The following is a 72089-nucleotide window of genomic DNA, read 5'->3' as shown; positions in this document are numbered from 1 at the left end:
AATTAAGACAAACCACTTCATGGATAGCTTAACACTCAGGCAAATTCTTTTAGGGGATCTACATGTAATCAATATTCACCCCCCCTCCCACCCCGAAAAAAAAAACATTTAGGGGGATTTTTAGTCTTCTAGCTTTGACAAACGTGATAAAACTCCTACATGTACATGCAGTACTATTAAAATGAGGCAAGTCTATGTCAGGGCTTGTCCATGTTCCCTTCTTCTTAGCTGTTTGACAATACTATGCAGGATCAGTTTAGATCACTATTCATTTAGTTTTGAGTCATTAAAACTTCTTTAAAAAGCGTTAAAAATGTTAACAAAATGGCAAAATTGTCAAATACTTTTTCATAGCTCAGTTGTTTGGACATTATTTTAAACATTGTCAATCAGCCCTACAACTCATTAAAAGATGTTCCTTATTCAAATGTACATGTACATGTATGTAATTTAAATCATAGGCCTATGCCTCTTTTGTTGATTGAGCAATGCAGTGTTCCAACATTTTCAAGTTCAACTAAATCTGACTTTATCATTTTTTTCTTTGACATTCAGTTGAAATACAGCCTAGCCACTGGCCAAATACATATCAATTGAACATCATTCACATGCTTTCAGGATATAGATTGATATATTTCTCTCAGGATAGATTTATTGAAAACATAATCTTTTTGTTTAAAACTGTGATGAGGTTATGGTAAACTTACTCTTCCAGACAATGGAATGATTAACGCCTGAGTCGAATTGATTTTAAAATCAGTGTTCGATCGATGTCATCGAGCACTGGTGCAGATTTTGCAAAATCAGTGCATCCAAAAAAAAAAAGACAGTTTGAAGGAAAGAAACATGGCCTTTTCATTTGGTACACACAATCATCAAAATGAATAATAATGTATAATTCAAGTTACTTAACTACTACCGGTACTTGTACTTGAATTATATCCCCCAAAATGAAACCTATTGTGTAATTATGATGCACATTCGTCATTACATGTAATTTGAAGTTTATATTTTTATTCAAGTTTAAGTCTTGCTCATCTGTTCATGCCGAGATAATTTATGCACGATGAATTAATGAATGAAATTTGTCTTCGACCACGCGTGTGCATTGTGCTTTAAACCGGATCAAAATGGATGTAAAAGGAAAATTTTGATGCGATCAATGTAAAAAAAACCTTGCTCTCATTAACAATAAATACTCTGACCATAGAACGTAATGTAATCATAAATTCGTAATTAATATTTTAACAATTTTCACATAATAATTATTTATATGAATTCCCCCTTTTTTTAAAAATGAGTTTCTATTTTTAATGACAGAGCAAATTTGTGATCGAGTGATGACCTGCACTTGTCTAAAAAAATTATATGTCAGGATTGATTCTTGATCATCGTAATTGCAAAAACTCTTAACAATCATAATATCACCATAAAATATCATTTTACATGACCAAGCATAGAAATTTACATTTGATATATATGTTTACAATGTATTTCCATCAATTTGGAGTTCATTTGTGCTTAACTCCGTCTGTAGTCCATGTTTTTTATACACAGAGCCCTGATCTGAATTCTAAAATTGAAATATAATTGTGCATGCGCATTGAGTTTTTCATCGACGAGAAGACAGATGGAATAACAAGAAAAATAATAAAATTAACACTTCCATATCAACATACATGTAATGTAACTCTGCTGATATTTCCAATTAGAATGGCCATAGAAATTCATTATTAAAGGGGAATCAAGCCTTGGTCATAAAATGCTGTTTCGGAAATAAGAAAAATAAATAAAACAGAGTGCCTTACATCACTATTGATATCACATATGCGGCCAATTTGAAGTCTCCATGGTACATGTATAGTGATAACCAATATTCTAAACATTTCAAAATTCATAACTTTCTTATTGTTTGTCCGATATTATTTAAATTTTTATCTATCAACTTGTCTGATTTCTCTTTTTCCTCTAAAAATAAGTTTTTATTTGTGTTGGATTCCCCTTTGATTAATTTGATAATAATTTACATCCAATAGTTACTCATATAAATTTAGGGCTTGATTTGTGAATCTCGCTCTGCACTTGTACATGTACATGTAGGTGTTTATGGATTATCGTTTCAGGATAAATTCTCACAACTCTTAATATTCCACAAACTTTCCTCACAATTGATATCAGCATAGAATACCCATTCAAATGACCATCCAAAGAAATATGCTATTTATTTTGGATCCAACTAATGTACATCTCCGGCAAGTTCCACTAGCGAGTTGGCCAGCGCAGCAAGCACAGAGATGCCAAGTTCAAAAAAATGTAATGCGTGAGATTTTCATGACTCGACGTCTCTGAGCGCGCGCGGCCAGTACTTACACTCGTACGTTGCGAAAAGGTGCGCGCGCAACGCGCGCGCGCATGAGATATGGGCTTCAAAACTATGCGATGCACGCACGCTATTCATCGTATCACGTATACGTACTAGCTGTGCGCTGACTGCACTTTTGATTCGTCTCGTGTGCATGTGCCGCGCCGGGCTAGACGCGAAGGCGGTCAGCCAGTCGTATAATCTGGCGAATAATGCTACTTTTCCTCTTTTTTTCTGTTGGGTACCGATATGCGTGAGAAAAATGGGTGCCATGCGTGAGATCGTGAGACGGACCCTGAATGCGTGAGTCTCACGCACAATGCGTGAGACTTGGTAGCTCAGCAAGCATGCTTGTCGATTTGGGAGAGTGAGTGTACGGGGCTGTTGTATGTGTCTGTGAGTTGACAAAGAATCGTTCAGATCGACTCTGCATGATTCAAATCTTTCATAATATTTTTCTTATTTAATTTGTATACATGTATATGTTGTCATCTGCAAACATCATTGTTTTTGATATTTTGGGAAGAATTCTGCATTTGTCAGTTTTGTTTTGTGATCATGGAAACTACAACGATCTTTGCTTTGTAATCTGCTTATGCAACGCAGCAGTGCATGCATAGGAGAAAAAATTGACTTGATTTTCCTGCCTGCAAAATTTGATGCATCGATGTTCAATCGAATTAAAGGTGTCGAACACCAGTTTACAAAATAATCAATATGACTCAGGCCTAGCGCCTAGAAATAATATTAACTGAAGCTCTAGGGGAATATTGAAGAAATTCTAGTTAACCTTGTCACAATCTACAGTACCAATCAAGTAGTTCCAGTTGATATGAAATTTACATTCTCTAATCCCATGAGTATCTATAGGCATAAGTGCCTAGGTTTATGATCACTTCTATGTAGTTATGACTAATTAATCCTAGAACAGATTTTTATTTTGTATTGAAATTGGAGAACTGTACTAACAGTTCTAAAGTAATAATCTGATTTTTCAAGCATGAAAATTCTAATCTTATTTGTTGACCAATTTCTTTAAAAAAATTTCCACTTTTGTTTCTATTATTTTAGCTTACTCTACATCACCTTGCCTTACTGCATGAAACTCAGTCTGTTATGACGTACATGTACATCCGATTAGCGTTGCCGTTTTGAAGAACAATACTAAAATGTAATATGTGATTATAAATATTAAGTATAATACTACTAATTCTTTATAATCACATATCAAATTTTAATATTTGTGAAATAATAATTTTTATTTATGAATTGTTCTTCAAAACGGCATCGCTAATCGGATGTATGTCATAACGAAGCGGTTCAAGTGTCAGGTCTATTGTATTTGCTTTGTTGACAAACGGATCGAGGGATCTACACGAGATCGGTCATTCAGTCTGGTAAGAAATGTCTTATTTTTACCATTTATAATGAAATTATTTTTATCCCTTTATACGCATTAGGTGTATGAAGGTTCATTGATAAATAAAATTCACCTCTACAATCTGATTTCACTCTCTATGGATTTCCTAGGGAAATCCATCCGGGTGTGTAGGTCTCGCTACAACATCTAAAGAGTGTCGATGCTCCATGTCTGAAGAAGTATATGTCAAAATATTTAAAAATATTAGACATGGAGTCCTCAAGGCTAGGGTAACATATACCCAGTTGTTGTGTGTCCGGACGACCAATTTTAGAAAGTCATTTGGAAAAATTTACAAGTGAAGTTTCATCAATTTTTAGTACAAACTGTTAGGAAATATAAAGAACAAAATAGAAGATGACTACAACTATTGAATTCATATTTTTAAGTGTAATCCAAAGACATAAAAGAAGGCTTCAAAAATATAAAGTGTACGGACACCTGACCCCCCATCCAACCAATTTTTTGTTCAATCTGAAAAAGACTGCCCAAGGTTTTCCAAGAAAATTTTATGAAATATTTGGTACATTTACTCATAATTACATAAGGAACATTGGCACTAGCTGAAAGATTTTGTGAAATAAAAAGAAATTCATGTTAATTAACTCAAATCGATTAGTGCGCAGATCCAGACTTGGCCTGGGACCACCACCATCATACTTACATGTAGGGCCTACGAGCAAACACAGCAACTCTTCTCAGGGCCAAGCCAGGCCCACGCCACGGCCCACGGCCTGCCGTCCGTGGATACGGTACCATACAAGTCCCGTTTTACGCTATAGTACAGGCACGCAACACATTCACACATACAGGAAAAGAACGATAACATTGATCGTCAACAAAATAAACGTCCTAATACACACTAAACATCACGATATACTACAGAATAAAACATACAAACATATGAATCAAGTATTCACCACTGCATACCTGATATAGGATTGCTCAGCAGTCCCACAAAAGCTGAGAAAAACGATAAATTCCACCACGCTTTCCGTCCGGTTAGTGTTACATCTGTCGCCATATTCTAGTACTCTGTCAAATTGCCTCATGAATATGCAGATGAACCGTGGATGAACTTGTGACGTCATGATCGGAGGCGATCGATGGCCGTTCGTGAAACTTTCGCTCGTCAATCAATGTTTTATTTACATATTTGCTGATTAATTCTGGCACGTCATTCATGTATTCATTTATTTTACAGATCATGGTCATTTGTAACATGATGTCTTTGTGGTAGAATCATGATTTAATAAATAATACACATATGAAACAAGTGCGGTATAGAGTCTATAGAAAAGATACGAAGAAATTACGAAGATAGTGATGAATCATTGATGATAATGATGAGTGATGATGATGATGATGGTGGTGGTGGTGGTGGTGGTGGTGGAGGTGGTGGTGGTGGTGATGATGAAGATGATGATGATGATGATGATGATGATGATGGTGGTGGTGGTGATGGTGATGATGGTGGTAGTGGTGGTGGGGATGATGATGATGATGATGGTGGTGGTGATGTTGGTGTTGGTGGTGATGGTGATGATGATGATGGTTGTGGTAATGATGATGATGGTGGTGGTGGTGGTGATGATGATGATGATGATGGTGATGGTGGTGTTGGTGGTGATGGTGATGATGGTGGTGGTGGTGATGATGATATTTGTGGTGGTGTTGGTGGTGTTGTTGTTGGTGGTGGTGTTGGTGGTGATGATGATGATGATGGTGGTGGTGGTGGTGATGATGATGATGGTGATGGTGGTGGTGATAGTGGTGGTGATAGTGGTGGTGATGGTGGTGATGATGGTGATGATGATGATGATGGTGGTGGTGGTGGTGGCAACCGCGTAGCCAGGATTTCATTTTGGAGGGGGCTGTAAATGCACGCAAAGCGTGCCAACACTTACAGAGCGCGCAAAGCGCGCTTCCTAGGGGGTGGGTGCAGGGAGGGGGAGATTCCCCCTCCCGCGCGAAGCGCAAAACTTTTGGTGTTTCATAAATTAAAATGAAAAGGAGCCGTCTCCCTTGTCTCTAGTATTAGCTCCAATTCAGTTGACTGTATTGTGATTTTGAACCTTGTTTTCAAAAGTGATTGTGAACGCACAAAAAAGGAATACAATGGAGGAAATTAAAATAATAATAACCCCGCGCGAAGCGCGGAAGCTTAAGCACTTTATCATTTTTTTGGCCATGAAAGGGTCCCGAGAAAAATGTATTATCTAAGATATATTGAATATACTTCCCTTGGAAAGATCAGATTTGATTACAAACAATTTAGTGACACAGTGCATATCTTGAACTCGCAAAACAGAGGAGAAGAAGTGTATATGCCAGTCCTGAGGAAGATGTTCCTCCCCGCGCAGAGCAATGAAACTCTGAAATTTTAAAGGGCTGACGTTTCATTAAATGCAGATATCTCTAATACCCCATCGGCTCTTATTCAATTTATTTTCTAACATTATTGGAACTTCATTACAAGGAAAATAGTGCGCAAAAGCTGAAAATTCTGTGATTAATTGAAATTATATAAAAAAGGATGCCTATTTTTTTTACTCATCCTGAAGCGCTTCATTTTGAATTATAAAGAAATTTAAGTGTCATTCAAAATTTCAAACTGAGGGCGCAAAACAGGACAGGAGATTAATGTGCAGGGAAATGACATGAAATTTAGTAGAATTTGATAAAAAAATATTGTACTTTTTTATTTAATACGACACGAATTTTATACCTTCCTCTTTTTTAAAATTAGGAACCTGTTTGTCCTATTGAGCTGAAAAGCGGGAAAAGTCGCCTTTATGGAGGTGACGCCAGAAATTGATATAAAGATTTTACCCGCTCGGAGCCGACTCGACCAGAAATTGCGCGATCAATAAAAAAAAAGATAACTTCATATACTTCGGCCTAACCTTACTCTAATTCCATGCCCTAATGTATACATTGGAACTTTTAAAACTGCCAAGAAACACATATAGCTGAGGTGGAAAAACAGGGTTAGAAAAGGGGTGGGGGAAACAATGGAGAACTTCAATATTGTCATTTAACCGCGCGCAGCGCGGAAGCAAAATTCATATATAAATTTAAAGCAAGAGTGAAGGAGTTTCTCTTTTGAGAAAAAAAATAAAGAAAGAAAAGAAAAAACACAAAGCTTCATTTCCTCCCTTCCCTTTTCCTTTTCTCCTCTTTTTTTCCCTTCTTTTTTTTCTTTTTGGGGACGTTTTTTTGGGGGGCGACCGCCCCCCACCGCACCCCCCCCTGGCTACGCGCCTGGGTGGTGGTGGTGACGGCGGTGTTGGTGGTGATGGTGATGATGATGATGATGGTGGTGGTGGTGGTAGTGGTGGTAGTGGTGAGTGGTGGTGGACCATTATGATGATGGTGATGGTGGTGGTGGTGGTGATAATTATGATGATGACGATGATGATGATGTAGATTGGACCTTGGTGTATTGATATTCTCTTTCCCAAAGCTAACAAAGAGGGCACATGACTCCTAATCTCTAATCCAGCGCCAATCCCCGACATCTCCCCTCCTCACCAATCTGATGTTGATGATATAGGTAGTGGTGGTGGCGGTGGTTGTGGTTGTGGTGGTGATGATGATGATGTTGATGATACTGATGATGATAATGATGATGATGATGATGATGGTGATGATGATGATGATGATGATGATATTGATGATGATGATGGTGATGATGATGATGATGATGGTGACGAAGATTACGATGATGATGACGATGATGATGTAGTCCAGATTGGACCTTGGTGTATTGAAGTTCTCTTTCCCAAAGTTAACATAGAGGGCACATGACTCCTAATTTCTAATCCAGCGCGAGTCCCCGACATCTCCCCTCCTCACCAAGCTTTGGGAAAGGGAACTTCCATAATATTCTCTTTCCGCTTTCCGGAGAACTCGTTGGGCTGCTGCTTTTTTTTGTATTCGTTAATTCTATCAAGTACGATTTTCTTGATAGATAATCTATTTCTTTCTTTAATTTTTTCAGCACATTCCTTAATTGTTCCACCATGGGACAGGATTTTTCCCGCCTTTTTTCGGGACTGATTCATAAATACATTCTTTCAAGCATTTCATATAAATGAATTTTTAAAAAATGTTCTTAATATCATCTTTAGATTTAATTGCATGTATTTCATCTTTGTTGATATTTTCACACTTGTATACAAATATGGGCCAGTTAACATTTTTAAAAGAGATATGTTTATTAGACATTTTGTTATCATTGGCCTGATTACTTGGATTTTTATGATTTTTTTTCTTTTCTTTCCAAGTGTTAGTTGAATAATAATTGGAAAATGATCACTCCCAAAAGAATCTTCCATGACCTTCCATATCGCCTTACCGGCCAGTGATGGGGAGGACATACTTAGATCTAAGCACGAAAGCTTTCCAGTAATTCAATTCAATTCAATTCTTTTATTTCATTTCCATTCAAAACATAATACAAAGTATAAAGCAATACAAATCAAGTACAATTTTATAGGACATTCTTACTTCGTAAAACAGAAAAAAACAGTATAATATAGAGCATAAATGGAAATGAGGGGGATCCACTAAAAAGCAAAGCTTGTAAAGTGTGGATCCCCCTTGGAAATGAAGAAATTATAGTTGACTTATTCTTATATGCGTACATGCATGTATTGCAGGAAAGAAAAAGAGAACAAAAGAAATCATATTGATGCAAACATAATTACTGAAATGATGCAAGGCTTTTCACACAAAGAGGTCTTCGTTGTAAAGGATATGTTGCGCAAGACAGAAAAAAAAACAGAGAGAGGGAATGACAAGACATAGAAGACATGACAAGACATAGAAGACAAGAAAAACAAGAGACAGTACAAGACAAGATAACTATTTTTTTAAAAAGGAGGAAAACTAAGAATGGGAAAGGGCTGACCATGAACCAGCTCGATCTGGTGAAATAACAAAAGATGATATCACTGGACAATATCAGATGAAAAAAGATAAAACAATAAAAGTTAAAAATGTAAGGATTATAATCAAATAATGAAGTGTTAGTTCCGTTGCGAAGAATTATAGGAATTAAGCAGGATAAGTTTGAGTTTACGTTTGAATGAATTTAAGGAGACATTAGCTAGTGAGTTCCAGAATTTAGGACCGTTGAATAGGAATGTATTTTTGGCCAGTAAAGTTCTGTAAAGTGGAATGTGAAGTTCGTCAGAGTGTCTCGTGGGGTAGTTATGATAAAATTGATTTTTTAGGGAACCTGGCATCAAAAATATGGGGAAGTGCATTATTATTAACTATACATAAAGTGCCCTAACTGTAGTAAATACAGGTCTTTGACTTTCAACAGTTTACTTTCTAGAAAAAGTGGATCCGTATGAGAACGGAAACATGTACTATAAATAATACGAAGTGCTTTATTTTGCAAAAGCAACAATTTATCTAATAAATATTGATGGGTAACACCCCAAATAAGAATCCCGTAATTTAAATAAGGCAAGATTAAGGATGAGTACAGCATGATTAATGATGTGGAGGGAATGCAAAATTTTAGCCTATTAATAATACCTATATTTCGTGAAATTATTTTGGATATATTTTCAACATGATTTTTCCAAGAAAGTTTACTGTCAACTGTTATTCCAAGAAATTTGGTGTAAGGTACCATTTCTAATGGGGTTTTATCAAACATAATATTCATCGGTAACTTGTCTATGGAATTACTAAATAACATGTATTTTGTTTTGTTAAGGTTCAAAGATAATCGATTGGCTCTTATCCATTCAGTAACATTAATAAGTTCAGAATTGATAAGTACAAAGATCAAGTCCTGGGGATCAAGTCTAGTTCCTATATCATCATTCATTACTATGAAGTTATTCTCATATATAAATTGCTCAATGGCTTGTCTATTTCGGTTTTATCACTACCCTAAAGAGCACTGAGCGTTGAAATCACGTAAGATTATCATTTTATTAACATTCCCTCAGTAATGTGTTTAGAATTGATTAGTTTAATCTTTTGCATGGATTATAAAAGTTGATGATAATATATATATATACATATTTATTTTTATTGGCGATATATGTGTTAACTTGTAATTCTAGACTTGAATCAGTGATTGGATCTTCGTAATTAATCATATCGTGAATGTATATTGCGCAACCCCCTCTTTGCTGACCTTCCCTATTTTTTAGAAGGCATGTGTAATCTGGAATACAAAATGAACTATTATCATAAAACTACGTTTCTTGAACACAAATTAAATGATATTCTTTATTTGTTTTTAAATAATTAATGAGCTCTTGTCCGTGCCCTAATAAGCCCTGGGAATTCCATTGAAAAAAAGAATGGAAAGAAGGGCAAAGAGAGCGTTAGTTCCTGCGTTGTTGAGTTAGGACCTCCTTTTTTGTTGCCGCAATCTTCTTGCAGCAGCCAAAATTAAAGCATTTATTTCTTCTTCTTCTCCTCTCCCTTCAGTTAATGACATAATTAATTGACATATAAACAGAGGCGTCGATCCTGGGGGCAGGGTGGGGGCGATCGCCCAATCAATGAAAATATGGGGGAGGGGGGCATGCACACATATCGTCCCCCATAAGTCTGGATGTGCAAAAATAAAATAAGATTGTAATGTTACACAGAAATTCGCAGATTGGAATATAAAAAATAATTCAGCTCGCGCTTTGCGCTCGCATCTATTGGTCGTGGTGTGTCCCGTTTCTTGTTGGGTGTTGATAGGAAAGTTGGTCTCCATGGATAGTTCGCTTGAAATCGTTGCTACCTGTGGATTTGTAACTTTACTCTGGTTATCTCATGTCATATTGGTTTTTATTCTGAACTTAGGTACTGCTTGGGAAAATGTCATAGCATTTTCAAAAGCGTCGTTCAGGCGTTGTCACTGGGTAGGTATGCGTATAGAGTTGCGTATAGGATTGCATTTTAAAAATGCAAAATTTCTCGCGCGATCGCTCCGCTCGATCCCGCGCTCACATTCTTACAAGAATTTGACCGTGACAAATCCCTACGTTTAGCTAATTCCTGGCGCGTACGCAGGATTTTTGAAAGGGGGGGGTTCGAGCTGATTTTTTATTAAATCTCCCGCCCAGTCTCTAAAAAGTGATGAGGGGGGGGGGGGGGGGGGGGGAGGTGATGATTTTTTTTAGCGCTGCAAATAAGACAATAACATTTAAGTGGGGATGGGTATGTAACAGTGCGGTCATGACCCGCGAGCGAGCAGAAATGTTCTCGTTTTTGCGTTGAAAACATAACCTTTTTGTCAATAGTTTGTTGGAATCATAGTCGATGCTACATGTCCTTCGGATCGTAGCACTCATGATATGGCCAGCCGCGTAGCCAGGATTTCATTTTGGAGGGGGCGGTAAATGCACGCGAAGCGTGCCAACACTTACAGAGCGCGCGAAGCGCGCTCCCTAGGGGGTGGGTGCAGGGAGGGGAAGTTTCCCCCTCCCGCGCGAAGCGCGAAGCTTTTAGTGTTTCATAAATTAAAATGAAAAGGAGCCGTTTCTCTTGTCTCTAGTACCTCCAATTCGGTTGACTATATTGCGATTTTGAACCTTGTTTTCAAAAGTGATTGTAAACGCACAAAAGAGGTATACAATGGAGGAAATTAAAATGATAATAACTCCGCGCGAAGCGCGGAAGCTAAAGTGATTTATCAATTTTTTTTGCCATAAAAAGGGTCCCGAGAAAAGGGTATTCTCAAAGATATATTGAAACTTTCTTTGGAAAGATCAGATTTGATTACAAACAATTTAGCATCAGTGCATATTTTTAACTCGCAAAACAGAGGAGAAGATTGGTAGAGGAAGATATTCCTCCCCGCGATGAGCAATGAAACTCTGAAATTTCAAAGGGCGGACGTTTCATCAAATGTAGATATCTCTAATACCCAATCGTCTCTAATTCAATTGATTTTCTAAGATTATTGAACTTCATTACAAGGAAAATAGTGCGCATAAAGTTGAAACTTCTGTGATTTATTGAAATTATCTATCTATATAATAAAGGATGATTAATTTTTTTGACTTATCCTGAAGCGCTTCATTTTGAATATAAAGAAACTTAAGTGTCATTCAAAATTTCAAACTGAGGGCGCAAAACAGGACAGGAGATGAATGTATACAGGGAAATGACATGAAGTTTAATACAATTTGATAGAAAATATTGTACTTTTTTATTTAATACGACACGAATTCCATACTTTCCTCTTTTTAAATTAGGAACCTGTTTGCCCCCAAATTATGGTTGTTTATAGTAATGAGCTGAAAAGCGGGAGAAGCTGACTTTATGGAGGTGACGGCAGAAACTGATATAAAGATTTTACCCGCTCGGAGCCGACCAGACCAGAAGTTGCGCGATCAATTGAAAAAAAAAGATAACTTCATACATTTACTTCGGCCTAACCTTACTCAAATTCATGCCCTAATGTATACAATTTTAACTTTAACTGGCAAGAAGCACATAGCTGAGGTGGAAAAACAGGGTTAGAGAAAAGGTGGGGGAACAATGGAGAACTTCAATATTGTCATTTAACCGCGCGCAGCGCGGAAGCAAAATTCATATATGAATTTAAAGCAAGAAGAGTGAAGGAGTTTCTCTTTTGAGAAAAAAATAAAGAATAAATAGAAAAAACACAAAGCAACCTTTCTTCCCTTTCCTTCCTTCCCTTTTCCTTTTCTCCTCTCCTTTTTTCCCTTCTTTTTTTTTCTTTTTGGGGACGTTTGGGGGGGGGGGGCGACCGCCCCCCCCTGGCTACGCGCCTGGATATGGCCTTGATCAGAACACTAGAAACTTGAGAAATGTCATGAATAATTACGAGCGAGCGGAGCAAGCGAGCCGAAATGTTTGCGTTTTTCCGTCAAAACATACAATTCTTCTCAATAGCTTGTTGGTAATGATTACATATTAGTTGATGATACATGTCCTTCTGCTCGTAAGTCTCATGATATGGCCTTGATCAAGAGACTAGAAACTTAAGAAATTTCATAAATGATTACGAGCGAGCGGAGTGAGCGAGCCGAAATTTTCGCGTTTTCCCGTAAAAACATACATTTCTTGTCAATAGTTTGTTAGTAAATCAAGTATTAGTCGATGCTACATGTCCTTCTATTCGTAACACTCATAATACGGCCTTGAACAGGAGACTAGATACTTATGGAATTTCATAAATTATTACGAGCGAGCGGAGCGAGCTAACCGACATTTTAGCGTTTTCCGTCATTTTGGTTTTCATATTGGTAAAACATATTTTGTAAGAAAACGTATGTCTTTGTCTTGGTTCACTTGTATTCATAAGTATACATCATGATAATCGTGTATGGCCTTGTTAATGGCGATACCGCGATCATGTCGGCGACATGCGGAAATAAAAGATATAATAAAATGGAGCGAGCGAAGCGAGCGGAAATTTTTTCTGTGTTTTTCGTCGGAAACATGAGATTCTGTTCATTATTGCTGTCATATACATTATTGGGTAGGGGAACTGTCCGTAACCAGACCAAGGAGTTATCAGGCGCTTGCCCGATAACTCCTTGACCAGACCGACCTCTGGGAAGACAAGCAAAGAAAAAAAAAAAGAAAAAAAAAAGGAAACGAAAAGGGGGGGGGGGTTTGAACCCCTGAACCCCCCCCCTTGCGTACGCGCCTGGCAAAGGTTATATCCACTGCATCATGGAAGTTATAATGAGTATACATTTATGAGTATGTGATTCCAATGAATTTAAAAAATGAGTATAACTTTTATCATAAACGAATTAAAACATCCTTGAAATACACTTTCCTGAAAATGGGAGGGGTCAGAAGCTGAGATATTGTACGAAAAATATTTGGCCTACCGTATTCTTGAAAAGTATACGATGTGTTACTGATAACATTGATCAAATCGATTTTATCCATTGATAGGGGTCTTTAATAGGGTGGACCTACAGTTTGCACTCCAACTTGGCTTTTTTAGCCTATACACTAGCACATAACCTGCCCAAAAATTACAAAGATCGCACTGCAGTGCTGCGGTGAGAGTTACAATAAATATCTGTTTCGGTATATCAGCAATATGAAACATTCTTTTTTAAAGAAAATGTTTGAATTAAAAGATAACAATATTGTTCAGAAATGTGATTTATACTGATGTAACACTGATACCGTGTAAAAGTGATAGAAAAATAATGTTTCCGTGTTAAATTGCCTGATTAGAATTGTGAATTATGTTTAAAAAGGCTGTTCTTAGTTCATTTAAATAGGAAAAATATTGGTTTAGATGGTTTAAATCATTATTAGACTCAAACCACCCCGAAAGTGTAAAAAATTATGTATAAAAAGTAAGAAAGGTATTAAGCATATTTGAATATAATTATTAAAACTTTAATATCACTTTAATAGTAATCAAGTGTGCGGATCAGTTCTACGTATCTCACGTATTGTTTGGATGAGTTTACCTAATATAACGTATGAGTTACGTAAGCCTATACAGTCATGTATATATTCTACGGATGTTTACGCACGAGTAGCGATCCAGGAGGGGGGCGGGGGCACAGTGCCCCCCCCCCCAATTTTTGAAGAACTTAAAAAGTGCCCTTTTATACGCAAGGAAATGCCCCTTCACGAACGTGTACTTTGCCCTTTCATCTGAAGAGGACTCGTTTTAGGTATTAGGTTTAGTACGACCCCACCCTTCTACACCTCGCGCAAATCGGACCTTAAACACGAAGTGTTGGGGCAAAAAGGACATCCTTTATAAAACATTTTAATTTTGTTTATCATCCCCGCAAATTCGACCCTAAACACGTAATTTTGCCAGCGAAATAGATACCCTTTTTTCATTATTTTGTGTTTTTGACACCCTTATCACGTACGTAACGTGCCCTATATCGTGAAAAAGACATCCTTTTTACGTTTTTTGGGGGTCGCGCATGGTATCCACTCGTCAATGTAAGTGCCCCCCCCCCCCGGGTTCTATCTCTCAACCCTTTGACATTGACCGAAATTAATTTTAAGTTACGTACCGACATCAATTAACACAAAAAGTCTAAACCTCTGACAAAAACTTTGGAACAAAAATATGAATGATAATGATAATACTGCAAATTGGTAGCTTGATTTATTTAAAATGACAAAATCCAACCGGGGATAGGATAAATACAGACAGACACCAGGGAAAACATTTTTTTGATGATATTTTATTTCTTCCTCTTAATATGATTTTACAATTTCAAAAATCACAAAACAAAACACCCAACATATTTGTGTTTGCCCTCTACGTCGTTTTGAGCACGAGTACTAACTGTCAAATCTAACAAAAGATGTTTATTATTACTCCTAAGATGTTAATACTCCATAACGCCTTTCCTCTGTGAATCTATTTAGCAAAATCAAATGACGAGAGCTGTAGGCCTACAGGGGAGGGGTACGTGGAATCCCTCTAGCTCTCGCTTGGCCCTAGCCCTGGCGGAAATCATATACCATGGCGCGGCCTGCTTGCTTGGCGCACTGCATGCAGGACGGTATGATGGTGGGCCCCAAGTCTGCGCACCTAACAATTTGAGTTAAGATTTAACATGAACTTCTTCTTATTTCAAAAAATCTCTTGGTTAATAGTGTTTCTTATATTATTAAAAGTAAGTGTACCAAATTTCTTATTAAAAAATGAAAGGAAATATAGGATTTTCTTGAAAAAACATGGGGCAGTCATTTTCAGATTGAAAAAAAATGGTACCCCATGTCTGCGCACTCTTTCACTTTGCACACGTTTCGGGGATTTTGATGAAAAAGGCTGCATTTTGAGGCCGTCACATGAAATGCCCTGAATTCATTATTTTTCCACCATTTTGAGTCGGATATTTTTATGAATACGTGTCTATGTAGTGCATGTACTATGTGTAAAGTTCGTGCTCGTTGCGTATCTTCTGTAACTAAAATCGCGCAGATACGCGGGTGTGCAGACTTAGGAGACCGCGCAGACATGGGGGAACTGACCATACAACAAAACAGGGACCTACCAGTCACAGTGTTGGATGTGATGTAAGGAGTACCGGTACCGGTACATTATTTCCTTTTTCAGTGTTTTTACTGTTATTTGTTTGAATGTTGTCATTTACTAACCATTCACTTCTGATCCGCCAAGTATTTGGTTTTTAATTTTGCTATGTTTGTGACATTTTAGATCGTTCTTCTAAGTGTTTAGTTGAAGTGCGACTCGTCCTATCATTTATCAACACAGTCCCATATGAGCATTTTCATGTTTTGCCCTAGAAGACAGCTGGCAGCCATCCGTTTCGAGGAGTTTTTTAACATTTTTTTTTTCTCCTCGTACACAGACGGCTCGCTATCGTGTAGCCACCATTAGGGTACTTGCAATGCAAAATCCTCCCGTCCCCGTTGGGGCCCTTCAATTTTTGTCTTTAAAGATCAAGACTAGACTGGTCACTGGACCAAAAAATGAAATTGACAAATTATATACCAATCGAAAGCTTATAAGCTACTAAATACAGCAAGGGTTGCTTTATGCATTTTCATCACTTCCCAGCTGAGTATTTTGCTTAAGAATATTCAAATTATCGGGCTTCGAACCCCGCTTAGAAAATAGGCTTTATTGTGCTTTTCACCTGCCCCGAGACCGTGATGTCACGTGTAAGAAGCGTCGTGATTCCATAGGTTTGTACACAGAAAAACTGGGTGATTTTTTTGCTTTCCAGATAACGCATTTCATTTTCTTCACTCCTATCACAAAGGGATATCACATATATTTTTTCCCACAAGCTTGAATTTATGAAATCTACAGTTTAGAACTAGTTTTTGCCATATTTTATTTCCTACTTATTTGGCGCAGATTACAATTCTATGTGCATTTAGATTATGTATAACAACTTTTCCTGACATAGCAACTTAGGTCCAATAAGAGCCAAACAAAGAAATCACAAAACAAGGTAGTGAATAGTTGTAGGTTTACAACAATTTGAATAGTGAATAATTTTGAGTGCCATTTTCATCTGAAAACGAAAAAAAAATGGATTCATAACATGAAAATGGAAGAAAATACCCAATGCTTTTGTACACAAACCTATGGAATCACAACCCTCCAGACACAACGTGACGTCATCATTTCCAGGCGACGTGGGGGTGCTCAATCGAAGCATACTTTGGAGGAGCAGTTTCTTTGATTTTTATTTAATATTAATTATTGGAAGGAGATATATGTAATATTTTTGGTATATTTGTATTGTATGAATCATTACCTTTATTTTGATATGCGATTGTTATTACACCGGTCAGGGTCTTTAATGAATAAAAATTTTGAAAATTAACGCGATCAAAATGCAAATTAAATTAATATTCCCTCTGGCTCTTGGCATTAATTGCCAAAAAACGGAGAAAAATCAAGTTAATAGGAACAAAAACAGTGACTTACCTCGGCTGTCGCGCAAATTCACTTCCCCGTTTTATTCGATCTTAAAGTACATAAACATATGGCCATTGAGTCCCCTGTACAAATCGCGTTAGAACTTTGGTCTCTGTATTTGGTGAGTGAAGCCAACGGAGTTCAGCTGAACAACCAACATAACAGAGAGTGAGAGACCGAAGCTTTTGGTCTAGTTTTGCCCTAGACAACTGACAGCCGTCAGTTTCGAGGAGTTTTTAAACATTTTTTATTTTTCATAATTTCAACTCGTACGGCTCGCTATCCTGCAGCCACCATTAGGGGGTTAATAATGCATAATCCCCTGACAGGGCTCGTTGGTTTTTGTCTTTAATTTTTATTTCATAAAAATATATAAAAAGAACTAAGTTAGACCCTATTATTCCCTTTTTTGCACCAAAAGTCCAAAACAAGGAAAAATTTAGTCCAAAAGCTTCAGTCTCTGTATTGGTTGTTCTGCTGAACTGCGTTGGCTCCACTCACCCATACATGAATGGGGATTATAGTAAAATGTCAGAAAAAAAATAAATCCCCAGAAACAACGGTTATTCCTGTCTAGGAAAAATTAACTTTAAAAGGGGAAAAACTGACTTCGGCTGTCACGCAACTTCAGTTCACTTCCCTGTTTTAACCTAGTCTTGAGGACGCAATGATGATGATTTTTTAGATATGTCATATACTTCTTCATCATTGACGTCTTGACACTCTCCATAGTGTCTTAAGTGAAGGACCAAAACAAAGATGGATTTCCCCAAGAAATCCATCTTTTTAAACCGAAATAACGAAAATTCTATCAATTTTATTAATTCTTACACCTTCCTACGCCTAATGCGTAGGAAGGTTTTAAATATCATTACATAAAAATATAAAAAAATGAAGATTTCTTACCTAACTGATGCCGCGTAGACCTCTCGTTCCACATGTAAACAACGGAAATACAATAGCGTCGACCCTTGAACCGCTTATGTATGACGTACTTCCGGAAAGCAATGCCGTCTAACGAACAATTTAGAGATAAAAATTCTTATTTAACAAATATTAAAATTTATTTCGTGATCATAAATAATTTATATATAATAATATGAATTGTTTTCAATAAAAAAATGAATTCTTATATTTGTTAAATATTCAACTAATTCTATCCTTGTATAGATTGCTCAATGACCTTCACAGGAAGAGCTTTGAATAATAAAGTTCACAAGGTTGACTGGATGTTCATCAAATTTAATTGTAAATATACATATTCAGTGAAGTTTAGCTCTACAATCAGGTAGTTAATGTCATTTTTCTACCATCTGCAAATTTTTGTTGCCATTCATACCTACCTTCATTCATAAATGATGAATTTTATGTAACTTGCATAAATATCATTGGGTAATCAATTGCAGGCTTTGGTCTTGAATAAGTTGCATGATTAATTGTTATTAGTTTTACTAGATATTGCTTTTATTTTCTTTATCGACAGATCTCTTGAGCGGTGGTTTTACATCTTTAGCCTTTTTAAAGGTAATTTTCTATCACATTGGCAATTCTAGGAGGACACCAAGAGGTTGCATCCCAGCCTTTTCAATGCATTGCATCTACTGCATCCTTTTCATGGGAGAATTATTATCAAGGATCTGAAAATGAAGGAGGAATCTCAAAGTCTTCATCTGTATTGTCAGACAATACTAGGCCCACAATGCTCAGAGAATGGGATCACACACAACATTGAGACTCTGGAAGGTAAACAAATTTGGTAAAGTTCATCACAAACTGGGTCCTTACCATTTCTGTTGAGACCTGATTTGGTTTTAAAGAGTCCCAGCAACCCAGCTAACATCGAAATAACTCTCTTTATCAAAATTGTGGGTGATGTTTGCTATTCCAAAGGTTCGTTATACTGAAGGTTTGCTATTTATTTCCGAAATGAAAAAGGGTGCATTAGCTTGACAGATTGTCTGAGAACGAAAGAAAGTTTCTTATTCCAAAGGTTCGTCAGTCTGAAGAGTTATTATTTCAAAAACAAAGTTTTTTTGCTGGACGACTTGGCAATAGATGAATTTGCAATTTACTGAGTCTATAGGGATGCAGTCAATATGGAAGGGGACGAGACGAGTATCCTAACGATTATTTCAGGGATTTTATTAGACAGGAATAACCATCCATTCTTGAGATTTATTCAACAATTTCTTACATTTTACTGTCATCTCCATTAATTGGAGCCAACATAGTTCAGCGGAACAACCATTGTACAGAGACTGAAGCTTTTGATCTAGGATTTTACGTACCAACTCCATCACCTCAGCACACCCAAGTCCCAAACACCCCCCCCCCTCCTCACACTGACAAACTGTAATACAATCATAAAAATGTTAAGTGTGAATATTGATTAATGTGTATTCCCCTAGTCTTCTCTCTTTTTTTCTTTTTTGCATCATCATCAGGATTAGCCATGCGTGACATAGAAATAATCATCAAGGTCGGAGGCCACTAAAAGGCAGAAAATCACCCATGCCTGTACTTTCAGTGAGAAATCAAACAAAATATTAATAAGATTTAAACTGTGAATAAGCTTTTCAAATAGTGGAACAAATCACAAATAAAACATGAATATCTATCTCCAATTCAATAGTGCTGTTGAACTTCTCGTATAATGCTGCAGTCAAGGCATATTTAGACAATTATTGCGTATAAATAGTACTTTATTTTTGCATATGAAATTTCAAAATCGTCGTTGCTTATTTAAAGGACAAGTCCACCCCAACAAAAACTTGATTTTGAATAAAAAGAGAAAAATTCAACAAGCATAACACTGAAAATTTCATCAAAATCGGACGTAAAATAAGAAAGTTATGACATTTTAAAGTTTCGCTTCATTTCACAAAACAGTTATTTGCACATCTCGGTCGGTATGCAAATGAGGGAACTGATGACATCACTCACTCACTATTTCTTTTGTATTTTATTATATGAAATATGAAATATTTTGATTTTCTCATCATTGTCATGTGAAATGAAGGTTCATTCCTCCCTGAACACGTGGAATTCCATTATTTTAACATTTTGTGCTTCAGGCAAGGAGGTCCTAATCATCAAATTCGTAAAAATTGAAATATTGTATAAATCAAACAATAAAAAACAAAAGAAATAAATAGTGAGCGAGTGACATCATCGACTCTCTCATTGGGATGTAACTGGCTCGTTCATATAACTATTTTGTTGTCTCACCTGCGAAGCAAAGTGAGACTATAGGCGCCGCTTTTCCGACGGCGGCGGCGGCGTCAACATCAAATCTTAACCTGAGGTTAAGTTTTTGAAATGATGTCATAACTTAGAAAGTATATGGACCTAGTTAATAAAACTTGGCCATAAGGTTAATCAAGTATTACTGAACATCCTATTAAAGTTTCATGTCACATGACCAAGGTCAAAGGTCATTTAGGGTCAATGAACTTAGACCATGTTGGAGGAATCAACATCGAAATCTTAAACTGAGGTTAAGTTTTGGAAATGTCATCATAACTTAGAAAATATATGGACCTAGTTCATGAAACTTGGACATAAGGTTAATCAAGTATCACTGAACATCCTACATGAGTTTCACGCCACATGACCTTGGTCAAAGGTCATTTAGGGTCAATGAACTTTGGCCGAATTGGGGATATCTGTTGAATTCCCATCATAACTTTGAAAGTTTATGGATCTGATTCATGAAACTTGGACATAATAGTAATCAAGCATCACTGAAAATTTTGTGCAAGTTTCAGGTCTCATGATTAAGGTCAAAGGTCATTTAGGGTCAATGAACTTTGGCCGAATCGGGGGTATCTGTTGAATTACCATCATAACTTTGAAAGTTTATTGGTCTAGTTCATTAATCTTGGACATTAGAGTAATCAAGTATCACTGAACATCCTGTGCTTATTTCAGGTCACATGACCAAGGTCAAAGGTCAATGAACTTAGGCCGAATTGGGTGTATCTGTTGAATTACCATCATAACTTTGAAAGTTTATGGATCTGATTCATGAAACTTGTACATAAGAGTAATCAAGTATCACTGAACATCCTGTTTGAGTTTCAGGTCACATGATCAAGGTCAAAGGTCATGTAAGGTCAATGAACTTTGGCCATGTTGGGGTTTTTTGTTGAATAACCATCATATCTCTGTAAGTTTATTGATCTAGTTCATAAAAAGTGGACATAAGAGTAACCATGTATCACTGAACACCTTGTGCGAGTTAGAGTAGTATTCAAAGTCAGCACTGCTGCTATATTGAACCGCGTGATGCAGGTGAGACGGCCAGAGGCATTCCACTTGTTAGAAATAAGCGAAACTTTGAAATGTCATAACTTTCTTATTTTACATCCGATTTTGATGAAATTTTCAGCATTGTACTTGTCTGATTTTTCTCTACAGTGCGTCCCAGAATAAACGAAACCGAGATTTGGCGATCATTTATCATAACTTAATCATAAATAGAATAGACAAATGACCTACCAATTTAAAGCTTAGAATCTCTTCTTTCATCTGATATTACTTAGGATATTTCTTATTCACTCATGAGTGAGCAAAAACAATTTGAAGAAAGGATACCAAAAACTCATTTGGAGGGGGGTATCTGGGTTTCAAAAAGAAAACCACATTTTTGAAAAGTTCAATATCTGCTCTTTAATTTGGTACCTCAATTACAGAAAATGGTCAAGAAATAAAAAAGTTCTGGTTATTTAAAATAAGGCTTGTATTTCCATAATTTCATGAGATAAATGTGTTTTCACCGGTTTCCCACAGAAGCTTTCGCATGGTGAACAATAGATTTAATGCATGGCTGATCGTCAACAAAACGGAGTGTCGAGTGAGTTTGAAAGCCAGCCTGGAGAACCTCTTCATTTTATGAAATTATTGAAATTCAAGCCTTATTTCAAATGACCATAACTTTGTTATTTCTAGACCATTTTCTGTAATTTAGGTATCAAATTAAAGAAGAGATATTGAACTTTTCAGAAATGTGGGTTTCCTTTTGAAACCCAGATACCCCCCGCCAAATGAGTTTTTGATATCCTTTCTTCATATTGTCTTTGCTCACTCATGTGTGAATGAGAAATAATCTAAGTAATATCAGATGAAAGAGGAGATTCTAAGCTTTAAATTGGTAGGTCATTTGTCTATTTCATTTATGATTAAGTAATGATAAATGATCGCTAAATCTTGGTTTCGTTTTTTCTGGGACGCACTGTATTGATTCAAATCAACATTTTTCTGAGGTTGACTTGACCTTTAAAATTAAAATTTGTCCCGCAGATCACACCCTGTTTCAATAATGATAGTTTTATATTCTGTGAGGAGAACATAAAAACAGTTCACTTTTTTTCATCACTGCAAGGGATATTTTTTTGTTGATTTCAAGCTCTAAAATAAATGGCTAATTATATAAGGAATGAGACCTTGCATCGCTAACTTGCTTCTGAATCTATTTGTAGAAATTTTGAAGTTGTCCAAAACCATTTCGAAAATGCACCAATACTCCCCCAGCAAAATTTTCAGCTGTGCTAATGAGAGATAAACACTATATCGATTCTTGCTTAGAAGCCTATGAACACCTCTTTGAAAGAATTCCAAGCAAATGCCCCAGGTAAAGATAGATTAGCCCCTTCTGACCCTCATAACAGCAATGGTGATTCTATCCCCTCCCACCATGCCTGCCTACTGGTTTTCTGGTTTTGGCACAGATTATTTCAGTTTCAGACTAACAAACCTTATTTCATTTTTGGATTAATGATCCTTATCTTGTTTTCGGACCAACCAACCTTATTTTATTTTCAGGCTAACAAACATCGAGCTATAGGCAATTTGTATGCAACGGAATTAGGAACCTTCAGAATAATGAATCTTTGGAATATCTAACTGTAACCAATATTCTTGCCTTAATTTTTTTCAGAAGTTCCTAAATGAAACAAAAGATAAAAAAGTAGTCATTCTTTGCAGTTCTCACTCTTGCTAAGCTCCACCCCTCAGTTGTCAATGCCAGATGGTCCCTGCCTATGCTTATGGGAGTACTCCAGGCTGAAAAAGAATATGATTTGAACAGAAAAATTAGACAAACAAAACACTGAAAATTTGATCGAAATTGGACAAGGAATAACAAGTTATGGCATTTTAAAGATTTGCATTATTCCGGTGAAACAGTTTTAAGCATGTCTTCATGAATATTCATTGGGTGATTTTCGAGTTTGGTGTTCGGTGTTGGTGTTGATAACGTAAAAATGCTGCTTAACCGAGCTCCAACACCGAGCTGGGTTCAGAGGAAAGATACCTATTGTGTTGATAGCATATGACGTCAGAGACTTAATAGTGGTTTAGGCCACTTCGTGAAATCAAAGGAGAGGGCCGTGCCAGATTGTAAGAACTTAAAATATGCTCTTATTTTCTAAATGATAAGAAATTTGACTATCTGAAATATGGCAAATCAATGAGTAAATCTTGGGTTTTCAGAATATGCAAAAATGGAATATATTTAGAAAATATGACAAAAATTTGGTTTGAGCCAATTCGTAAAATCACTGACGAATGGACAACAGCAACTTTAATAATTTGTGTTTTTTTTCTTTATTTTTCAGCATCTGGATCTCAGCAGAACGAAATAGATGGGACAAGCATTAAAAAGGAGATAATAGATGAAGGAGATAGTGACCTTGATGGAAAAAATGGATCATGTGAGGAAAATACGTGAACTAATTGACATAAATAGCTTTTCACTTCTTTTGTTTTTTAAACAAAATCAGAGCCTAAACTATTTTCTTATGTTATTTTATCAATGTTTATTCACTCACTGAAATATGACAATGTATTTTCCATGAAATAATTTGATTTTACTGTCATTTGACTCTATACACACGTTTTGGCAGCTATTTGCACACTCATTAATATTCATAAGTCATATGACCAGAGCATTTAGAGGTGTAAGATTCTGTTCACAAAATTCAACATTTTTTTTACACTTTTACCAACTTTTTGAAAAATTAATCTAACAAAACACAATTCCAAAGATTGCTCAACCCTTGAATTACAGATCAAACTGTGACATGGTGAATTTTCAGATCTAAAGGTAAAATAAGTGAAATTTAAACCACCTTTTTCCACAATTTGTAACTGTTTATACATGGACATATTTATGTACAAAAGACACATCAGCATCTAGGGACTTTGAAGAGCATAGACTTGCACATGCTTTGCACTAGTTTTGCTTCTTTCAAGCACTGTGGAAGTGTTTCATACATTTTCCGATCGCGAATTTAACAACCCGCGAAAATTTCGCAACCCCAGCCGATTCGGTGAAAAATTCTGTATGTGAAAATAACAGCTTGTACAGTATTCTCTTGTATGCAGCATTTAGACAGGCATTCGGATGGAGAAAAACTTTAAGATGATAAAGTAGAATTTGCTCAAAGACCCTTCTGGTGCTCAAGGTGTGATAAACGATTTTCATCTGAATGTGGTCTTGCTAATCATAAAAGGAAACATGAAAATAAATCATCTACACAAGAGAGACAGCGGCATGGAGACAAAGACCCTCTTGAATGTCAGTATTACTGGGAAAAAATCAGCAAACGAAGTTATCTAAAGGAACTCATAAAAAGTCACACAAATGAGAGACCCCTTGAATGCCAATATTGTTGGAAAATTTTCAATCGAAAAGATACTATATTTATCATATTAAAATTCATACAAAAAATAGCCATACATGTGTGAATGCAAATATTGTGGCAAGAATTTCATGCATAAAGGTCATCTAAATGACCACATTAGAATTCACACCTATGAATGCAAATATTGTGGGAAGAAATTCAGCAGAAATAGAGTAATAAGTAGACACATTATAATTCATACACAGGAGAAGCCTATTTTAATATGAATGCACATATTGTGGCAAGATATTCAACACAAAAAGATATATAAATGAGCACATTAGGATTCACACAGATGATGAGGTTCATGAATGTGGTCTTGCTAATCGTAAAAGAAAACAATAAAACAGATAATTTGATTGTTCTCACTGTAGCAAATCTTTTATATCTATAAATGAGAGACATGAAAAAGGGCATGGAGGCCCAAAGCCTCTTGAATGCCAATATTGTGGCAAGAAATGTAGCAGAACAGCTCATCTGAAAGAACACATAAAAGTCACTCAAATGAGAGACCCCTTGAATGCCAATATTGTGGAGAAAAATGAAACCAAAATTATACTTTGTAATGATACATGTATGAATGCAAATACTGTGGCAAGAAATTCATTCATAAGGTCATCTAAATGAACTCGAGAATTCACACAAAGGAGAAGCCTTATGAATGTAAACATAGTGGCAAGAAATTCAGCACAAAAATTAATCTAAATTGTCATATTAGAATTCATTATAGCAATGTTAATACTCTGGAAAGAAATTAATACAAAATTGTGATTTATTCTCGTTAGTCCTGTGGCATTTTCATGCAAAATCCATTACACAAAAGGTTCCTGCTGTATCATTTTGTAGCTAAATAAAGAATAAGCAAGGACCTAGGACACTACCTTGTGGGTCTCCTGACAGGCCATCAATAGAATTATATTTGATCCTGTTTATAACAAGCTGTCATCAATAACTTAAGAAATTAGAGATCATACTGCTTGGGACCCCTTTCTCACTACAGTTGCTAAGTTTATGGACCGAGAGTAAGTGGTTAACCTGGTCAAATGATTAGGTGAAATCCATTATGAGATTGTCTGCTTTCCTGAGGCCGTGTTGTGTTGTAATAAAAACTCATCCGATTATCCAACAGTAGGGTCTCACAAAATCTGGGCTCTGGTGCATAAAAGTTACTATTATGGTAACTTTGCCATTCAATGGTAACTACCATGATGGTAATGCTAATCAACAGCCAATCAAAATCAAGGATTACATCCAACTTTGCATTGGTAACTTTTATACAACAGGGCCCTATTACCCTTCAGAAGCCATGTTGCTTGTGGACACTTGGATATTTCAGATGACACAGTGGTGCTGTTATGGATAGTCTCAAGCATATTGCAACATATTTTGGTGGGAGATATTCTGTAGTTGGCAGAATTTGACCATTCTCCCTTGAAGACCAGTAATACATTTAGCTGTTTCCTGTGAGATGGTATTTTAGTGGTATACATAGAAGATTGGTATATATCACAGCAAGAATTGGGGCAACCTCATCAGCATGTACTCTCAAAATCCCAGATTTGATGTTATCCTGGGGCCCGTTGCAGAAAGACTTGCAATCGATTGCAACTCTGAAAATCACGCGCAACTTGATTTTCAACCAATCAACAGCGCGCATTTGGGACTTGCAATTGATTATTTGACTTGCGTTTAAATGCAACTCTTTCTGCAACAGGCACCCTCTCCGGTTTATAACCCAGGCCAAGTATTTTACCATTTGATTTTGTGAAGAAGCTTTTGGATAAATTCTACCGAGATTAAAACACTGTCTAATGTGCCGTTGTTAAAAATGTGCAATCCATTCAAAGTCTATTTTGAATTGGAAGTCGCTTGTCCCTTTATAGATTGCAAATTTGGGTTTGATTTGCTGGTCTGCTTTTTGCATCAACAAGAATAATTGATTTGCTGTGGTTAAAATTAGTCTATCATTTGTGAATTTGCAACTGAATGCAAATACTTTCTTTTAACACTCCCTAAAACAGGTACAAATCATGGAAGTACATCTTGTCTTGTCCTTTCATCTATTTACTTAAGTTGGCTTTTGGCCAATTCAAGTTTGGCCTTTGAATGCTGTCCAGAAAAAGAGAAAAAAATCCACATAGGTCAGCATGATCATTACACTAGCTAAATTGGCAAAATAAAAAAGGGCTTTGTTTGATGGAACTTGCATGTATTATTTTTTCGTTTGTTTAGGCCTGACTAATAAAGTAATCCAGATAAAACGTTTTGAAAATGCGCACCTTGTAGCAAGTAATCCTCCTTAAGGCATGGATACAAGTGCCAGAAATTATAGTCTTCCATATTGACAGACTTTGAGTCTATATATTGAACCATTAGTTTGATGTTTTTTAAATTATATATGTTTTTCTCTTTGTTTAATTTACAGCAAGTGGATCAAGGCTGAATAAGGAAGATAGAGGAGTTCTTGCTGAAAACAGCGGATCGTGTGAATGTGAGATGACAGAATCTACAGGAATTGTGTGTACACTCTGCAAGAAGAAACTTGAATTAAGGGACGAAAATGTCAAAACGCCTTTTTCTGAAGAACACCAGCTTATGAAACATGTCCAAAATCATGTTGGAATATTGAATTCAGACGCGTTCCAGTGTTCATATTGTAAGGAGTCGTTTTTGTCTGATTCTGACCTTGTGAAACATGGAAGAATGTGTACTCAGAAGAATACTGATGAATGCATTCAAAGCACAATTTCATTTGCTACAATGAATGGTGATAAGATATGTAGTGAACGTACAGGTGATGTTGAGCCTCAATTCCCGTGTTCTGATTGTAATGAGATATTTTCTTCCATGCAGCACTTAGACAGGCACTTAGATGGAGAAAATCTTCAAGATGATGAAGCAGTGTTTGCTCAAAAACCTTTCCATTGCTCTAAGTGTGATAGAAGATTTCCATCTGAATGTGGTCTTGCTAATCATAAAAGAAAACATGAAAATAGATCATATAATTGTTCTCACTGTAGCAAATCTTTTACATCTACAAGAGAGAGACAAATTCATGAAAAAGGGCATGGAGACAAAGACCCTCTTCAATGTCAATATTGCGGGAAAAAATGTAGCAAAAGATTTTTTCTAAAAGAACACATAAGAACTCACACAAATGAGAGACCATATCAATGCCAATACTGTAACAAAAAATTCACTAGAAAAGATACTTTAATTTCTCATATTAGAATTCACACAAATGAGAGACCCCATCAATGCATACATTGTGACAAGAAATTCACTAGAAAAGGTAAACTAAATGCTCACATTAAAATTCATACAGATGAGAAACCTTATGAATGTACATACTGCGGCAAACTATTCATCCATAAATGTGCTTTAAATGTTCATATTAGAATTCATACAAAAGAGAAGCCTTATGAATGTGCATTCTGTGGCAAGAAATTCAATGCAGAAATTGATCTAGATAGACACATAGAGATTCACACAGAAGAGGAGCCTTATGAATGCAAACACTGTGCTGAAAAATTCAACAGAAAAATTGATCTAAGTAGACACTTTAGAATTCATGCAGAAGATAGGAATTATGAATGTACATACTGTAGCAAGAAATTCAGCCAAAAATACCTTCTCAGTTCGCACATGAGAAATCATACAAAAGAGAAACTCTATCAATGCCAGTATTGTGGCAAGAAATTCTTATTTAATAATCATCTAAACGTACACATAAGAATTCACACAAAAGAAAAACCTTATCAGTGCCAGTATTGTGGCAAGGATTTCAACACACAAAATTGTCTAAATGTTCATATTAGAATTCACACGAAAGAAAGACCTCATCAATGTCAATATTGTTGTGAGAAATTCATCACAACTACTAAGCGAAGTCAACACATCAGAATAGTTCACACAAAAGAAAAACCTTATCTGTGTCAGTATTGTGGCAAGAAATTTGGTGATAAGAAGTCTTTGACTCAACACATAAGAATTCACACAAAGGAGAAGCCTTATGAATGTAAACATTGTAGCAAGAAATTCAGTTCAAAAAGTAATCTAAACGTACATGAAAGAATTCACCTGAAATAGATAATAATAATAATGTTTTATTTACCCAGGGTAGCCACTTCAGTTAGGAAACTGCTCTACCAGTGGGCCCTGCATAACATTACATGTTATTATTACCCTTCTCCAATCTAAATGCCGAGCGCCTATAGCAAGAAGGCAGAAGGTCCCATTTTTATAAGTCTTTGGTATGACACGGCCGAGGATCGAACCCACGACCTCCCGTTCATGAGGCGGAAGCTCTACCGCTGAGCCACCATGCCTGGTTATGTCATATTAATATTAATACTGGAAAAGGAATCCATATAAAATTGTGATTCAATCTTATCAGTGTAGTGACATTTTCAAAATGAATCCATAACATGAGATGTTTCCACTGCATCGGTTTGTGACTATTTTTTTTTTTCATGCACAACTTTTGAGATCGAATTTTTCAAAGCCCTGGAATTTGGTAACGAAATTAACCCACATTAATATGTTATTGCATGCCAGATTAAAAATTGCTCAAAAATGAAATGGCTCAGTCGGTATAGCGGGGGTTTCAAATTTGAATGACTCGGGTTCGATTCCCACTTTGTGCGCTTATGCCCTTTGGTAAGGCATATAAATCCTCATTATCTCGGAGAGAACGTTAAGACATTGGTCCTCTCGTTACTTTCTTGCAAGCATTCAAAAATCACTACCAGCTCAATATCATAGGCAAATCCAATGCACATTATATTTTTAACCAAAATTTATAACTCATTATCTTTACTGTAATTGATTAGTCATGTAACTTCATGTTATTTATTATTGAGATGTTGCTAATTATTTCCATGGAAAAAAAACATTGAAACACAGAAAAGTTTTAAAAAGAGTTTCAGAAGGATTAAAGAATGGTCACAGATCAATAGCCTCAAACTAAACGGTGAAAAAACAGAGTTTTTACACATTTCCTCACGTTTTCGAGAAACAGAATCAATCCAGATATTAAAACTTGGTGGAATGGACATACACGCAAGTACTTGTAGAAATCTAGGAGTTATATTTGATGATAAATTGACATTCAATGAATTTATATCCCAAAAATGTCGCTCTGCATCATATGCCTTATACAAAATTGGTAAACTTTGTGAATTCTTGGACAAACCCACCACTGAAAAATTGGTACATGCTTTTGTTTTATGTCACATTGATTTCTGCAATAGTCTCCTTTCAGGATTACCTATTAAACAAATTAAAAAAACTGCAAACCATTCAAAATTCAGCTGCGAGATTAGTAACACGAACACGCAAGTATGAAGCAATTACTCCAGTTCTCAGAGAATTACATTGGCTCCCTGTCCGTTCCCGGATTGTATTCAAGCTTCCAGTTTTTGCACACAACTGTTTTTATAAAATTGCCCCGTCCTATTTACTTGATTTAGTATCATATTACCAGCCATCCCGAAATCTTAGATCAAGCTCAAAAGCATTATTTGTTGTTCCCTCTGTCTTTACAAAGTCATATGGTGAGCGTGCTTTTACTCATGCCTCTGCTGTCCTCTGGAATGCTTTACCTAATTCAATGAGATATCAAAGTGATTTATTTACATCAGGAGATCCCTAAAAACATATCTTTTCAATGCATAAAATACCAACTTTGAACTAATGATCCGATCTAAATATCTTGATTACTTTATTCTTACCTTTCACTATTTCTTCTTTAAAGTGATTGGTTAACATTGGTTTGACTTTTAAAAAATCTGAGCTAGAAGGTCACACTTGTCATCTGTGTCTGTGATATGTTACAAAAATGAAGCCCAGAAAAAATTGCGTTCGAAAATAATTATTTAGTGCTTCAAAAATTGAAATATAAAGTGACCATAAACACCATCTTAATTTCATCCCATACACTTATGTGTACTATTTAGGTGTCTATAAGACGCCTATTTACAAAATCAGGTTTCTGCCTTGTAGTTTTCGCTTTTCTTTCTCAATAATGGTTGTTTTCAGGGTTTATTAGTTCTAATACATGCACTTGTACACATTTTTCATCTTGGTTTGAGAATTTTTAAATCAGCTGCTCACAAAGTTAAACAATACCTTTAAGCGCATAGGGACATGCTATGCTATGTGTGATGCGCTATACGAGAATTGAGCATTATTATTATTATTATCATATGACTGACTGTATTCTAAATTCCCTGGTTTTCTGTTACTGTAAAATATCTGAAATATGGGTGAACATAGAATATCATGGAGAAAATTATATCTGTGTCAATAATTTAATATTTACCAAATACAGTCAAAACATTCAAAATAATGCAGAATCCTTGTCAAGTCTACTATTCATCAGCTGTTCATGTGTATTCACATATCTGTTTAACCCTGAACTTGGAAGAAAACAGAAATCTCTTTACAATAAATGGAAAAGCGGGGACTTAAATATGTCAGACCTTTTAGGCAGTAAATTACCATCTACGTCACAGATCATCCTATAGTATTATAGAGCATGGATAATCATAATACTACTTATTTTTAAATGTAAGTCTTCTAATGCCAGTACTAAAGTTATGTATTTATCTATATACAAATTAGGTCTAATGTATATGATTGATTGCTTGATTGTATATGTCAGGTATAACCCCAAAAAGACAAGGAGAAAGTTGGGAACATGTACCCTTGAAAGAAAGCCCATGAAAACCAATATGCCTTATTTTCAGTGAATGCATGACCACATCCTTTGTCATAAATGTTTCTAAAAAAATAAATTGCCATTGACATCTTGAAGGCTATGATTTCAACTGCTAAATACTAGGTTTTTGCATTGTTCAAATTGTGTTTTCTATGTAAGGACAAGTTCTTGTGGATATTTATCTTTCAATTATATGTTGTATGAAAAAGACATTAAAAACATAGATTGAGCTCATGTCTTTTATACTGTGGTCTAAATAAGAAAGGCTGACGAGAGAGAGTTGGGGGGATGGGGTAGAGAATCTTGAGGAAAGGTGGGGTGACATAGTAGTGATTGATAGACGATGAGAGAGTGAGGGGTAGAGAATAGTGAGGATGGGGTGGCATAATTGTGAGAGAGAGAGTGATAGACGATGAGAGAGTGGGGGGGGGGGGTAAGGTAGAGAATAGTGAGGATAGCTGGCTGATATAATAGTGAGAGAGAGTGATAGACACTGATGAGAGAGAGAAGGGGGGGGTAGAGAATAGTGAGGATAGCTGGGGTGATATAATAGTGAGAGATAGTGATACACAATGATGAGAGAGAGTGGGAGGGGTAAGGTAGAGAATAGTGAGGATAGCTGGGTGACATAATAGTGAGAGATAAGAGTGATAGACCATGAGAGAGTGGGGGGGGGGGTAGAGAATAGTGAGGATAGCTGGGGTGACATAATAGTGAGAGAGAGAGTGATAAACAATGATGAGAGAGAGTGGGAGGGGTAAGGTAGAGAATAGTGAGGATAGCTTGGTGACATAATAGTGAGAGAAAGAGTGATAGTGTTGTGTTCGGGGACTGGATCGATTGCACTTTAACTTCAACCAGACTTAAATGAAGGAGTCAATACAAAGCCTGTACAGTTCATATATACATTTATTGAAGATGATAACTAAGTTGATGATGATGACAAATAATACAGGAACATGAGTAAGTCTGATGGTGACTATACTCCACTCTCTAATCTATCTGTAACAATCTCTGAAGTAATCTCTAACAATCTCTGAAGTAATCTTCAACAATATGATTTGGGTTCAGAAGTGAACCCCTTATATATTGGTCTGGTCTAGACTCTTTACGATCAAACAGGTGTTGGTCAACCTTGGACGCTTGACCAAAACAATCTGTACGTCATAACTTTACTCTGAATTGGGGGAGTTGACCTTTTAGGGAGAACATGAAATGTAGTGAATAAGAAACCCATAAAATGTGTGTGCGTCAGAAGTTTAGCTGGAAGAAGAATGAGTAATACTTTCTAATGAAAGTTGGAGCTGGTATACTTCCTGTAGAAGTATTGATTAAGTATAGATATAATATAGATATAATATTGAATATGTGAGATATGTCTTATCATCACATAACATCCCCTTTTGTTAGAAAATGTGGCTTTCCCACATTTGTTTAGAAAAACATTGAAATAACAAATGGTCTAACATAGTTAAACAATTAAAATTCATATAAAACATAATAATATTGTGAAACTTTTTAATTTATCTTCTACTAATACTAGTTTCCTTTAACACTCTACAATATAGCAATGGTTAATATCTACTAAACCTATACTATCTAAATATATCAACTAAACCTAAAATAACATCATATGAAAATACAAGTCCTATCAATTTTTACCTTAATAAACCTAAATTAAATTGGAAAAATATATATCCTATACTCAAATCATAATCAATGAAATGTTTGAATATAAATTGGAAACAAAATGTTCCTATAAAACAATATTTTGTTCTTACAAAGTACAATTACACTATTTTGTCAATACGATTTGGGCAATTTGAGATTTCTCATCAGTATCAATACATTATGATAAGTACAGCTAAGTATTACTCCACAATAAATCATATAAATCAATCGGTTTTCGAGCTGCCGGTGTCCTCATATCTTTAGGGAGATGTGCATCTATTTCCACTTCCAATTCTGAAGTATATAAACAATAGTTTTACGCACTAACCAAATCATCCTACTTTGTATGAGTTTCACTCCCAATTTGCTCGGATAATATCTTCAATCGGTCATTTCAAGTACTTTCAAACTTGATTTATATTCATGCTATACACAAAGTGGTGAAATACTCTAACATTGGAGCGCACAATGTAATTTTGGTATTCCTTACACATTAATAGTGTAGTCCAGTATCATTATCACTGGAAAATACTTTGCTTTACATGTTAACCATTTGACATTATATAGATTCGACTGAAATACATAAGTTACTTTTCAGTAATATCTCGTTTGAAAATATCATAATGTAATATTGTCCTGAATTATAAACTCAAATGAAACATAAATCACATCAGAAGATTAATTCAAGCTTATGCATCTTAGCATTATTTTCATAAATTATGCATTCACATTTCCCCTACATGGGAGTTCACGCTTATTTCACTTGTCAATCCTTCAACACTTTGATTTATATTCTCTCTGAACATTTTTAATAACCTTGTATTGACTGAAGAAGTAACATATTATACGAAAGAAAATCATTAATACTAAAACCAGTCGTAATTAAATTATGATATACAGGTAAGTACTTATTACTTCATAGCGATATATAGAGAATCAGTTATTTATTTTGCTTTCTAATATTCACCAATATGCTAACAAATATTCATGTTAAAATTCTATCAATTCATACAACTTGAAATAACTTAAGTGAAATTCTAAATGTAGAATACATTTTTTTTCTTTTTAACTAAAATATGATCACTCATGATCACAAAATAATACGAAAAGTGGTCTGACTTACCAGAGCCATCCAAATATCAGAAGTAAATTTAGAAGCAAAAGGAATATAAAACATGAACATGAAACATCAATAGAAATATAAATTGTCCTCAGTCTGAACACAGTCTCTACATGCAGTCAATAAATCTGTCATGGTCTTCTTCCTTCTGTTCAGTCTTGGCATTAATATGGTTAAGATTGAAGTCATAATAGTTGGATTCAGTCTCTCTGCCATCTCCAAGTTCATACTAGTCTATCGTCGTCACTGTCGTTACCTTTGTCGATGTCCGTTGTGCCATTGTCTTTGTTGTCTTGTCGCTATCCTTGTTCTGTCCATCTGTTTCTTCTGTCTGCTCTTCCGTCTGGAAAATACACCTTGATCTGTCTTTCTTGGTCTCTTTCCATATCTCCGTTCATTTTCACTGTCGTAATCATCATTGAAGTAAATATTGCTGTCACAACCGTCGTGTCAGTACATCGCAATAACATTTCAGCAGCCAATTAAGTTCGATTTTGAGGAGGTAGAAGTTAAATTAATAGTTAACAGAGAGCAATTCTCCTTCTTTTGTTATATATTGTCAGTTTAGTGGGGGTCTCACTGGTTGAATACGGGTTCTCCACCATGTTGTGTTCGGGGGCTGGATCGATTGCACTTTAACTTCAACCAGACTTAAATGAAGGAGTCAATACAAAGCCTGTACAGTTCATATATACATTTATTGAAGATGATAACTAAGTTGATGATGATGACAAATAATACAGGAACATGAGTAAGTCTGATGGTGACTATACTCCACTCTCTAATCTATCTGTAACAATCTCTGAAGTAATCTCTAACAATCTCTGAAGTAATCTCCAACAATATGATTTGGGTTCAGAAGTGAACCCCTTATATATTGGTCTGGTCTAGACTCTTTACGATCAAACAGGTGTTGGTCAACCTTGGACGCTTGACCAAAACAATCTGTACGTCATAACTTTACTCTGAATTGGGGGAGTTGACCTTTTAGGGAGAACATGAAATGTAGTGAATAAGAAACTCATAAAATGTGTGTGCGTCAGAAGTTTAGCTGGAAGAAGAATGAGTAATACTTTCTAATGAAAGTTGGAGCTGGTATACTTCCTGTAGAAGTATTGATTAAGTATAGATTTAATATTGATATAATATTGAATATGTGAGATATGTCTTATCATCACATAACAATAGACACAGAGAGAGGGGGGGGGGTAAGGTAGAGAATGAGGATAGCTGGGGTGATATAATAGTGAGAGACAGTGATGAACAGTGATGAGAGAGAGTTTGGGGGATAAGGTAGAGAATCGTGAGGAAAGCTGGGGTGACATAATAGTGAGAGATAGAGTGATAGACGAGAGAGTGGGGGGTAGAATAGTGAGGATAGCTGGGGTGACGTAATAGTGAGAGATAGAGTGATAGACGATGAGAGAGTGGGGGGTAGAGAATAGTGAGGATAGCTGGGGTGACATAATAGTGAGAGATAGAGTGATAGACCATGAGAGAGTGGGGGGGGGGTAGAGAATAGTGAGGATAGCTGGGGTGACATAATAGTGAGAGATAGAGTGATAGACCATGAGAGAGTGGGGGGGGGGGTAGAGAATAGTGAGGATGGGGTGGCATAATAGTGAGAGAAAGAGTGATAAACAATGATGGGAGAGAGTGGGAGGGGTAAGGTAGAGAATAGTGAGGATAGCTGGGTGACATAATAGTGAGAGAGAGAGTGATAAACAATGATGGGAGAGAGTGGGAGGGGTAAGGTAGAGAATAGTGAGGATAGCTGGGGTGACATAATAGTGAGAGAGAGAGTGATAAACAATGATGGGAGAGAGTGGGAGGGGTAAGGTAGAGAATAGTGAGGATAGCTGGGTGACATAATAGTGAGAGAAAGAGTGATAGACACAGAGAGAGTGGGGGGGGGTAAGGTAGAGAATGAGGATAGCTGGGGTGATATAATAGTGAGAGACAGTGATGAACAGTGATGAGAGAGAGTTGGGGGGATAAGGTAGAGAATCGTGAGGAAAGCTGGGGTGACATAATAGTGAGAGATAGAGTGATAGACAATGATGAGAGAGAGTGGGAGGGGTAAGGTAGAGAATAGTGAGGATAGCTGGGGTGGCATAATAGTGAGAGAGAGAGTGATAGACAATGATGAGAGAGAGTGGGAGGGGTAAGGTAGAGAATAGTGAGGATAGCTGGGGTGACATAATAGTGAGAGATAGAGTGATAGACCATGAGAGAGTGGGGGGGGGGGGGTAGAGAATAGTGAGGATAGCTGGGGTGACATAATAGTGAGAGATAGAGTGATAGACCATGAGAGAGTGGGGGGGGGGTAGAGAATAGTGAGGATGGGGTGGCATAATAGTGAGAGAAAGAGTGATAAACAATGATGGGAGAGAGTGGGAGGGGTAAGGTAGAGAATAGTGAGGATAGCTGGGTGACATAATAGTGAGAGAGAGAGTGATAAACAATGATGGGAGAGAGTGGGAGGGGTAAGGTAGAGAATAGTGAGGATAGCTGGGTGACATAATAGTGAGAGAAAGAGTGATAGACACAGAGAGAGTGGGGGGGGGGGTAAGGTAGAGAATAGTGAGGATAGCTGGGGTGATATAATAGTGAGAGAGAGTGATAAACAATGATGGGAGAGAGGGGGGGGGGGGTAGAGAATAGTGAGGATGGGGTGGCATAATAGTGAGAGAAAGAGTGATAAACAATGATGGGAGAGAGTGGGAGGGGTAAGGTAGAGAATAGTGAGGATAGCTGGGTGACATAATAGTGAGAGAAAGAGTGATAGACACAGAGAGAGTGGGGGGGGGGGTAAGGTAGAGAATAGTGAGGATAGCTGGGGTGATATAATAGTGAGAGATAGAGTGATAGACGATGAGAGAGTGGGGGGGGTAGGGTAGAGACCAAAAGACGTAAAAAGATGCTACTACCCTTTTTGGCGTTCAACGATTGAAGGGATAGAGCCTCATCGATCTAGCACTGCACAGTGGCCCCTGGGCCCACGATCAATTGGGCAAAGCAAATTTTCGGAGTATTTCATTTCACGTCTATTTCGAACAATAAATTATGGATTTATCATTTTTTATTTTAACAACATCAAAATTCAGTTTTCTCTATCATATTGACATTTCAACAATCTTTATGCACATTAAAAATAATTTGTTTTCAGGAGATAAAACAGATGGGTAAAAGATAAGGAAAAAAGGAAGCACATAACCCCCACTGTAACAATACGCGTCACAAATGAAACTTTGGAGCGCCATCTCTAGATGGTGTTGAAGTATAGGTTATGATGAAGTATGATCTGCACTATCACTACAGAAAGAGAAGGAACAAAATGAGGAGGGAGATACATTTTCAATGAATTTTAGAAGATTGCAAATCATAGGAAGAAACTTTTGAAATAATGAACAGTACCAATATACTAAATAATTTCTAATCTTCAACCAACTTTAAAGGTCAAGTCCATCCAAGAAAAATGTTGATTTTAATCAATATAAACAAATTAAATGCTAAAAAAAATGGGATGTAAAATAAAAATGCACAACTCAGTGATATTCAAATGAGAGAGTCGATGATGTCCATCATAAACTATTTCCTTTTTTATTTTTTTAATTATACAATTTTTCCATTCTTACAGATTTGACTATAAGGACCAACCTGACTGTACCATGAAATGTTTTTAAAATGATTCAATCACATGTTGAGGGAGTAATAAGGCCGTTTCACATGAAAACGGGGAAAAGATTTGAATAATTCATGTAATAAATACAAAGAAATAGTGAGTGATGTCATCAGTCCCCTCATTTGCATATTGAACCGGGATGTGAATATTAACTGTTTTGTGATATTGAGCAAAACTTTAAAATGTCATAAATTTCTTTTTGACATCCCATTTTGATGAAATTTTCAGTGTTATGCTCGTTGGAGTTTTCTATTTTTATTCAAATCAACTTTTTGTTGAGGTGCACTTGTCTTTTAAAGGGATGGTCCGGGCTGAAAATATTTATATCTAAATACATAGAGTAGAATTCACTGAGCAAAATGCTGAAAATTTCATCAAAATTTGATAAAAAATAATAAAGTTATTGAAGTTTAATGTTTAGCGATATTTTGTGAAAACAGTCGTCATGAATATTCATTAGGTGGGCTGATGATGTCACATCTGCACTTTCTGTTATTGTATGTTATTACAAAAATCATATTTTTTTCATTATTTCATACTTGTGTGAATAATATGTCTCCCTTATAATGAAATTAGTTGCAGCAATAAATATCTAATAATATGATAGTGTCCCCAATACCGAATTAGGGTGACATGGGTAAATAAATCATTGTCAATCACTAAATCAAATTTTTCTAGTTCTTGGAGAAAAAAATTGAATAAACCTAATTTCATATAATAAAATACAAAGAACAAGTGGAGATGTGACATCATCAGCCATTGTAATGAATATTCAGGACGACTGTTTTCATAAAATATTCTAAAACTTTGATATTCAATAACTTTGTCATTTGTAATCCGATTTTGATGAAATTTTCGGCATTTTGCTCAATGAATTATACTCTATTTATTGACCTATAAATATTTTCAGCCATCCCTTTAATGACTATTTGGGTGCGAGAACCAATATAGTTGAAATGAATGATCTATGGATGATGACACACAGGTAGAGGGGATGAAGGAATAGAACAAAAAACATTAATGAAAAGAAACTTGAAAATTAATTCCACAAGGGGTGAAGGAAAGGAAGGTACAAGAGATGGCTGTAAGGCAAGGGCGGATCTAGGATTTTCAAGGGGGGGGGGCATTTTTTATAGAAATAATCAATAGAATAATCATTGGTCTTATGGGAATGGTTTCAACAGGATTCTTCCCCCTTAAATCCTACTTTTCCCAAAATCAATAGATTTCTCTTTTTTGTTTGGGGGGGGATGGTAAAAATTCCTCATCCTCATTTAGTCACATATTACCGGTGCATGTGTCGAGTGCCGTGGCCGAGTAGTCCAAGGCGCCTGACTATATACATGAAAAGTTCGGGGTTCGATCCCCGGCCGCGGCACCTATGCCCATGAGCAAGGCATTTAATTCTACAATGCTCTTTTATCCTGCATCCAAATAAATGAAAATGCTTTATGTATTATTGGTAATTAGGTGTGCACTTGTTTTGAAAAAAAAGAAATATGAGCAAACAAATAAATTCTTCACCTTCCTCAACATATAAAGTAAGCCAAGATATGCAAATAATAAGAATTTATACTCTCAATTATTTTCTTAATGTATGTATCACATTTATTTATGTCTCTATTTGAAATCAATAAATGAATTTCAAAAGTTTAAAACTGTCTGTGATAAATTGTATAGCATGTATTATACACCATATGATATCCGCTGAACATGAACAAAATTTATTTCATAGGTTATTAGCAGCTACAGTGCACATACCATTGATGCATTGGAAGTTTATCAAATGCTTTTATCAATGTTTATTTAATGATGAAGAAAAGAATGTTGCAGCATAATGCCACAGGATAATAGCTATATTCACAACTTAAATATTCACTCTCTATTATAAGTTTATAAAATCTATATAAACATCTGGAAATTGGTCATTTACAAAAGTAACAAAATACAATGCAATATATGCTATTAATTTCAATGAATGGAATAAGGCAATGCTAAGAATTATATACAGTTCTCTCACAGTAAATCTATGTTGTTCACATATATTTTACATGCCCAACAAATAAACAAATGTCATAAAAGTAAATTTTAATATTGTATTGTATTTTTTATGATGATCCACAGCATTTATATTGCTAAATATTTATTGTAAATATTCATAAGCCCACGCTCATCCAATTAAGCTAATTATTACACATCAGCTGAAATACATGAGTTTTGAGGGACGATTTGAAGCATTCAATATCATCATATCATGGAAAGGAAAACAATTCTGAACAATTACATAGTTTAGTAGGTTACATTGTGGATGAGGTGTTTTTCATTGTACTCTCATGATTAATGACCATGTTCGGGGGGGGGGGGGGGAGACAATACAATACTTTAAGCATTGCATACTATTACCCTGGCTTTAGCATGGCTACCCAGATCGGGTGTTCAAGCATTCAAGGAATTCCTTCCTACCGGATACCCATATACTACATCTGGGTGGGGAGTGGCAAATGTAGAATACACAACTTGTCAAGGATGCAAGTGCTGCAGTGGGATTTGAACTCTGGACCTTCTGTTCAATTTTAACTAAAGCTGGTTCAGGATGAAAATCTTGCAGGCTAAAATAATCAACTTTCCATAGTTGCAATAAACAATTGCAATCAATGACAATCATACAAATATTAAATGTAAATTTTATATTTAAATTTGATTTAGATGCCAACGACTACTTTCAAGGAGTGTATTCTGCTTTTTTAAAGACAAAATTTTCTAAAATATCATATACGGACTCATTTAAGAATGCAGCTATATCAAATATTATCCTTCCTGTTGAGTTGGTACAGCTAAACAAAATAAAAAGTAAACATTTTTATGATCTGTTAGTAGCAGAAAAATATGAGCGTCCTGTAAGTACGTTTAGACTTCAAAACAGATATCATGTTTCAGATAAAGAATTGGTATTAGCTCGTTCATCTATTCTATTGAACACTATTGATGTAAAATACAGAGAATTTCAGTTCAAAGTATTGAACGATATTTTAAACTTGAACTATAAGTTGTATAAAATGAAAGTCATTACTTCACCTTTATGTTCTTTCTGTAATGCAGAAATTGAAACGATCTGAGTTATTTTAGAATCAGCTCGGAAAAGAACTCACTATGTTTGATTTTTCATTATTAACGGAAAAAAGTGTAATACTCGGTATTTTATCAATAAAATGTCTTCTTTTTAATCATGTTTTAGTTATTGCAAAGAAATCAATTTATCTAAGTAGATGTAAATCATGTAAACCAACAGTTTCTGATTGTGTTGATTTGTTAACTCGATCGTATAAAATGGAAAAGAATATAGCAATTCGAAATAACAAAAGGAGTGTCCACGAACACAGGTGGCGAGACATGGTACAGTGGTTATCCACTTATGTTATGTAACTGTTATGTAATTTCTTATAATGTATCATTCGTATTTGTTCAACTGTATTGAATGAATGTACCTTGAAGTGACCAATAAAACATCATTTAAATACAAACAAAAAAAATGTAAATCCTAAATCGACACTCCAGATTGGTTGCAAATCAAGTTTATTTGATCTCAACTCTTGATTGGCTGAAAGTAAATTAGTCCGTGAAATATCACAGAAAAAAACTCTTTATGAAATACACCCCACAGATGCTAAAATACTTAATGAAATATTTATGTTTATTCTCATATTTGCATAGAATTACCAAGCTACATGTAGAGTAAATAATAAATGGAATCATATCTTCCTCTCTTATTGTTACTATTATATACAATGGGTAAATATCCAAGTCAGAGGAATTAATAAATAATAATTAGAGTTTTATCTATTTATAGCATAAATATCTGAGGCTAAATATAAATTCTCAAAATAAATGATGCAAATATTGATAACATATCATACTTTGGAGAATACACAGCTCATGAGTTGTATTTTTATCAACATGAATTAAACTGAAAAGGCGAGTTCAGTTGTGATATTTATGCAAACTATGTCTGTGTGTGAACACTTCCATGTTAGTTCATAAGCGTGACATGCTGAACTATATCTGTGTGTGAACACTTCCAGGTTAGTTCATAAGCGTGACATGCTGAACTATATCTGTGTGTGAACACTTCCAGGCTAGTACATAAAAGTGACACGCTGAACTGTATACATGTGTGAAGAATTTCAGGATAGTTTATAGATGTGGCAATGAGATGGAACACATTCAGTAGTGATATATTTACCCAATTAATTATTCTACATAAACACAGTGTGGAAAGAGGATAGGGTAAAATGTCACTTGGTATACACCTGCTTCATCTATTTTCAGATTGGTCTCATCCCATAAGATCCAATCTTAGTTTATCTACAGCAAGGTGGGTGTTTCATGAAAGTTGTCAGCACTGACTTAAATTGTCAGTGCTGACAATTTCAGTGAAATCCTTGGTTTTGATTGGCTGAAAGGCACTGGCCTCTGACTGTTACTGTGGTAACTGTCGGAGAAAGACAAATTTTCAGTGCTGACAACTTTCATGAAACAGTCCCTAGATCATGTACTTACCATTTTGTCTAATTTCCAGTTAGTCTAAACCCACTAGGTTTATAAAATAGATGAACGTTTTTAGGAACCAAATTTTCATTTGACAAAGTAGCAAATGATAAGAACGGTAGACAAAATCAAAATTAGACTAACTGGACATTCGACTAGATGACAATTAGACTCAGTGGGAATTACACCAAGTGTAATATAGTCCAAATGGTATTAGACCAAATTGTGAGTACATCAAACAGAATTATCCCATGTGGAATAAGACTCACTGAAAGTAGACCAAGTAAATATTAACTAAAGAAAGTTCCTGTATATGGAACAGGGACGTTGAGGATTGTAACAACAATTTCCACATACCTTTTTGCATGCAAAATCCTATAAGGACAATGGAAACATTGAATTTGGACTACCTCTTAAATGTAACACTGAATTTGCATGAACTCACCATATGAATGCAATGATGGTCCTCACTGAAATGATTCGTTTGGTTCATATGGGTAGATTCCCACGTTAAATTAATGCATAGTCCATGGTAATCATTGTCAAAGATATCTTAATGTGAATTTATATTCATGGAAATCTCCCTATATAACATCTCAACAGAACCTGGGTGACAGAGACATGCATACATGTATATAACATGTGAGGCTAAAAGTTGAGATTTTCAATTGTTTTTAACAACATTACTCTCGTTACCTGTATAAGACTTTATAAAAAACAAAACATTATTACTAGTGATGTGATCAAAATGTGGAGATTACATATCTTCAACAGCTTCTTATTTCATGGTAGCTCTTGATTTCCCAATAAGGAAGCAATAGGGAGTTCTGCACTATTTAATGAAATTTGTCAACACTGACAAGTCATCATTCCCCGACAGTAACCATAGCAACAATCGGTGCTTCCCGACAATTCAAAACAACAGATTTTACTGAAATTGTCAGTGCTGACTAAATAAGTCAGAGGGCAAAAATGTTGATGAAACATGTCATGAATATACCCTCCTGTCTTCACCGTAGATCTACTATTTTTATCGATGGGACGTCGTTCCGGATCTTGCAGTGGGCTCCTTCTTCATAGATAGGGGGTTGTGAGGGGTGCGGATGAAACCCTTTCTGCTTACAATTGGCAATGAAACTGATACCATAGTCTGGGGTCAGGGAAAAGAAACCCGTTCTGTGAACAACAAAAAACACATAATAATCAGAAGTATTTATAGAGAATCGTCTTTTAGTGGTCTAATGGTTCTGACAAGTCTTTCAATAATAATAATACTTGAACATTTATATTGCCTAACTTCTATATATATTCTGGTACTCAACTGCACATTGAATCCTACCAAGTACCCTTTCACCTCTTCTTGAATAAGTGCAGCATAATGAGAGTTCATAATTTGTATACATTTCTAATAATAATAATAATAATAATTGTAAATTTATATTGCGCAATTTCTATTTGGATATACTCAACTGCGCATTACAATACATAACAGATAAACAAAAATTAACAGGATACGCAAAAATTTTAAAAGTAAAATTAAGTTCGCTAAATTAATCGAAGAAAATAAGTAAGATTATTTCTACAAAATACATAACCAAAAACATGAAAAAGTGACTTCTTTTTTAAAAACTATCTTGAAAGAGGTGGGATTTCAGTTTGGTTTTAAATAAGTTGACAGAGGATGCATTTCTTATTGAGGAAGGGAGACTATTCCAGAGTTTGGGTGCAGCACTGATAAAGGCAAGGTCACCTAGTGTGATCTTTGTTTTACATGGTGGGAGACTGAGGAGCATTGTGTCATGGGAACTACGAAGCCTGTAAGACTGGGTGGGTGATTTTAATTTAAGGAGTTCACTGAGATAGGTGGGGGCCATGTCATGTAGTATCTTATATGTTAGGAGCATTATTTTGAATTTGATTCGCTGACGTACTGGAAGCCAATATGATAGAAACAAGATAATCATACTCCACAGACAAGACGTAGTGGAACTTACAGTTTCTTTCCAATGTTTTCTGATCAAAAACATCTTCAGATGAATGGCTGAGTCATGAGAAGCATTTTAACTTTATCAATCAAATATTCATAAAAATCATATGTTTAGTAGTATTGTAGCATTAGGAGTATAGTATAATTAATTCAACACAGATTAAATCATCAAACACAATAATAGTACAAGACACAATAGCAAAGAACTGATGAGTTTGGGACCCCTATGAAACATATTTTTTCAGTGATGATACCCCCCTCCTGTACTCCGTGAAATGAAGTTGATTCACCCAAAAAAATTTAAAGCCTGTATAAAACTTAGTAATGATTCAATCATGTGAACAATATTATAGTATCAATTAACATTTCATCTCCTAAAGCAAAGAGACCAATGAATCTCTATTTCATCTACAGCATTGATTCTTTTTGAAAAAAAATTACATTTGAAAAAATGGATCACCCTCTCTCTGTAAAGTTTTTTTTGTTATTATTATTTTTTCAAAAGGCTCCCTGAACATTTATTTTACAAATCAAGTGATTGTATATCAGGAAACTACAAAAAATAATTACATGATGAAATTTTTAGGATTATTCATTCTATGCTTGAAAAATGGTTTTACACCAAAACAAAGTCATTTTTAATTTTGATCAGGAGCATTATACCCTGAGAGTAAAGAGATAGGAACAAAGTACTTAGAAATTTCAAACAAAAAAAGTTTTTAAAAATTGTTAAATTTCCTATTCAATATTTCAAAAACTCTGTCAAACAAATAGGAATATGTCATTTAAAATGGCAAATTTTCCAATCCCCCCAAATAGAAATATTCTTTATTTGATAAGAACAGTTGTATGCATGTAAAATCAGGAATACTGCTAAAGTGGGAGGGGTGGAATGACGAGACAAACCACAAAAGAATTCTGATGAAAGAAAGACTTACTGTTGGTGTTTTGGTGCACAGACGATGGCGATGGCTTCTGGCATCATGATCTGATATGGACAGTGTGTATGAAGATCTATACTAGACATAAACGCAGTCTGGGATGGGTGTGTCTGAAAAAAAATAAAGAATATGGCTTTTCATAAAGACTAATGCCTCATTGTGACCAGCCACCCCAAAACCACCGATAAGTTGCCAGGGAGGTTCTCTATTTTAGACAGAATAGTAAAATTCTTCTTAAAAATCCAAAAAAAGCTTGTTTGGATGAGTATATCTTCTGCATACTGTAAAAATTTTCAAGTTGTAAAGTTGATTAGAAAAGAAGATACAAGAGTTTCTTTGACACAAGTTTTTGTAGATGGCTTGGAAGTTTCATTGAAATAGCACAATGCACACATTTAATGCTTTCTCTTTATTTTCTGAAGCTGTCACTTTCTTCTGCATTCAATCAAGTATTTCAGTGGGTCATTGTTGATCAGTATTGACAAATCATATGTCATTTCAAAGCTAATGATGTGCTTTTTCAAACAGAATTAAAATCTCAAAATTTATTTTGGGTGGCTTTTTGTCAGTTTTTGGGATGGCTGGCCACATTCAGTATGGATGATGCTGGATGATAATACGTGCTCATATGGATTCATGATATAGGGTCTATGATTCTGTTTACCATGCTATCTAGTTATACATATTCATCGACGGTCATCTGAGCCATCATATCATACATACAACAGACTTGCAAACCAATTTCAGAGAAAATCAACTTCAACTTTATTATAATTTCCACACTGTTGTCCTAAGCCTTACAATGAGGCTATTTTGAAATAGTTCATAAGTTCAAATACCTAAGTACCATAATAGACGATGGTCTAAAGTAGGGAGATGAGTGAATTGATTTGATTCACAAGAAGGCAATGCAACAGATGTATTTCATGAGAAAATTGAAGTCATTCTGTGTTGACCACACCATTATGGTTTTATTCTACAGATCACTTATTGAAAGCATCATCATATTTGATTGTATGGCTTGGTACACAAGCTGTTGTAAGAAAGATCTGAATATACTAAGCAGAATGATCAGACAAGCAGACAGGTCATGGCCTCATTGATATATGTCTAAATAGAATAATGGAAAAAGAAAAAAGATAAACTAATCAATAATGATCACCCATTGAATGTTAACTACAAAAAGGATGAGGTCTGTTAATAGAATACGATCAGCATGATGTCGAACAAATAGGTTCTTAAACTCATTTGTGACAAGCTCAATCCGAATGCTGCATGAGGAAGGTATATAAGAATAATGACACAATTTTATTTTGTTGCGCAGTTGGTGCAGATGATGTTCAAAGAAGGTAAACAGTAGTCAGGGGGTAATGGTATATATACACATTACAATAAAGTAATAGCTTTTGAATAATTAATGACTCTATTTACGATGTAAAGCCCTGTTATAGAAATGTACAGACTATTTTTATTATGAGAAATGTAAGACAATTATACGGCTAAATAATGTTAATTCTTTAAAACAACAAAAATATTGACAATAAAAATAATATGTAATTTTGATAACAATAACAATGCACTATTGATGCTGTGAAGATTTATAGTACTGATTTTAATAATTCTAATTTAATTTCAATTTCCAATATTAGTTTCAGTTCCAATTTCCATTTCAATTTCAATCTTACTTTCAATGTCAATTTAATTACACCAAATGCTCCAAATACTATGCATGTGTTTATTCTTATATATCATAATTGTCTATATGCCGGTGTTTGACTTTCAGTAAATATGCTCATTTTCTATATGTCATGTATGTTCAATACCATGTAAAAATATTAATTTCCACTTATTTATTCATTTGGACAATAGAAACTACTTAATGAACCTTATGAACAAGATTTTCATTGCTAGAAAAAAATATGGTAGGAAATACCAAGTCAATTGCATGACAGTGGTATCTTCATATTAACACAAAACCAAAAGTCAGAGCAGAGCTACATGCTTGTAATTTTAGTTTGAGTAGATTAGATTTTTCCTGTACAAAAACACCATAGAGGATACAACTACCCTGAACTCATTTCAACACGCACGATCAGCAAAATGTTGTATCAATCTTTTCACATGCAAAGTCAATGCATTGTAGATATGATAGTTGACTGACCACGCGTGCGCATGTTAAGTGCACGCAGCTGTTGCTAGCTTTGCAACACTACACGTTTCCAAAGGGACTTGCGCATTTAATAAAAAATATGCATCGCCTTGAAAATCCCCACATATCTCAGAAGCTTAAGTAAATTGCTGCCTAGAAATTAATCATGTATAGAGTAGGAATAGTATAGGGGTGTATCAGTCCTGCCCTCTTGTGATGTACATTGCATAAAAAGATATGTGACCTGAACATTCCATGTCCACTTTAGGTAGGAAAATATGTTCACTGATTTTTGAAGTCTTACAAAAAAATTTAAATTGATATTCAACTTACATGAATCCAGCCTAGTGTTATCAGATCATTGTTGTCAACAACATCAAAGATATCTTCCTCGTTAAGGGCTGTGCATGAATCAGAGGTCGACGTCTGCTTCGGAACAATGATGTGAGTGATTGTGAAGGCATCTCGTGCCTAAATCAAGAAAGGGAAGGGAAAGCATTGGTCTCTTATCAAGTTTTTAAATATTTTGGTGCTTACTTACAAAGTAATAAATTATACTGTTTTGGAGAAAAGATTGCACAGTCAATGAAATCTAGTTTAAAAAACCAATTAAGTTTAATTCAATACCTATTAAGCTCTAGAACAGATCCTAGATATTTTCAGGGATACAATGACCATTGTGACATTAACCATTGACCTTTATATCCCCAGTCTAATCAAAGCATTGTTTTTCCCATATGTATACTTGGATCAAGTTTGAAGTTGATCCATTCTTTAGTTATTTGCACGAACAAAAGTGGGATGGAAGGATTACCCCAAAACATTATGTCTACAGTGGGTGGAACCATAAAATTACCAATCAATTGCTGAAACACATTATTAAATTAATTAGTAAACCTATTATATTTCTAAACTTACAACACAATAACAACAATGAAAAAGATAAAAACAATGGTAATGATAATAACAGTAACAATTACTTACAAGTTTGCCTGCTAGAATGCCACATGTTTCCAGGTTCCTCTGTGTATTATGAAGAGCCAGAGCTAAGAATCTCTCCATGGTATCAGAGGGAATAAAAAGATCTCTAAAACCATGTAGATTGGTGGTACTAGAGGCAATTCCTAACATCTGGCCTGGCTTGGTTGTCCTGTCAACCTTAAGTGACCGGTCAACAGTTGGCATCGGTCTAGATGAAAAAAGAAAAACAGAATAAAAAGATCTCTGAAACCATGTAGATTTGAATTAGTTGAGGTGACACCCACCATCTGGCCTGGCTTGGTTGTCCTATAAACTTTGAGTGACCAGTCAACAATCTGCGTAGTCAAGCACATGTGGCAAAGAAATATTTTAATACAGCCACTACTTCACTAAGAAACATGCATGCCATGATAAAATGAATATTCTATAAAAGGTTTTAGGGTACTCTAGCCTGAAAATTATGCATTCCAAACAGATAGAGTATAATAGGACAAACAAAACAATAAAAACTGGATAAGGTATAACAAAATTCTGCCAACTGAAAGGTTTGTATTATTTCAGTGAAACAATTAGATGCATTTCCCCATAAATATGGGATTATATGTGATTAAACTAACTTCAAGTTCTGGTATAGAAATCTAATTTCCATAGTAAATGGTTTGAATCCTTAAGTGTTACCAAATGCCAGAATGCTTATTTAGAAAAACAAAGTTTGATTGCAATAATTCAGGCTTGCTTAAAATCATATTCATTTTGTTACATGCTTTTTCTGGTGAAGCTAATAATAGAAACAACATGAGGTGGACCACATCATTTACAGACAGGCATATTTTAGTAATTTTTCTGATCTTCATTAACACGTAACTCTGTAAATATACATCATCCTGTAACATTGTTTGGCAGATATCATTTATCTATAGTCTTTATAATCATGAGCAAAGTTTTGTTCAATTCTATGAACATTTTATTTTCTGTTGTTAGCAGTACCAGTTTATCTTTGAGCACCTTTTCCTGAATATGTAATAATTGGAAAGCACCAATACCTTGGGGCAGTAGGCTGGGTTGGTGAAGAAGGCAAAGCTTGAGATCGGATTCCGTACCCCTGTGAAACGGCATCATAACTAGGAGGAGGGGGTAGCGCACCCCCTGCCCCTACCCCTACAGCCATGCCTGCTGCACCGCCTGCTACCAGAGGTGTGGCTACACTCCCTGCATGAAGACATACAACAAAGGTTTATACTCACTTGGTATACTTCTCAGATAGTCTAATATCACATGGATTAGCCCCATTTGGTCTATTATCAATGTGGTCTAATACTACATGGACTGGCCGTATTTGGTCTATTATCAATGTGTTCTAATACTACATGGACTGGCCGTATTTGGTCTACTATCAATGTGGTCTAATACTACATGGACTGGCTGTATTTGGTCTACTATCAATGTGGTCTAATACTACATGGACTGGCCGTATTTGGTCTACTATCAATGTGGTCTAATACTACATGGACTGGCCGTATTTGGTCTACTATCAATGTGGTCTAATACTACATGGACTGGCCGTATTTGGTCTACTATCAATGTGGTCTAATATTACATGGACTGGCCGTATTTGGTCTACTGTCAATGTGGTCTAATACTACATGGACTGGCCGTATTTGGTCTACTATCAATGTGGTCTAATACTACATGGACTGGCTGTATTTGGTCTACTATCAATGTGGTCTAATACTACATGGACTGGCCGTATTTGGTCTACTATCAATGTGGTCTAATACTACATGGACTGGCCGTATTTGGTCTATTATCAATGTGGTCTAATACTACATGGACTGGCCGTATTTGGTCTACTATCAATGTGGTCTAATACTACATGGACTGGCCGTATTTGGTCTATTATCAATGTGGTCTAATACTACATGGACTGGCCGTATTTGGTCTACTGTCAATGTGGTCTAATACTACATGGACTGGCCGTATTTGGTCTATTATCAATGTGGTCTAATACTACATGGACTGGCCGTATTTGGTCTACTATCAATGTGGTCTAATACTACATGGACTGGACGTATTTGGTCTATTATCAATGTGGTCTAATATTACATGGACTGGCCGTATTTGGTCTATTATCAATGTGGTCTAATACTACATGGACTGGCCGTATTTGGTCTACTGTCAATTTAGTCTACACTACACTTTATTTTAGTCTAGTTATTATTCATTCTAATTCCCAAATGGTCTAATCTTTGCTTTGTCTACTCATTAGTTTGCACTTAATCACAATGAAAGTTTGATTCATCATAAGTTCATCTAACCATATATGTTGACTAATGGCTGAAGATTATGGTAAGTAATAATTTTTTTCATCTTTGGTGGACTTTCTTAAAACCTTCACCAAATTTTTTTACTATTTTTTCTGGTACTTTTACAACTAACTTTTCTTTTCATCAAGGTGAACTTTCCTTTAAGGTAATTATTATCACAACTTTGCCATCCAAATGAAACTACCATGGCAACTATGATCAATAGCCAATGAAAAGGAAGGACTCAACAGAAGATATCATTGTATGGCAAAGTTACTATAAAAGCAACTTTTACACAACCGGGTCCAAATTACCCTATGTCTAAATTCCATGAAATGGGACCTTATCATTTCAATATCATGATCAAATTACAAAACTTAACCTGAAGTTGAAATTCTTATTACTACTGCAGTCAGAAACATGGTGCCTATGTCTCACAAATATTCATCTTACCTGCTAATCTCCTGTTTGCCTCTGCTTGTCTTTCTTGTTCTCTTAATGCATCTGCTTTCTGTAAATTATAAAAAAAAAATATGTAAAACCATTAATATTCCAGACAAGGAGAAACAAGAAGCAACATCTTAGTGATGATTTGAAAAACATTAAGGATACCATTTAGTCTTAATATATAACATAGGTTACAAGGTCCTGCTTAAAAAAATCAATTGGAGGTCAATGCTTTCTTATATCCTGCTATCCCATTGGTCAAGTGCAAATAAATGCAAGTCCTAGAATTTCAGTATTTGTCATGAAGTTTATTCAACAGGGGTCAGAATGAAATGCTCAGATGATTGGAGAGGCTAGACAATTTATTATTTTAATCTTAGGTGTTGTTATAACAAGAAATATAGATATCCCAACCTTCTGCTTGCAAAATATGGATGATTTTGCTTAAAAATAGGAAAGAAATGAATTTTCAAAAGAAATGTACAGTAAAACTATCTAAAATAATATCAATGCTCTTAATGATGACTATTTATATTCTTTCCTACAAAGTCAGGATGGTTGGTGCTCTTAATGATGGCTATTAAGAAACACAATGCCATTATGTGAAGTCATGTGAATAGGCCTTTTCTCTGTGATTGAAATTGAGTTTCCAGCTCTCAGATTTGGGCAGCATTTCGTTGGTTAAATTTGTTATTTTCTTTTTGTTTTGTTATTTGGATGGAGTTAGGTGTTATTCTAGGGGTTGAAATCTTTCTATTGATGTGAAAATCTCAGTTTTTGTGATTGTCTTCATATGTCTACTTCAATATTTACCTTTCTCTCTTCGATCTCTCTCTCCATAGCTTCCTGTCTTGCCTTGGCCTGCAGGAGGGCAGCCTTCTGATCATCTAAGTCCCTCTGTTGTTGATTGATGGTGTTTCTCTCCAGTTCCTCCAGCTGTCTCCTCTGTTCTTCCAACCTTGCAGCATCCTCTTGCTCTCTCTTCGCTCGTTCTTCCTCCAGTCTAAGGGCTTCCTCCATCTCCCGTCTTGCCTCTTCAACTCTCCTCTCCTCCTATAGAAAAACAAATAGTTCACGCTATGCACCTTCAGCATCCAACAAAGTAGATTTAACAATTTGTAAGTTATTCAATTATTACTATCATTATTGGTACTAGAAAAGTGTTAAAAGACATAGTCTAATCAAGCTGTAAAGTTATCACCATTAACTAAAAAACTTTGATGATGATGATGAAGATGATGATGGAGATGATGATGGTGGTGATGTTGGTCATGATGATTATGATAGTGATGACGATAATGACGACGACAATGATGATGATGAAGATGATGATAATGGTGATGATGACGATGGTGATGTGGTGATAATGATCATCATGCTGATGATGGTGGTAGTGATAAAAATGGTTTAAAAGATGCATGAGACTTTAAAGTAAAATGTCAGTGAGCGAAGCACTAAAAAACATTACACATTACATAGAGTGGTGACAGGAAATGTTGAGAGTCATTTTAAGATCAATATTGAGGTAACAATAACAGGCAAAATGTTTTTTAAGCTCTTGGGGGCTGCGTTATCTGATGAATGCAGAGAGTGGCATTGACTCATAAAATTGTCACATATAGGGGTCAGATCTATATAAAGTACTTAATGGAATTACCCAATATCAAATATTTGAAAATAGTAATATGCAAGATTTATAAAGTGCTTATTACACTGTTCTAAACACTGCATATTACTACACCAGATTCAGCATGGCTACCCTGACAAGGCACTCAAGCATTCAAGGAATTTCTTCCTACCAGGTATCCATTAACTACACCTGGGTATAGAGTGGCAAATATAAATTGGATGTGAGCGTTTGGTAGGACTTAAACCCAAGACCTTGTGGCTCAAAGTCTGAATGTTTCATAAAGAAATGGAGAAACAGAAATATATCTGGCCATACCTCGTGAACTTGCCATATCTTGTATTCCTCTGCATATTTCTCTCTCAATTTCTTCTTGGTCTCCTCTGCATTGGGGAAAGCTGCCTTTAGATTCTAAGGATGAATATTCAGGTAACTGTTTGTTTAATACGATATTGTTAGAAAACAATGATTCATGCACAAGATAATGTCTGAATCTATATCCAATCTCCTTGCAGATTCAGTGAATGTTAACAAATAACACAAGAGAATTTGTATGAGCCATCCTACTCTTGTGTAGGATCATGATAGCCTATAAACTTTGACAGAGTTCTTTGCCCAACTTGATCATGACATAGAAATTTCAAACTCATCTTGCTCATTAATATGTAAATTTTACGAAAAAAAAGAGGAAAGAGTGAACTTCATGATGCTGAAATGAAGGTATGATGAATTATTTGTATTTATTGACAAATAACTGAGAATATATCCTTTTATTGAGGGACACACTGTATATGCAGGGAGAGCCACTAGGGAGGGTGTTTTGCAAAGAATATGACTTAAGGAGTCATGCTGACATGCCATGGAGCACATGGTATATAATGCATAGCCTCATTGATGATGATACAGTAGTGCTCGTCCTCTGAGCACGATCTAAATCAATGAAAAAAAATGGAATTTAAATGTGAATTTTAAGTCAAATTTAAAACTTTGTGAACCATCCCTTTGACCTCCATGTGTATCATTGATATCCAATTACAATGATATATACACATGTATGTGTGAGAATATACTCTCTTTAAATTAACTCTGGTCGTGAGTTACCTACCTTCTTTGCAGATTTGATATCTTGCGGTCTGGCCGATTTGTATTGAGGATGTTTTGGAAGCTTCTCTACAAATATTCTGCAAGGACAGGAAGAAAATGGGTCAATATCACTAAATAATAATACCTGAGATACTGTACATGTATTACTGCATATTCTGAAATTGGACTTGGAGACAGGAAGTATCAGAGGTGGTGAGGGGTTAGGGAAAGCAAGCTTTGCTGTGCCAAACTCATTTTTAATATTCTCCTTTTTGCTTGTTAGAACTTGTTTAGAGGAAAATGCTCTCTGTGAGTGGCAATAACCTTGCTTTTATTTATTTCTTTAATTGATTTCAATCATTATTCATTCTGCTAAATAGGTTCATTATTGCGGATTGAAATAATCGCTAAAGGGTATTCATTTGTCTCGCAATCTACTATGGTCAACAAGGAAATTCGTGATCATTCTCCGAAAAAGTGTTCACTAGCTTTCTAGGAAATTCGTGATCACTCTCGCAAAAAGTGATCACTAGCTTACAAGTTCATGAGCTTTTGAGTGCCGCTGCAACTCTTTATCAAGTGACGAAAATTATCTGATAACGTAGTCTATTTATACAAATCCCCAGGACCGTGCGCACGAACGCGGGAACAATAGGTGGGCACTGATCCGTTGTGTGATCAGTCGGGCGTTTCACCAATCGGTGCGTCAATTGCATTGCCAATAAGGGTGGTATACACGCAGGATTAAGGAGGCTATTAGTATACATCTTTGTCCTAACAACTTCAACAGAGACAGCAGGATCAACATTGTAGACTTCTGGATGCAACCATCTGACAGCACAATACCCCCTTACCTGGCAGTGCACGCCGACCCGATCGTTCCCAGCCCCGAGCGAGGGACCGCAAAACTAGCGAGCCCGCCAATTTTGTCTCATTTGCAAATTGCCGACCCTCGGCGTATTTGCATATACCCCCATCTTATTTGCATATACGGATTACCGGCCGCACCGCACATTGACGCACCAATTGGTGAAACGCCCGACAGATCACACAACGGATCAGTGCCCACCTATTGTTCCCGCGTTCGTGCGTACAGTCCTGGGGATTTGTATAAATAGACTACGTTATCAGATAATTTTCGTCACTTGATAAAAAGTTGCAGCAGCACTCGAAAGCTCATGAACTTGTAAGCTAGTGAACACTTTTTGCAAGAGAGATCACAAATTTCCTAGAAAGCTAGTGAACACTTTTTGCGAGAGTGATCACAAATTTCCTTGTTGGCCAAAGTCGATTGCGAGACAAATGAATACCCTTTAGCGATTATTACTCATTCTCTTTATCTTTGTTTGAAAATTCTCTCCCTATCTTTCATTTTCATTTCAACATTTGGAGCTAATTCACTATACTGGTGAAATAAACATCGCAGAGATAAAATAGTCCCACTCTATTTAAAGATTATTTAAATTTTTCTTCAAAGCAAGTACATCATCCACATTGCAATGGTTAGATACTTGATGAATATGTCTAAGCAGGCACTGCTCTATCACCTAACATCTATAGATATGCAAAATAAAATTTATCGCAGATTAAAGGATAAAATTTCATCCCAGTATACTAATTTTATTTTAAGAGATAAAATATTCTAAAGATAAAATGACCTCAGAACACCTAGTATTTATCTTATTCTTGTAATGTAATTTTATAATCATTTCTATGATTTTGGCTTCTCAAATTTTCTCTCCAAATATCAAATAACTGATGCTATGCAAAATAAAGACTTTATACACACTGTACATTCCAATCAACATACCAACATTAGTGGTATTACTTAATTAGAAATCCTTTAAAATATGAGATCTCAACTGTTAAATATTGGATGAAACTATTAATGACTTCAGTTTATTAAAAAAGAGTCCAATGGGTAAAGATTGAAAAATGGAGAGGATATAAATATACTTACGTCATATACTTAGAATACAAAATGAAAGCACTCTCCCAGTTACCCTCTTCATAGTACACGTTTGCCTGCAAAATTAATTACCGATATCAAAAAATTTCTATCTGGAAACATGATGGAAACCATTTTTTTAAGGGGATTGAAAATAGGCATCTTGATGTGCCTATGACAACGACTGCTGTAATAATGATCATGACCATACAGATGATGATGATAATAATGACATCTATTATGAAATCTAAAGAGGAGAAATTATAACAGCAGAGGAAGGATACCAAAAAAAAAGAATACTGGTAGTTATATTACATACCTTTTTCTTTTGTATTTTTCCTCCCCTGTTATAAGAGATCCATATAATTCTCCTGTCAAGTTTACCACTTTATTACTTGTAAAGAGTTTGTGCATGCTTTTTTTTCTTCATAATAATGAACTACAGTATTAAATAATAATAATAACAACAACAACAACCACCATAATCAACAACAGTAATAATAATAATAATATCCACTAGGCAACAAGAAAGTAAACAAGAGATTACAATATAATTTTAATTAAGAGAAAAAGTGATAATATCTCTCACCATTCTAATCATTTCCTGTCCTGACCTGAAGTATCTTCTAATTGGCATGCTAGTATCTACTGTGATATTAGATCCATGCTCAGCTAAACTACGAACACGCTGTCCTGGATCAATACTAGGATCATGAACCAACACCATCTTTAATAGATCATTCACACCTGTAGAAAGAAAGTTTAAAATGTGGAACTTTTATAAAATAGGCAGGAATATTCAAAGGAAAGGCAAACCTTTCAGCTGTGAGAGAATGTTTGTTGGGAAATTTGTAATTTTCAGACCTTTGTATGAAAATTAACCAAAGACAAGCAAAATATGAAAATTGCTACAAACATGTCAAGTGGGTAAAGTAGTGCTTTGCAATAATAAAACATAGAAAATGGTTTAAATCAATCCTCAATTGAAAAATATACTATTTACATAAACAATGCTAAAAATGACAATGATCATAAACGTCGGTCACATTTAAAGTTGATAACTTTACGGAAGTTTATATCATATAAGAATATAAAAAAATATATAAGTTCAACATTTGAAAGTTAAGGAGACCTTCATTATTGCTTTGACATGACATAGGGCCTACCCTACAATTTAAAATGCGCCTTTTTGTATGGAGTTTCCATAGCCTTTTCTTTTGTAGGTACAATTTATCGTCATTTGTAATGATTGTGATGGATTCGTAAGCTATAGGCCTATTAATCTATATTTCAATTAGATATTTGTTACCGCAGGTTTTTTTTTGTTTCATTCGTCTCAAGTTCGCATAAATCCAACAATTTTCATTAAGATTAATCTCAGCAAAAACATAATGACCATGAAAATTAAATAATAATGAATGAATTATTTAGCATGTTTAGTGACATCTTAGTTTTGTATCACATTGTTTTGGGGTTTTTTTGCTTAACTTTATATGAACATGTTCTCTAAATTGTTTTCCTGTTGTTTATCTATTGATAAAGCATGAGGGGTCAGAGAGATTGTTGCCCATTTCAATATTTCAAGTTTGGTTGAAAAAAATGGAAAAAGGGGTTGGGAAAAAAGGGAAAAAATGTGAGAAAATAATAATTTGGACCTAGGTTACCCAGAAGTTGTGGAAGCGCCGTGGTGTAGCAGTTCTGACTCTCGCCTTGTAATCAGAGGGTCGTGTGTTCGAACCCCATCATGGCCTAGCGCCCTTTGGCAAGGCGTCAATCCTCTTTGCCACTCTCACCCACGTGCTAATTGGGTACCGGTAGGACACATTGTGGTTGGTTAAGCAAGTTTGCACCTAACTAACACGCTGCTTGAAATGCTATGAATCCAGTGACCGGGTGATAGCGCTATATAAACTATTATTAAGTTAAAATGACATCCGTTCTGCTAAGAAATTGATGACAGCCCCCATATAAAATTGATGATAGCCCCCACATAAAAAATAACTTGGAGCCCCCCCAAATAAAATGCACCAGAGTCCAATCAAATGACCCCCAAAAAGTTTAAAGTTCACATGTAGCTTGCAATAAACGCATTTTCGCTGAATGCTGATCGTGACGGGCAGTGTGCAAAGGCCAAAGAAAATCATGCCTATGTAGGACATGTCTGGAGGTGTTTTACTAAGGAAAATTCCTTGTATCAGCCAAATCAGCTTTGTGAAGCAGTTGAGCGATATTTTGTTCTTTCGAAGAGCAGTTCTATACCAAAGACCATTTCATGAAACAGGCCCCAGTTCTTAACAACATTTTAAATTTTGATTATGAAAATGAAATACAGTCATTCAAGTAACTGTAGTGTTAGAGCGTCTAAAGACAAAAATCAATGAGCCCCGTCCGGGGGATTTTGCATTGCTAACCGCCTAAAGGCAGCTGCACAATAAATAATAGATTAACAAAAAGGCTCCTAGAAGCCAAGGCAGAGCTACCAAGTCTCACGCATTATGCGTGAGACTCAAGCATCTTGGACTCTTGTTCATCCCCTCAAATCTCTGTCTCACGCAACTATCACAGCCTATCCCCATATACATTGTACGCAATGTCTGTGATCTCACTCAGATTCACAGAAAATCTCACGCATAGCTGGTATTTGAACTTGGCATCTCTGCCAAGGGTTCATTACCATCCTGCCTGAGGGGAATCTACAGGTAGGAGTATGGTATGCCAATGCTGTCCACAGCACACAATTTATAAAATCATTAAAATTCACTTTTGACTAATTTCCATAGTTTCAATTTATTTTCTCTTGTAACTATGGGGTAAATTTTGTATTCACCAGAGCGCTCGAAATTTTGGGCATTTTTTTTAACACCCTCTATTGGTGGAAAGTAATATGGCAAGACAATTGTAGTTTTTCAATCTCTATTTTTAAGAAAGAAAATAATTATTTAAAGAATCAAATTTACAACTTAAGAGCCAAATTATATGATAAATACATGTAGCTGTAAATGGAACTTGACAGCTATGACAGTGTAAATAAATCAGGCATTTTGATTAGTCCCAACGAAAAAGAGAAAATAGGCCGAACATTGCCAACCTTATTTCACCACACAGGGAGGAGTAACAGAGAAGTATACACTCATTTTATGAACAAGGTTACGATATAACCTTGTTCTCTGTTACTCCTCCCTGTGTGGTGAAATAAGGTTGGCAAAGTTTGGTTATTTTCTCTTTTTCTTTGGGACAAATGCCTGATTTTTTAACAATATCAGGTTCCATTACAGCTATTCATCATATAAAATTGGCTCTTAAGTAAATTTGATTCTTTCAATTTTTTTTTCTTAATTGAAAAACTACAATTGTATGTATGTGTGACTTGTGTGTATGTGTATTTTGAGTTTTTGACAGACGTGTATCAATCAGGTATTTACGTCTGGGACCGACCTTTAACGTCACCAACCGAAAGACGTGATCAGGGCTCGGCATCAATTTGTAACTTCCCCACAGCTTGGATTACAGGCGCACGCCACAACGCCCAGTTGTAGTGCCATATTACTTTCCACCAATAGAGGGCGTACACAAAAATATGCCCAAAATTCAAGTTTTTGAGCGCTCTAGTGAATACAAAAATTATCCCCAAGCTACTAATGAAAAATAAATTGAAACTGTATGGAAATTAGCATTTTTGGTCACAAAAGTGATATTTTAATTATTTTTTTTAAATTGTGTGCTGTGTACAGCATTGGCTACACCACAAGCTTCAGTCTCTGTATTTTGGTTGTTCCACTGAACTGCCTTGGCTCACTCACCATACATAGACTGAAGACCTTGGAGGCCCGTACGTACAGACAAGGTATTAGCAGTAACGTTAGATCTAACATTCGGCGGAAACCCGATTTTCCGATCATTTTTTCGTACATAAAATGAAAAATAAAATCACATCCATATTTATGAAAAAATGTTTGAAATTCAGAAATATCGTACCTTAGACTGCAGTTACCAGTAATTCCTTTCAAATGATGATCGAAACATCGTCATCTTCAATCCTTTCATTGGTCAACGTAAGTTGCCATCTTGGATGACGTCATCATACCAGTCGCTATATATCGCGATTTGTGCCGCTGCTTTGCGCTTGTCAGTAGAGGCACACGGCCAATATTGGAGACTGTCTCCAATGTGGGAAATTATCTCCAATATCAGAGACTTTTGTAAAGAATTTGGGCATCCAATTTCAGAGACAGTCTCCAGTTTTGGAGACTAATTTCCTTTGTTTACATTTGCGGCAAAAGGATTACCTTGGCGGCAAATAAAAATGTGATAAGCAGATTCCTCATGACAAATTACCCCTTTTCACCGTCTACTTTAAAAATTCACCGTCTACTTTTGTTTTGATAAGGATTTTTGTTGTCAATCACACACAAAACAAATGGGCTTCTGACCTCAGTGAGAAAAAATTTTGGGTGGAAAAAATCATGCTTTTGTCGCAGCAGATATTACTAATGTTGTACTTCTTGGATTGGACACTAAAGCAACTAGTATACCTGTTGCTTCAGCTCCCCAACTTCTTTACTACTCCCTTCATTTCTTGCATGAGCTTCATGTCAAACGTTCTCTGTTACTAGTGAACAACAACTAGACAGCCTTGTGATACACTTTATTCCAACTCCGTTCTGAGCCATTCTCTTTTGTCTCTAAACATATTTATCAAACCACTTTTTTTCTGCGTATCCACTGGATCTCACAGTTCTCCCGAACTGGAGGAAATCAACAGAAGAAGAAGAAGTTGTTTCTTTTGTCCTTTTGCAAAGCAAGTCAATGTGGGAGATTGTCTCCCCTATTGGAGAGTCTCCCATATTGGCGGTGCGCCTCTACTGCTTGTAGATGTGCGTGCATTCAGAACTTGTCGCTCGCATTGATTGGCCATGATATCGAAAATTTAATCGGAAAGCCTTGATAAATGCACAACTCATTGACAGCTGCCATGTTTTCCTCTCCGGCAGAAAATTAAGAAATAAGGAATAACCCGGGGAAAAACTCAGCGGTAACATATATTTTTGATATTTCATAGATTTTACATAGTATCAATAGAAAGATTAGAGTATAACGAAAATAGTGGGCCTTCGTTCAAGATAATATAGGCCCTAATGTCATTTAGACTTGGGTCTAGAGCACCCATGGTTTCAAATCATCTCGCATGCGAAGGATTCATATGCACCTGGTGCACGCGAATCTTTCACACCCTTTTTACTAAAATAACTATGACTTTACATCCTAGCTAAGAATTCTAATTGTGCTATGACACTTACCGAACCGTATGGATCGTTTGTTGAATTCTCTTTGCTGTTTTTGTTAATAAAATAAGAGCATTTTTTGTGATCTTCACGTAGATACCTTCTGCTCAGCGTGGATATCAATTTTTGCCTAAAGAGGGCGCGCGATATTATTCACAAAGCCGGTAGGCACTTAAGAACCAAGTTTGAAAGGATACTCGTAAAATTACGTCACTCTCGCCGATGAATATTCATTAGATCGTGGTCGTGCGTGTTCAATACACACTGAGTGCATGCATGCAGAGAGTTTGTATTGAACACGCACGACCACGATCTAATGAATATTCATCGGCGAGAGTGACGTAATTTTACGAGTGTCCTTTCAAACTTGGTTCTTAAGTGCCTACCGTTTGTTTACGGTATACCTTTGTTTACGATTATGGTTGTGCAAGCTAGCTGCATTCTAGGCGATCAGCATTATTTACTTGCTCGTTCAATCCACTTTCATCATCATCTTGTCAAAAGATGGCGTACTTTACCAATAAGTATATATATGAGATGCAACCTGTTGATTTTTGGTACAATTTCTTATTATGCGCGGACGACTTGAATCGAGAATGTTCGATAGGAAAATTTGCTTTTCGATTGTTGTTTGCGTACTTTCCACCGCAGTATCAAGGATAACTAAGGACGGATTGAACGGTTGATATTTGGAGGTAAGCGATAAAAACAGTTTTATAAATAATTCCTTTTTAAAATGAAGTTAAAATACGAATGTTCAATTGCAAGAGTCATAGTGGAAAATATTGAAACTGGTGTGGCGTGTTTAATTCCCTCACATTCGTTTGATGAATGAAAACGTCAAAGTCCACTATGAAATCACATGCGTTGTGCGAGGTTAGTATTACTAACCTCGCATGTTGTGTGAGTCACTCATTCACTGAACAAGGTTATGAATGATATAACCTTGTTCTCAGTTATATCTCCATGTGTGGCAAAATAAGGGTGGCAATGTTTGGCTAATTTCTCTTTTTCTTTGGGGCAAATGCTTGATTTTTTTACACTGACAGTTTCCATTACACCTATTATTCATACAACTTGGCTCTTATTTAAATTTGAATCTTTAAATCATTTTTTTCTTAATTAAAAATAGAGATCAAAAAATGAATTTTTTCTTGCCATATTACTTTCCACCAATAGAGGGCGTACACAAAAATATGCCCAAAATTCAAGTTTTTGAGCGCTCTGGTGAATACAAAAATTATTCCCAAATTACTTATGAAAAATAAATTGCAACTGTATGGAAATTAGTAATTTTGGGGCATTATCGTGATATAGGTAACCACCATTTACTTCATACAGCAGCGCTTTATTCAGTCGCATGCACGTTTCCCTATTTCCACCTCCATTCACTTTGTACACAAATGCACTCCTAGTACCAATGAGGTCCAAACATTACATGTATGGACCTCATAGGCGACAACAGTGCTATTTTTGGGTTATTTTTTTTGTGGACTTAAATTTATTGTAATTTTCACAAAAGTACTAGCTAAATTTGAGACTTTTAATTCAATATTGATTTATTGAGATATAAACTTTAGTGGAAATAACAAAAAATTGAAAGAAATGAAGGGGAACTTACATTTTGACGACTTTTTCCTGATTTTCTTGGCAGTTGCCCTTCACTTCTGACTCGCGATCGGACCTGATATGCAGATCACGTGATACGCGTTCTCGTCAGGTGATCGGTCGGTTATTCTTTTCGCCAGATGTTGATAATTATATATTTCATAACGCAGCGTTCATCGCAAATTTAGCTGAAAGAGATTGAAGTTGAACAGCGCAAGCTACAGCGCAAGCTTTAATTTATTTCAGAAATAACGTTTGATTGCACAAGTTTCGCCTCGGACATGTAGGATCATTTGGTCCCATATTGGCGTAACTACGGGGGGGCTTGGGGGGGGCGGGGGTGTCCCTACCACTACCGTCCACAAGCCAGCAATTATCTTTTTTCTCTCTTTTTTAACCAAAATGCTTCCCCCCCAGAAAAAAAAAGAACCAGGGTTAAAGAGAAAGATAATTATGATAGAGGAACACAAAATACTTTATTTTTTCAGCTTTTACTGCATCGACTTATAATCAAATATTAAATGGGGCTTATAACATTTTTTTTAAAAGTCAATTAATAAAAATATTCCTCCTCGGGATTTGAGCTTTCATGAAATATCAATCTTTTTCATGATTACCGAAAATACTTCAAATGTCCAAAAAAAATTATCGGTGTATTAGCCGATACCTTGCGCCCGCCTTAATTATTTTAATGTTGAGATACTTTGCTTTAATTTAATGAATTCCTAAAAACATTAATTCTCAGATCATTTGTCGCAATCGATTGATTCGATTGGTAAGCTAATTGAATAATTATTATGATTCATGAATTGTTTAAAATGTGTCTCTCTATCAGTTTTGAATATTTAAACAAATGTTAGCTCGTGCTTTTTGCTCGCAATATTTTGATTAGTAAGAAATTCTTGTGTATGCGAGTTTGATACATAAATAACTAGAGAGAGAGGGGGGGTCCCTCAGCTACTTGTCCTTGCTTATTCCATATTTTTTTATTATGCTCGTGTTGTGAGTATTTCAAAGTCTTTTCTTTTTCTCACCCTTTTTATTGTCTCGGAGCTTCCCTCTATTTCTTTGCTACGATGTATAGCCCTTCTTACTTGTTTCAATTTTTTTATGTTCTCATTTCATTGAAAACATAATTATTAAACTGACGTAGAAGACTTTACAACAAAATTTTGATATTGTTTTTTCTTGTTTGTTTGGCTTTCTTTTTTCTTCTCCTCAGTCCTTTTTTTTCTTCTTAGTTTCCCTTTCCTTATTTTATCTTATTTCATTTCATGAGGCATCCGCCAACTTATATACAACAACAAACGTATTTAGAGGCGGATATCCAGTGAGGGGGCGTGGTGGTGTGCCCCTCTAAAAAGAGGAAAATAGGAAGGAAAAAAAGCAGGAAGGAGAAAAAATAAGAAAAAAAAGACGATGATGGCAATGATGATGATGATGATGATGATGATGATGAAAATTATCTTGGTGAAGATGATAGTGGTGGTGATGGTGGCGGTGATGATGATGATGATAATGATGGTGGTAGTGGTGATAAAGATGAGAATGAAGTTGGTGACGATGATATGATGATGATGACTAGATGTAATTTTGTTATTTTGTCTTTAAAAAAATAATAGTGCAAAGGCGAAATCATTTAAAGTTTATTATGAAAATAGCAGAAAAAAATAATTTGAAAAATTGTACGTATGCGTATGGAAAATCCATCCCCCACCAAAAAAGAAAAAAAAGTGAGATTTTGTTTTGTTATTTGTGACGGCGTAGGCCTATGCGAGCAGCTACTGTATGTGATATAATTATGGTAAAAAAAGTAAATGAAATGCCAAGAAATACATGATAATGACTTTTATTGTACATTCAGTATATCAGTAGATAAATTCATACTCGTTCCAAAAAAGAAAAAAGTGGGTATATTATGGACCATTAAAAATGGGCAGTTGCTCTATATATTATATTACATAGAATATATAGAGCAACTGCTCGTGTGTAGCGGTAAGTTATTCACCTGATCTACATAATTCATGCGGCGCACGGCGCGTGCGCAATGTTTAATAATTATTGATGTGAATACAATGAATGTCATCAAAAACATAATCTCACAGATCAAATAATGCCAGCTCGACGCGCAAACTCAGAAAAAAAATATATTTTCTGCCCTGATAATTTGATAACCCTAACCTAACCCAATTTCTAAGTATTTTTATCATAAACAGGATAACTATAGACAATGATTGAAATTAACTTTATATTCTTTTGCGAACAAAATGAATATGAAGGACAGCTTTTTGATAAAGAACACAGTTTTAGAGCGTGATTTATACCTACAACCGCTAACATAGGCGGATCCAGGGGGCCGAGGGGCCCGGGCCCCCCTATTGGCGGAGCAAAAAAAGAAAAAAAAGAAAGGAAAAAAGAAAAGGAAGGGAAAAGAAGAAAGGCAAACGTAAGAGAAACATGATTAAATGAAATAACATTAGGGGAAGACTTTGAAAATATTTTTTTTTAATCTATTTGTTAGGATACAAAATTTTCGCTCGCGCTTCGCGCCTTATTGTCTTTTAGGGTATTTGCATACATCTTGCTCAATATGGAGCTTGAAATATCAAACTTTGAAGTCAATATACAAAACATATTTCAGCTGGGAAATTGAACTTTCATTATTTTGTTTCATTTACAAATTGATTTTAAGAAAGTGCTCTGTAAAAATGTCTGTGTTATGGTCTGAACATTATCATTTTCTGCTTGCGCTGCAGCGCTCGCAAAATTTGAATTTTCAGGTACCTATTATTTTCTTGTATTCCATAAAGTTCTCAAAAAGTTCCCTATTCAGGTCAGATTGTTAAAACGTATCAGCTAGCGCCGCACGCTAGCATTTTGATTAGTCGGTTATGTATATCCCAATATTAATTCTAAATCAAACTAATTTGATGACAGTTTATCAAAAAATTCGACTCGCGATTTCTGCTCGCATTGATATGCTTATGCATAATTACAAAGTGCTTTAAATGTCCAGTTTTCAGGCCATAATATTAACACATTTCGCGCTCTCATGCTTAGGAAGAGAAATAGGAAGATGGTCATCATTTTCATATGATGACATAATGCCCTCATATAATGTTCCGGTCCTATGTAAAAACTCAAAGTAATAATAATAAAATACATCAGCTCTTTTTGAACTGTGATCCATCACAATTCACAATTTTCCCACAAAGTGTTTGCATTACAGAGCTTAAATTCACCCTTTGTTATATCATATATTTTTAGCTCGCGCTTTGCGCTCTCTTTATTGATTTTCATGATAAGAAAGTTACTTAGAATACCCAAATTCTAGGTCGAAATCTAAAACACACGTTAATTCAGATACGCAGATTGTTCTCTATTTAAATCATTATCCAGTTTCAGATCACAATATCAAAAAGTGTCTACTCGCGGATAAATAACTTATCCTTTTCATGATAAAACATGAAGTGTCCAGAATTTTTCCGCTCGCGCTTCGCATCAATAAAATACTTAGAGTCATTCCAAGATTACAAAAAGTGCTTAGCATTTCATTATTCAGGTAAAAAAGGTCAAAATTTTTCAGCTCGCGCTTCGCGCTCTCAATATTTGAATGTTGAAATATGTAAAGTCTTCATGGCTAAGTTAATGCAAGCAGTCCATAACAGGTACAATTTTGAGCAGTTCAAAACGTATACACAAAATTTCTGCTCGCGCTCAGCGCTCGCATTATTAATGTAAGGAAGATCCCCACTTACTCATCCTTTTCATGATTTACAATACTAATTGAATAGAGTGTCTTGTTCAGCAGGTCTAAATCTTGATTTTTTTTGCTTACGCTTCGTGCTCGCATGTTTAATTATATACCTATTCAGTTAAGTTACAAAACATCTAAGAATTTCCATTCCTTAGGTAAAAATGTCAAAAAATTTCGGCTCGCGCTTCGCGCTCGCATTATTTGATTTTTTAAAATGTGTAACGTCTTCATGGCTAACTGCAAGCAAGTATCTAACAATACTTTTTCCATCACTTCATTTCTGCTCACTCTTTACGTTCGTAGTAATTATTAACTTGCATACACATCTTTTTTTTTTCAGGAAAACAAACATTTCCCAGAATGTTCAAAATTTTAGGAAAAAGTACATAAAATTTCCAAAAAAATTTAGCTCTCGCTTTCCGCTCGCATTATACAAATAAGGGTTATGGTATTATACATTTATGTTTCATAAGAATAAATCTAAAAAGTGACCATTTAGGACTACCCCTTCAAAGAAACAAAAAAATCCCGGCAAAAATCATATTCGAGCGGCCGATCGGGGAAAATATGGCTGAAAAAATTTCCGCCCCCCCCTATTGGCGAAGGCTGGATCCGCCCCTGGCTAAATCCTGTCACTGTCGGTATACATGAAGCAGTGATTCCATCAGCTTACGGTAATAATTTTTGCAACACGAGCGCCAGTCCGAGAAATAGACAGGCATTTGCCCAAACGGACAACATGTCAACCTCTGCTAATTTCTTTTTGAACGGGCACATGAAATCTCGACGTAACCCATCACATTTCTCCCTATTTTCTCCTCCCTTTTATTTTCTATTAATATTTCTTTCGTTCACTTTTTTTCTGTCCTATTTTCCCATAATTTTTTTACCCATCACATTTCTCCCCATTTTCTCTTCCCTTTTATTTTTCATTAATTTTTCTTTCGTTCACTTTTTTTCTGTCGCCTTTTCCCTTCTATTTTTTTTCTCGTCTCACCGCTTTTCCTCATCCCCAGCCCTCGACGCCCGTGCAGATTCGAAAAACAATATCAAGAGTATGTCTACTTGCAAGGGCGGAAATCTCTCCCCAAAGGTAGGGGGACCAGGGGCTGGAAAATTTGACAAGCAAAAAACAAAAAAAAGAAGGTTTATCACCCTCTAAAGAAGGTCATCTTGACCAAAAGAAATTTGACAAGCAAACAAGCAAAAAAAAAAAGGGGGCATCCCAAAAGTAAGATCGTCTCTTCCAGTATTTCGATTTTGAACGAAATGACCAAAAATAGTAGGGGGATATTTCATAATGTGCCCCCTACTATTTTGGGTGAGGGGTACATGTCCCCCGGCCCTGGGATTTGCGCCCATGTGGGTGGGGGTGTTGCGCCTCCCTATCGGGATCATATCACAGCGAGTATACACTCTTCCATATGGAAGAGTGTTTACTCGCTGTGATTTCGATCTCACACATATGAAAAAAAATAGAACAGCTAAGCCTTGATCACAGGCCAAAATGCCTAACGATTTCTCCGCGGCATTAACAACTCTCGTAAGGGGCGCTCCATTTATAAATAAAGTTGCATGAACAGCTGTCTATGGCGACAGAATCGTAGGCAGAATTGTTGCCAGAAGCGTGGGAATTTGGCAGAAAATTCAAGAAAAGAACCGGTGAGTACCGATTTAAGAGTAATTATATATTCATTAACATTTATTGAATCATAAGAATAAAGATTTTTTACGGAAAGAAAGCTTAGTTCTAAGCTAGGGCTGCCCAAATGCGCGTGAGTGGAGTCCCAGTTTCTTAACACGGGTAAGTATTGCGGTGTCGCCTAGAGTGCACAAATGCGCGTACACAAATCTATGTAGGTATGTGACAAAAAAAATGAAAATCCTCAAATCTCAATGAATTTGGTATCATTTGAAAGCCCTTAAAAAGACCTTTCAAATGATACCAAGAACTCAAATTTTCATCAAGAAATTATAAAGTTATTCCAGTTTAAGTCGCGCATATTTATCCAAATTTGTGGTCATTGTCTTAATGTAAAGTCAATGGAGTGCATAACCGATTTTTGTGACCATTTTGTGACCATTTTGAACAACGGGCTCTAACTTCTTTGTTTTTGAGCCCTTTGAAGTAATTTAGGTATCAATGGAAAGGTGAAAGAAAACTCAATTGATGTGTAATCATTTCACTTGGTAATTTTTCTGCTTATTATGTGTAAAATAATTTCTTTTAATTAATTCTAATTAATTATGCAAATTACAATTACTCGCCTCTTTTTTTTGCCAAATGAAGGTGATAATGAGAGATAATTTGTATATAATTTAGTTGGCATCAAAATAAAACAGCATCATGTAGATAATTTCCTAAATGAATTTGTTTAAAGTATTGTTTTTGTAACTTCTAATGTATTTCTTTGTTTTTCTGATATAAATTACAATTAGCTCTTTTTCAACTTTAGTATTGTGTACATGTATGTATGGGGTCTTTTTTTTACAAATGAAAAATATCATTCCTTTTGTACATGTACTTTGTATGGTATAAAAATACAAGTGTGCTTTTCTGATGTATTTGATTGTTTCACCAATTCTTTATGTATTTTATTGTTTCAACAATTTGTTTATAGATGGATAATGTAGCTTTCATTTTGGAGACCGTGGGCATTCGATTACAATTTTTTTTAGGAAGGATGAGCAGCATCTAAATTTGACAAGCAAAAAAAAAAGAAAAGAAAAAAAAAAGGTTATCAAAAAAAAAAATTGAGGTGGGGGGATCGTCCCACACCTCAAATTAAGGGCGGGGGAGGGGGTACACTTCCCCCAGCTTTCGCCGCCTATGGATGCTGGCAACTCTGACAAGTTAAAAAAAAAAAGGTTATCCCCAAACTGTTGTAAGGTCATTTTAACCCAAAAAAGTTTGACCAAAAAAGAAAAAAAGAAAAAAAAATGTATTATTGTTACATGTCCCCCTATTATTTTGGGTAGGGGGACGTGTCCCCCTGGGATTTCCACCCATGAATTTAATTTTAGAAAAGTCAACATTGATATTCCACTGTCAAAAGCAAATCCATTTTCCAAATAAAACGATAATCAACCACCTAGCCTCTTGACTTGAGTCACATAACCTTGGGATGATAAAATCTTTCTGTGACAAATGTATGTATTAAAATCAATATCAGAATAATTATCTACGGTATAATGACAGAGATTTCCCAAAAAAGGCACAACATAATCATCAAGTAAGCAATTTACGATCTAGTTCAATCCAGCATGAACGACTCACTATCGACCGCTCCCATCACCCTGCCAACCGCAGGCGCATCGGGCAGCTCGACTGCCGAGAGACCGGCTGTGACAAGGGTAGCATCGCCCTGCCAACCGCAGGCGCATCGGGCAGCTCGACTGCCGAGAGACCGGCTGTGACAAGGGTAGCTGGCATCTCTTATATCTGGACTGCGCAACGTCAGAATCGCGTAAGTTTGGATTTTTTGATAATTCAAATATATTTCCAGTCAAATTGTATACCTAATCGGATTCTTGTTTTACTTACCATAAAAAAATTTCGAACATTTACGCGTCCAAAAATTTGATGAACTTTCAAGCTCCCATATCCACACTTTACAGGCGAGTACCGTATCCACATTGAAACTTAAATGTACAGAAAGAGCACATCTTCAGCTGTCTGTTAAAAGGCACGAGATTGCACCTACTATGTGCGCATGCGCATTAAACCCCATTTTCAATGAGCCGCCCAGACAGAGGCGATGCCACTCGCAGCAAAACCCGCACGAAAACCGTGCCACCAAAACCAGCACTCGCGATGCCCCGTATTCGCACATAGCTAATCTATGAGTGGTTTCCAAAACCACGATTTGGCCAATTTTGGTCATGAAAGTGATATTTTAATGACTTTTTAAAGTGTGTGCTCTGGACAACATTGGCATACCATAGTCCTACCTATAGATTCCCCACAGGCAGGGTGGTAGCAGTGAACAAATGGTGTGAGTGGGTCTAGAGTAAAAGAAATTAAAATCTGGACAAAAATTAAAACCCGCCCTCCAGTAGAGGCGCTGGTCCAAAAATTGGGATTGTCCCAGAAAACAAGGATATCCTCATAAACCAAGACAAATCATGTCTTGATAAATTGAGACTGTCCTTGTTTATGGGGACGTTTTTTTTTTCACTTCCCCCTACGGGACAAAGACAGCAATTACGGAAATTGAGAGTGCTAAAAATAGATTCAGTGACCTCAATTCCCCCCAGTTCACTGTCTATTTTTCATGACTTACCGTCTTCCAATAATCTTGTTATGAAACGTGATATGTTTACATTGACTAGCACACTTGATTGGTGTCGGCACTTGACAGGTGAATGAACTTTCCTAGATTTCTTGTGTGAAGAAATCCTTATAAACTGAGACAGTCCCTGTAAACTGGGACGATCCCAATTTTCTGACCAGCGCCTCTACTGCCCTAGGAATTGTTGACCCAGATTACACATGCTGGCTCGCACTAACATACTACCGTCCGTGAATGGAGATTTCAGATTATAGTAAAATGTCAGAAATTGTTGAATAAATCCCCAGAAACGACGGTTATTCCTGTCTAATAGAATGAGTGCCTCAAAACAGACGGCTTGCCTTCGGCTGCCAGTGCCAGCTGTCTAGATCTAGGCCTACATCGCATTAAACGAGTGGGACTGTGGTCAATTTATTGCAGGTTTAATGAAATCCTCAAACGTACCGGTACACCTAGGTAATTTTCTTCTCGAATTAAAGGCAAATTAGACTTACTTAGTACGGTAGAGCAAAGACTCCCGTTTTCTTGATATAATATGACGAATTAAAGGCAAATCAAAATTACGATCACTGTCTATTTTGAGGAATTACGTTTATCGGTAAAGATAATTTAGAGTGCTTCGTAATCAGTTTCTCGGCCGAGGCCGAGCCTAGCCTGCATGCATGTAATGATAACGTGACGAATGAGAAATGAAGTTGAAGTTGAAAACGTGTACCAGTCTGCCAGTCTGTATTCCCCCCCCCCCCCCCATTCCATTCGTTGTTTTTATTTGGCAATGATTTTTCTGCCACACGTTCACTGTATTCTCAGTAGAATATAAATTGTCGTTATTTCTGATGTACTTTTTTATCTTCTTTTGTTTTAATTCACTTTTTTTTCTGGAGATGAAATAATCAACATTGGATAATGGGGGAAAAACTAAAACAAAAATTAACAGCAACAATATCAGCTTAAAGCGAAAACCACCGATGACGGGGGGGGGGGGGGTCACGATCTTCCTCCGTGTGGGGGCGGAAACCCTCTCTTCTCTAAATGGTAAGAAAGAAATATATAAACATACTACACACATTTTT

The 72089-nt window shown here is 35.8% G+C and overlaps 2 protein-coding genes across 4 annotated transcripts; one reads left to right on the top strand and one right to left on the bottom strand.

Moving 5' to 3' along the window:
• The first annotated feature begins 15766 nt into the window (after positions 1-15766).
• On the top strand, positions 15767-29032 carry LOC121431980 (zinc finger protein 883-like). Of its 3 annotated transcripts, none has more exons than XM_041629780.1 (4): positions 15767-15825; positions 18668-18927; positions 23802-23897; positions 27295-29032. In XM_041629780.1, the coding sequence occupies exons 2-4, from the start codon at positions 18828-18830 to the stop codon at positions 28956-28958; spliced, it is 1860 nt and encodes a 619-aa protein (XP_041485714.1). In that variant the 5' UTR covers positions 15767-15825; positions 18668-18827; the 3' UTR covers positions 28959-29032. The 3 variants fall into 3 exon arrangements, with proteins under 3 accessions (XP_041485714.1, XP_041485716.1, XP_041485717.1); XM_041629782.1 differs by having other exon boundaries at positions 15772-15806; XM_041629783.1 differs by having other exon boundaries at positions 15783-15825; positions 18738-18927.
• Positions 29033-43293: 14261 nt separating this feature from the next.
• Positions 43294-71660, bottom strand: LOC121431855 (STAM-binding protein-like A). The gene is made up of 12 exons (XM_041629622.1): positions 71511-71660; positions 56667-56824; positions 56090-56154; positions 54152-54227; positions 53365-53457; positions 52233-52472; positions 51426-51483; positions 49713-49878; positions 48673-48877; positions 48022-48159; positions 45537-45649; positions 43294-43787 (listed from the first exon to the last, which is right to left on the bottom strand). Exons 2-12 carry the CDS (start codon positions 56802-56804, stop codon positions 43622-43624), a joined length of 1458 nt encoding a protein of 485 aa, XP_041485556.1. The 5' UTR covers positions 56805-56824; positions 71511-71660; the 3' UTR covers positions 43294-43621.
• Between the last annotated feature and the right edge of the window lie 429 nt (positions 71661-72089).

The sequence above is a fragment of the Lytechinus variegatus genome, chromosome 18 (genome assembly GCF_018143015.1).
Source record: "Lytechinus variegatus isolate NC3 chromosome 18, Lvar_3.0, whole genome shotgun sequence".
NCBI lineage: Eukaryota > Metazoa > Echinodermata > Echinoidea > Temnopleuroida > Toxopneustidae > Lytechinus > Lytechinus variegatus.
The sequence above is the reverse complement of the archived record's forward strand: the minus strand, read 5'-3'. Positions and strand labels throughout refer to the sequence as shown.

Bases quoted from the DNA above. Each gene is read 5' to 3' on its own strand.
- LOC121431980 (XM_041629780.1), top strand. From the start codon at position 18,828: ATGAAGGAGGAATCTCAAAGTCTTCATCTGTATTGTCAGACAATACTA. The intron at 18,928-23,801 runs GTAAACAAATTT...TTTATTTTTCAG, and splicing joins CAACATTGAGACTCTGGAAG to CATCTGGATCTCAGCAGAAC. The intron at 23,898-27,294 runs GTGAGGAAAATA...TTTAATTTACAG, and splicing joins TGATGGAAAAAATGGATCAT to CAAGTGGATCAAGGCTGAAT.
- LOC121431855 (XM_041629622.1), bottom strand. From the start codon at position 56,804: ATGGTGTTGGTTCATGATCCTAGTATTGATCCAGGACAGCGTGTTCGT. The intron at 54,228-56,089 runs GTAAGTATATTT...CTGTCCTTGCAG, and splicing joins TTGTATTCTAAGTATATGAC to AATATTTGTAGAGAAGCTTC. The intron at 45,650-48,021 runs GTAAGTTGAATA...ATTTTTTTTCAG, and splicing joins TAACACTAGGCTGGATTCAT to ACACACCCATCCCAGACTGC.